The sequence below is a fragment of the Tachypleus tridentatus genome, chromosome 2, assembly GCF_004210375.1.
Source record: "Tachypleus tridentatus isolate NWPU-2018 chromosome 2, ASM421037v1, whole genome shotgun sequence".
Classification (NCBI taxonomy): Eukaryota; Metazoa; Arthropoda; class Merostomata; order Xiphosura; family Limulidae; genus Tachypleus; species Tachypleus tridentatus.
Window position 1 is genome coordinate 60,109,106 of NC_134826.1, and position 72,089 is coordinate 60,181,194.

Genomic DNA, 72,089 nt, shown 5'->3' on the forward strand with positions numbered 1-72,089 from the left:
ATTAATGGAGATCACTTCAAATTGTAATCATCGTATCTCAGAGATCGATGTTTTTTCATACCTATGTTAATATGTTATCATAAATGATAAATTTGTAAAATGTGCTGGAGACATTAAGCCCTTGGATATTCTAGTGTACTGAGGATGTTGAGGTGTTATACAATAACTTGGATTTGTTTGTAAATTGAACAAATATATAGCTGAAGACCCTTAATTAAGTAACTGCGTGGTAATGCATTTTGGCTATCATAATTTGGATCACACGTTTAATATAGATGAGTATCTTTCTTAATAGCGTGACTAAAGAACAGGATTTTAGGATAGTAGTAGATAAGCAAGCACTCTTAATAGGCATGAGCAGTGCAGCCACACCGGGTCCCGTGATTAAACAAGAATTTTTTTTAAATTGTTTTTTCGCATTTGCCTCATGGTCTTTTTGTATTCCATGCTCTTGGTTGCTATTACTGCTATTGTATAAATGATTAAGTTTAATACCCTACCAGATAAACTCAAAACAGTCAAAATGTTTGTTCTTTGACAAAGAACGAATGCATGAGCAATTAGAGGCATTCAGCAGAAGTCTGACACGCAGCGTTGATCATATTCACCTCTCAAAAAATACGGAAATGTGTTAATATATCCATCGTTATGAACAGTCACAGGACCACTCAACCTAGCTAAGTCCTCTCCTTTAAAGCCCAGCTGTCTTAAATTTGCAAAGGGTCTGACCCAGAACCCAGTAATTTTATATTTACACATGGTCCCGCACTTACCTAAGCCCCTCCCTTTAGGTATGTTACTAAGCTTTTGAACCAGTTGTCCGTTAGTAATATTAAAGCTAGTAGAATATTATGATGGATTTACAGATATACTGATTATAAGTCAAATGAGGTAATTATATAAAAGTCACTACTCATACCTCACTTACAATGCTGTGTATAGAAATTAGCTGCTGGGTAGTGGTGGACACCGATGCTGTACATTACCTTAAGAAAAGAATAGTCGTAGATTTCCTGAAAAATGAAAGGTAGGTTTGAATTTTTAATTATCTTGAGGGTGAACAGCCTCCAAGGACCAAGTTGTCTCTTCATGTCCGTATTTTATGTAATACTTTTTATGGTGTTGTTTTTGGATATATTATACATCAAAACTATTCATATACCGCCATACTATACATCCAAACGATTCATATCTCACTATACTATACATCAAAATGATTCATTTCTTGCCATATTACACATCAAACGATTCATATCTCGCCATACTATTATACATCAAAACATTTAAATTATTTGTGGAATACGAATGCAAAGTATATATGTATTTAAAGGTTTTCAAGAAGTACATTTTATGTTTCAACATATAGTGTAAAGAAAGTGGCAGATAAAAAATGTTATAAAAAATATGGACTCTTGTGAATCCCAATACCAAATAATAAAGATACATGCTTGAAACCATCAGAGGAGTTAGCCCGGGACATTCTAATTTTGACCTCGAGGCTAGAAAATGCAGTTAAAGATTCTAGCCAGATAGACGTGGTGTGTTGATAAACCTCCAACAGTTAGATAAAAAACACAACAAAATGAACCAATTTCACATAAAAATATTCAAGAGGGTGATGAAAGACAAGAGTGAAATACTCTTAGTGAAGAGGCCAGAGTTACATGGTTTGTCACTATACCTATACGCCCTGATTTCGCCAAAGGTGTTGGATAAGAGATAGAAATAAGGTATGCAAAGACAAATAATAAAGTGAATTTTGATCACATTCTGATGACATAGTCTACTTATTATTGAAAGATCCCCTTTGTACCAGAAGAGTTAAAAGCACTACTTTTGAAAGTAGATCTGCTAAGCTTCTTGGACAATCGGAAAAACACCACAAATTATGTATATAATTCTGTGTTTTCGACTCTAAACATCAACTTTTTCGCACTTATCAAGTTGCTACAACGACCTGATCTAACTCTAGAAGAAGATACAAATAATCCAGACTCTACAAGAACTTTGCCACCCAAGCGTTTCTACAAATATGCTATTTCTGATCTAGTCTAACATTGTTTCACTTAAAGACTCTACAAGAACTTTGTTACATAGACGTTTCTGTAAGTATGCTATTTCTGATCTAGTCTAACATTGTTTCACTTAAAGTTCAATAATGTATTATGTATAAAGAAAATGGGAGAACATTAACTGTACTAAAAAACAGTAGATTGGATGACATTTATAGTAAAACTACTGAAATATGTCTTTGAAGAATCGTTAATGAAATTGTACAGATTATGACTGAGAGAATTTCTCGTGTTATCTTAGTTGATAACTTAACTAATGGTGTGTTTATGTTATTGAACATAACAGATGATCTTATTAATGAACCTGCAGGCTTTCAAAGTGAAGAATTTTATGACTTAGAGTTAGTAATGTTTCAAGATAACCTTGAGACTTTCGATATAAATGAACTATTCAGCAGTACATAAATAAAGACGTTATTTGATATATATTCAGTTCTCTCTGCGTGAGTTCTTTATTGTACAGATAAACTTCTTCGAGTTGGTGACTTGTATGCTTCACTCCCGATAACATGACCCGAAATAAATCATTTTGTTACGAGTGTAAAATCTAAGGCAACGATTAATACATCAAAAGATTCATACCTAGCCATACTATACATCAAAAGATTCATACCTAACCATACTATACATCAAAAGATTCATACCTAGCCATAATATACATCAAAACGATTCATACCTAGCCATACTATACATCAAAACGATTCATACCTAGTCATACTATACATCAAAACGATTCATACCTAGCCATACTATACATCAAAACGATTCATACCTAGCCATACTATACATCAAAACGATTCATTTCTCTCCATCTTTGTTGTTAAAAGAAAGTAGCTCACTTCACGTTTTAGGTGAGAGAACTTTAGACTGTCTACCTATCAAATGTTCTTATAACTTTACCGTGAATCGCTCTCTCTAATTCTTAAGAATATTTTGCTTGAAGTATAACAATCTTTGCAGCTTAACTGCAAGCCTCTAAATAACACGCCACATGCTTAAAGCAGGAACGCCCTTTACAGCTTAATTGTAAGCACATAAATAAGAGGACACATTGCATAAAGTATGAACGACATTTACAAATTAGCAGTAAGCCCACGAATAATAGGACACGTTGTTCAAAGTGTGAACAACCTTTTTTTCAGTTTGATTGTGTATCCTTGAATAATCTACACCCGCCTTTAAACAGTGTGTACTAACCAGTACCGCTTTCAGTATTTATGATATAAGCGTTGAATACATAAATATCAGTAACAGTCTACAATTAGTCAAAAATGCATTTTCTCATTAGTTCACTGATATACTAAACTAACACATTTAAAGACAATCTATTCGCCATTAAAAGTCAAAAGAGACAAAATAAAGTTAAAATAGCTTTTGGGGCTAGAAATATGAATTTATTCATAGCGGTTGAAACAAGAAGTGATTAAAACTTGTACAGAATCAATCAACAAAGAAAGATACTTGTCATTAGCTTAACCAATCAACCTAACTGACTTCCAACATTAATAACTAGAAAATTCGTTAAGTGTTAGTGCTTGCGTCGACCCAGAACGAATAACTCATGTCATGAACCAAAATTTATTTACTTATTTTATTACATTAGCTCTAGCTTTAAACAGAATGCAGTAACATTTATTATAGTGTTAATGAATTGGTGTCATGAGTTATCCGATTTTTGTCAAACCAATTTAAGACATAAAAAAGAAAGTTTCCTTTATTTGAAGAAGCAGAAACAGCTAAAAAATAATCGTTTCTCATCAAGTGTAACTTGCTATTTACTATCCACATTTGACAATGCACAACTACATTAAAAATCCAATATCTATTGTAAAGAAATACACTCATTAATTGGTTCACTATGAGAGTAAAGTCAGCATGCAGTCCAATTGCTGAACCAGTCATAATTTGACTGGTTCATTGTGAGCTGGAAGTCAGCACGCTATCTATTAGATCAACCAACTACGATCATGTCGTTTGGCTTATTGTGAGTCTTAAATCACCATGTTAAGTCAGTAGCTGAACCATTCATAACCACTGTGAGCTGCAAGTAGCATTCTCCTCAATAGCTGAGTTAGTCATGACCACATTGTCTGGTTTACTGAGAGACGAAAGTCATCACTGTCCAGTAGCTGAGCCAATCATGACTGTAATGTCAGTTTAATTGTGAGCTAGAAGTCAGCATGTTGTCTAGTGTCTAAGCCAATCATAAACATATTGTTAGTGTTACCGTGAGCTAGAAATCAGCATGCTGTCCAGTATCTAAGCCAATCATAAACACATTGTTAGTGTTACCGTGAGCTAGAAATCAGCATGCTGTCCAGTATCTAAGCCAATCATGAACATATTGTTAGTCTTACTGTGAAATTCTGTTTTTTGTTATTCGTGACAACAAAATCGCACAGAGATATTGACTGATGGTTAGGGCACTGGATGTGCAATCTGCAAGTCGTTGAATCGAATCCCGTCATCGATCACACCCACCCTATCAGCGTTATAATGTGATAGTCAATCACACGTTTCGTTGATAAAGAATAGCCCAAGAGGTGATGGTTAATGTTGTTGATTAAACTGCTTTCCTTTCACTCTATCACTTGTAAAATTTGAACATCTAGATTTGCGCGAGATTCAACAAACAAACAAATTGTTCCATGGAAGAAAGAGTATGATTCGTTTTCAAGCTTACCTTAGAAACATGAAGGCAAAAGTAACCCCTGGATAATACTTGAGAATTAATCACTTAGATTTAGTACTTGGATATTAATTTGAAAAAAAACAGCATATTCCCATTCAAGTTATAAGAATTTTAAAAATAGCAACAAAAATTATAATTACGGTAAAACCTGTCTAAGGCGGAAACATGTACAAGCCGGAAATATCAAAATTTTGCAGTATTATCTTAATATTTCTCTTATTAAAAGGCTTCCCGCTAGTAAAGGCCCTCAATATGGTGGAACCTGCGTAACGCGGATGAAAAACTGTATTTCACCTACCACATCTATCTACAAGTGGGAATAGAACTTGAGTAGGCGGAAAAAATGTTTTTGATTGAATATTAATTTCTTATTTGATTAATAATTTGCTTAAATATTAATAAATTCTCGGACATTTTGTTACAGCAAGTATTGATTGAATATATTCTGTTCTTTTTTCTGTCGTCATTTTTGCAGTTAAATTAGATTCGTGATTAAAGACTTATATTTGTCTTTTAAGTGAAAAATTCTACTCTTTAAATAATTCGCACGTAAAAATAAATTCCTATCTTCCCTGATTTTAAAATGTAGGGAAATATACCATGAGTAATAGGTAAAAGTGAAAATCCGCGCTGTTTCATATATTTAAGGAAGAATCAACTTCCTGTGGAAAGGAAAGCGAATAATAAAGTGTGGATGACAAGTGCTATTTTCGAAAATTTTTTTTAACAAATTAAACAAAAGAATGAAAGAAGAAAACAGGAATATTCTACTTTTCCTAAACAATGCAACTTGTCATCCAAAAGTTCAACTTTCAAATATTCGTTTAGTCTTTCTACCTTCATGTACAACATCAGTACTACAGCCACTAGATAATGGAATTATACAGTGTATAAAATTGATATACAGAAAAATTGATGCTTCAACATATTATTGCAAACATAGACGTCTGTAAGAGAGCATCTGAAATGACCATGAAAACTGACGTGTTAGATGCAATTACATTTTTAAGTCATTCAATCAAATGCGTAATAAAGTGCTTTTGAAACTGTGGATTCATTCTTGATAACGGCGGAGATTGTGTAGAAGTTGTTTGTTATGACGATTCTTGTGTAATCCAAACTCTGGTTGAGAGGATTGATGCAGATGATTTTGTGAACGCGGAAAATTATGTGAAAGTTGACAAGAATGTTTTAACAGAAACTGATGAAATTTATTTAAAATCTATAATAGAATCACAAGATGGTAACAGTAAAAAGATAGAGAGAAAATAAAAATTCCTACTTCATTGTAAATGTTAAGTTATATTAACGCTATCAAATTGTATGTAAAAATGAAGGGGAAAATGAACTTCATGAAAAGGCCGTAGAATTGGCGTTTTCTTTTAACCGTATAAGAAAGCCCATTAAAAAAACGAAACAGTTGAAAGTGGACACACTCTTCAAATAAATTTGATTAACATTTTGTGTACTTATGTAAATTTTGAATGTCTATTTTTGTTCTTATTCTAATAGATATAGCATAAACAGTATAATAACTTTATTCACAAATGTTTTACTTCCCTTGAGTCAAGCAAGTGTAACGTTCCGCTCAAAAATTTTATATAATTAAGGAAATGCATGTGCAATATGTCTCAGCCAGAAAACCTGCTTAAGCTAGAAAATTTTACTCGGTCCCGTGCGATTCCGCTTTAGACAGGTTTTACTGTATTTAGATTTTCAATTTGAGGCAAACAATTCACCTGCACAATAATCAGTGTGAGTAACAAACATGATTTATAGGTTACTTGAGACGTCACGTAGCACCATCTACTTCTTTTGTAGCACAGCAGAAGCAAAGCTTAAAATTATTGCCCAAATCAAATATACACATAAGGTGCAGATCAAAACCTCTACAGTCTTGATTAAAAGCGATATTTTCATTTACAAAAATGATTGTAATGCTTTAAGGTTTAATAGCATAAGAGTAATGTACAAAATTAAAATATGTTGCAAAGATGGTAAAATATGACAGTTTAAATATCCTTTATATTTGAATTACCGAAGAAAATACAGAGCTTACAGATAATACCACTGTAAGTTACATTCGTGATACTAGTTCTTACTATGTTTCCTTGTACACAGTTAAATGATGGTTTCGTTTCCTTGTAAGCGTACCGGAAAATGTCCATTACAAAAAAGGCAAATGGTCGCCAAGTTCCCGGCAATGGGCGACAAATTTCCTCTGTTTTCTATATATATATATATGTATGTTTGTATAGTCTGAAAAGCCGCCTTTAATTTCTATGTAGTTATGAAATTACTTGTATACCAAAAAAAAGTTTAAAAATAGAAACTCTTGAGATAAGTTCCACGAATCTCTCTTTTCATTTATCAGTAGCTTAACCACGACACATCTTCCGGTCAATCAACAGGAAGCAGAACGGAACAGTGAGAAGAGGAGAAAAAAAACAAAACTGTAACTAACAGCAAACAGCTGATACCGAATATATGACATTACAAAGGACAGAAACAGGGGTAGGAAAACAAATGCAATAGTGTGCAAAGTTATGAGTAGACAGGGTGGAATAATCTAGAAAGTGCGATAGAATTAGAAGAGAGAGAAAGTTGATAAAAGACATGGAGGAGTGTGAATAAAAAACTAGAGAAACAAGAGAAGAGACTGCTGAACTCCAAAACCACACACCAAATAAACATTTTAGTTTTTCAAATTTTGTTGTTCTTTCATTAAGTGTTCATATTGTGTTGTCTCCCAGTTGTTTGGAGGTAAGTCTTAAGGCTTATAAAACTAAAAATCGGGTTTCAGTACCAGTGGTGGGTAAAATACAGATAGCTTATTGTGTAGATTCGTAGTTAGCACTAAACATATTCTCTTTGATATTTACTTATATATATCTTGGTCGAAATAATGTGTGTGTTTGTTCTGTGGCAATGCCACATTGGGCTATCTACTGTGTACAGCGCGTGGAGTCGAGCCCCAGATTGAAAGTCAACAGATTTACCGCTGTCCCATCGGTGGATTCAAAATAACTGAACATGCGTTGCACAAGAAAAATAAGTTTTAAATAAACTCAATATCTCAAACAAATTTCTAAAGAGATCCGTTAAAACTCTATTATGGCCTGTGTTTCTTGAACTTCTGAGCTGGATTCATTCCTTAGCCTGCACATTTTATTGTAAAAATACCGTCCCTATGTAATAAATTATTCCAAATCTTAAAACAGGGTTTACCAGCAATAAAAAACAAACTATATTGGGAAATAGCAAGGACGCTGTCTAGAGATAACAAAGTGATGTAGTAATTATGACAGGTGACAGCTGTTACGAAAGATTACAGATGTGAATAAATAATATGGTATATATGATGGGTCACAGATCCTACAGAATGATAAGATAACTACGATGGGTCACAGATCCTAGAGAATGATATAGTAATTACTAAAGATGGCAGATACTACAGAATGATATACTAATTACTATAGATGGCAGATCCTAGAGAATGATAACTACGATGGATGTTTGCCTGATTACGAATTTCGCGCAAAGATACACGAGGGCAATTTAAGCTAGCCGTCCTTAATTTAGCACCGTAAGATTAGAGGGAAGGCAGCTAGTCATCACCATCCATCGTCATCTCTTGGGCTACTCTTTTACCAAGAATAGTGGGATTGACCGTCACATTATAACGCCCCCACGGCTGAAAAGGTGTCATGTTTGATGTGATGGGGATTCGAACCCACCACCCTCAAATTACGAGCCAAGTGTCCTAACCACCTGGTCATACCGGGCCTACGATGGATGACATATATTACAATTTAAAGATTATTTGTTTGAAGTTAAGCACAAAGCTATACAAAGGGCTATCTGTACTCTGCCCACCACGAGTATCGAAACATTCTAGCCCTTTCGGCTGTGGGGGCGTTATAATGAAACGATCAATCCCACTATTCGTTGGTAAAAGAGTAGCCCAAGAGTTGACGGTGAGTGGTGATGACTAGCTGCCTTCCCTCTACTCTTACATTGCTAAATTAGGGACGGCTAGCGCAGATAGATCTCGTGTAGCTTTTCGCGAAATTAATGAACAAACAAAACCTGTTCTATAGAGTGCATTAACTGGGATACGTGTTCTATCAGTTTGTTCTTTGAAAAATATTATAACCTGTTTTAACATAGGTTGATAATTAGTTAGAAATATGCTAGTTAAGGAAAGTCGAGAGCGATTCTTTCGGTAACAGTAAGTTACTAGGAAATAGCTATAGTGTCTATAGCCCTAATTCAAACAAGAACTATAACTTATAGGAATAACCTTTTACTTTATCAACTTAAAGAAGTACAAAAAATACATTTTAATCACTTTTCGGTAACGTATTAAAGTATAAAAAACACTGATTGCGTATAATTAGGAATTCAAAGATCAAAACGACAGAAATACAACGTTACTTTAAAAATAAGACTAAATTAAAGCCAGTGTTTATGAATAAAGTTATCTCGCCCATTTGTTTTCTTGAATATATATATTTTTTCTCACAGTCATGTAATTACTGCCTTCACTTCGTCAGTACTTTACATAGTAGTTAAACCCTCGTTGCTGTGTTTATTATAGGGAACTATCCATCCTGCGACACTTTTACACAGGAAAATACCACATAGTGATAACGAATATCACTATCGCTTATCAATCCATTTTTCTTCGACAAACTGTTAAATCTGAGTAATATTTTAAAGAAAGGTAAGAATCATATTGAATAGAAATGCTTGGTAACGTTATTTTATAATTGATTGAATGAATTAAATACATATTTTACGTCAGTCTTGAGTTCGATGATATTAAATATTTGTATGAGGACCGCTAAAGAAAAAAAGTTCTTTGTAGATGGTGCTGACCGTATACATACACGCACAGATATAATATGTTCATAAAGTAACTCCGTCTCGGTTAACCAAGTTTAACAAGTGTATCAAATATTTTTTAAGCATTTATCATCAAACTACATACTATGAAGAATAAAGTACAATCCCTTGTAGCTTGGACAAAATAATGAATTACAAACTATTAGAAGAGATTTCATGGACTAAACATGGCCTAGTGGTTAGCATGTCGGAATGCGTGTCGAAAGGTGCAAGTTGAAATATACTACTATTAATGCTCCATATTTTTAGCGGCTGGGGCAATGTAACCTGAATACTCAGTTCTCTACTGAATTAACAATATTCTCACAGGCCGCACATGCTGTTGTCCGGATGCTTCCCCTCTGGTCAGTAACTCTAAATTAGGGATAGTTATGCGTTAGCCTCATGGTTCTCTGACGTGGTCATTTAAATGATGTGTCTAAATGTTTATTTTATAATTTTCGCTGAAAGCGACACAAAGGCTTTCTAACGTGAGGTTACAAACGACTTTCTAACGTGGGGTTACAAACGACTTTCTAACGTGAGGTTACAAACGACTTTCTAACGTGGGGTTACAAACGACTTTCTAACGTGAGGTTACAAACGACTTAAAAAAATAGTTATAGATACACACACAGAGGTAGTGCTATTTGTCTCTGGTTGGGAATCACTGTAATATTACAGGATGTCTAGTGGTGAAAAAGGACAGTAAATTACGTTTCGCACGAGGCAACACAGATTGCAGCTTCCTGTCTCCATAACATAGTTCAACGTGCTACAAGATAACAAACTGTAAGAAAGAATGGAGAGTAGGTTTAGCCACGTTCATTAATATTTCCCGCGTTATGCACCCAACGGTTCTCATGGTTAGATAGAAAAATGTAATTTGTTACATGCACCTAGTCTCAAAATTAACAAGATGTAGTTTCTTCCTAAAGCAAACGACTTTAATAAATATAATCTAATAATTATTTAAAAACTAAAGAGAAACAAGGCATTATAGTAACGAGAATATAAACGTCATAAAAAGTAAAAGTGTTACACTTGTGAGCAATAGTTTTAGAGACAGAACTATCGTAAACAACGCTTTTATAGATAGAATTATCGTAAACAGTACTTTCACAGACAGAACTATCGTAAATAATACTTTCACAGACAGAACTATCGTAAATAATACTTTCACAGAAAGAACTATCGTAAACAACGCTTTTATAGATAGAACTATCGTAAACAGTACTTTCACAGACAGAACTATCGTAAATAATACTTTCACAGACAGAACTATCGTAAATAATACTTTCACAGACAGAACTATCGTAAATAATACTTTCACAGAAAGAACTATCGTAAACAGTACTTTCACAGACAGAACTATCGTAAACAGTACTTTCACAGACAGAACTATCGTAAACAGTACTTTTACAAACGATTTTCTCACAGATCCAGTGAAAACGATGTTGTAGTAAACAACAACAATCATATCCACATCTGATGACGAAGTTAAGCTTATAAACTTTAACACCAGGGAGTCTAAGTATTTACAAACTCTCCACAAGAACGTACACGTTTTAAATTTTTAAACGACCTTAGAATGCTTCCCCAAAAAAAATGGTTTAACAATATATATGTTATTATATACAATGTACATAATTGCTGTTCGAACACCAATAAACTGAATGTTATTCGTTATAGAATATAGTTCTCTGTGAGTATACCAATAATACTCTAGGAAACACAGATCCATGTTCACATAAAATGACTACTAGAAGGCACTATACGTTGCCATCCATGCAATCGATTCCCTGCAGCCGTAAGATGAAACGATAGTTGAACGATACTGTCCAATATCGAACAAGGTTTCAGGCAGGATAACACTGACAACTGATGATGGCTACATTGTGGTAAGTCTGGCGACAACTATCGCTAGCCAAAGATTCGTGTTTTACCGTGTTTCCATTGAAATAGTCACCAAAAATTATTACTCTGAGGCAAATAGGATTTGTTTTATTGATGCTCGAACACACCATGAAAACTTAATAATAATCCTAGCAGAGCAACAATATATTCAGTGGTACAAATTCGTTAATCTGTGAAACACTGCACTGTTTTAAAAACTTTTCACTTAAATCTTCTGATTATTTAAAGAAAGAGAGAAGGGGAGGGAGCATCTTCTACTAAGCAACAGAAAAAAAAATCGAAGAACATTATCATCCAATGTACTTCACGGTAGTGTTTGTCACAACATAGAAAACAACAACAACGCGAACGAGGAAGGGGAGAATCTCGCAGTAATATGAATTATGTTGTAGAGTGTTGACTTCTTAAAACACACTGCATTATCCCAAGGTATCTCTTGTGGAGACCAACAACCCACAAACCCCTCATATTTGAACAGAGATATGACAGGCTATAATGTGGGATGAAAAACCTCCAAAACCTAGGGTAAATTTTATATCCCACACTATAGCCTGTATCCCGGGGATCATTTCAATTGGTACAACGTTTTATATTTTAGTTTTGTTTCGGCTTGTTTAATTTATAGCAAACAACCATTGTTTCTCTTATAGCAAAGCCTCAATGGTCTACCTGCTGTGTCCATCAAGGGAAACAAACTAACATTAATTTGCTGTTTTCTAACACAGTTCTTCCTTTTAACTTGGTTTTATTTTACTCCACACACATATATACATAATTTTATTTATAGCCAGAGCCAAAACGCAAAAATAAGGCTTAAGAAAAGTCTATAGCTCACCTCTTTATTATAAAATTGTCTCATTACGATTTTTGATATTTAAAGTACTTTTTTGACCAAAAATTATTTCTTAATAGTGTTTATTTTGTTTGTTTGTAATTAAGTTCAAAGTTGCATAATGGGTTACCTGCACTCTTCTCACCACGGGTATCGTAGTCCGGTTTCTAGCGTTGTAAGTCCGAAGATATGTCGCTGTGCCACTAGGGGTATAATAATTACACGACAGGGTTGACGAGTGGCATTTTTTGGCGTTTAGAAAAACAAACTGCTGGTGGAAAGTAATTGCGTTTTGAGTATATACAGAATGTTCGAAGAAAGAATAGTAAATAATCAAGAAAGAATGTTCAGGCTGATAAATGAGTACATTTGAGCCTAAAATAAAATAGTGACCATATGCTTTCAAACACGTTTTTTAGGTTTAACGTTGCTTTGTAAAATATATGAAAATATTGACCATTGCTGAAAAAAAAAGGCTTAGCACGATGGTGAAGAGAGTTAACACAACATCTATTGAAGGAATTATCTACCAAAAATTTTGCCATCTTTTCTATCTTTTACATCTTTTTCAAATCATAGTTCTACTATAATACTGTGTTTGAAATATGTTACATATCTCAGATAGCATAAAACTCTAATTTTTGTGAATCACGAATTCTCTCTTGACTTTGTCTTCCTCACCTGGGAGGACGTTTACTTAGCCAAATAGTACGAAAATGTTCAGAATCTCAGAGATTAAAGTGGTCATACGTGGGTGAAAACAACTAACAATGCACCTAAGTGGTGCTATAGTTATTTTTATTTTTCGTAAAACAAAGCTACACATTGGTTATGTGCATTTTGTACAATGTGAGAATGGGATCCCAAATTTTAATATTGTAACCCCGTACATTTACCGTTGGCCCCCCAAGGGATAGATGTGTCATTAAAGAAAACAAACCATTCAACTGTTCTTGAAACGAACAATGTAATAATAAATCGACAAAGTATTATTGTTCCCGTCTCTTAGGCCCGGCATGGCGAGGTAGTTAAGACACTCGATTTAACTAAAAGAGTAGCCCAAGAGCTGGCGGTGGGTGGTGATGACTATCTGCTTTCCTTCTACTCTACCAACGAATAGTAGGATTGACCATTACATTATAACGCCCCCACGGCTGAAAGGGCGAACATGTTTGGTGCGATGGGTATTCGAACTCGCGACACTAAGATTACGAGTCGAACACCTTAACCCACCTGGCCTTGCCGGGCCGTAAGAAAAACAGACAGGGTCAAAGAACCGTGAACAAGATTACTATGCGATTAATTTTCACTTTAGACTTGGTCTGTTTTTGAGAGACTGTAGAATGTCGTTGCTACCAATACAAAAAATGTCTGACTAATTTATATTATTTTACATTTCAGCTTTTAAAGCTTCGATTTGCTGCTTCTAAGGTCCCCAAATATTGTCATCAGTTAAAAGAATACGTGACAGGTTTATTTTATGTCTGAGTGGTTAAATAGCCAAATATTTTGTTTTCCTTTTACATTGTTACTGTGACATTTTATCTACTTGAATGTACATTGCTTTGTTAAAAAACCCTTATCTCAAGAAAAATTGTTCGTTTGATTAACATATCTCTTAGTGCTGTTATAAAGATAATAAACATAAGTTTCTAGTCACACCTTTAAATATGTTGTTTTAAATTCAGAAAAAAACAAACTTAAGAAACAAGAATCGCAACGTTCTCATTTAATCATGTACTACCTACAACGCTCCCCGATGTAGCTTTAATGAACTTTCATGCCTTAAATACGTTTCGACACGATCTCGAAAGCTGTTACTCACGTAGAAAGGAGAGACTGTCACTACGTTACGACTTAATGCTTTCTGGTCTACACGTTCTTAATGAAAATTGTTAAATGGAAACGTCGATGTTGAACAACAGTGCATTATGTTACAGTAAAGTATCAACAAGAAAAGAAAGATAGATGAAAGTATAATCAAGTGAAATTCTGATAAAATGCTGAAGTTTAAGAAGGATGTTACACTACTTACACATCTTCAACCTTAGCCACCCTGATATGTTGCATAAGTCGTCCAGCTAAACTATAGGTATGATGAACCCGTAAGGCTTAAACGCTACAAAACGAGTAGGAAAATCCACTAAACCAGGTTATGGTTAGCAAACTTGAGTTTCGCGGGCCGTGTAGGATTCTCGAGTGGTTATAATAGGGTCAGTTCTGGATGGATAATACTTGTTCTATTTATTTATTTACTTATACAAATGTCACATCTCAGGGCAGCGTCTTCATCAGTTAGTTGATTGTGGAGAAGTTAATAAGGTATAATTAAATTGAAAAAATAATATAACATGGAAAATTCTATTGCTTTACAGTACTTGTGAGAATTGTTTATAACTCTTTTTTTTTCATTTCTATATTGTTAAACAGAAAGCTACACAAAGGCCCGGCATGGCTCCAAATCCCGATCGCTCCAAACATGCTCGTCCTTTCAGCCGTGGGGGCGTTATAATGTCACGATCAATCCCACTATTCACTATTCGTTGGTAAAAGAGTAGCCCAAGAGTTGGCGGTGTGTGGTGATGAATAGCTCCCTCTAGTCTTACACTGCTAAATTAGGGACAGCTAGCGTATTACCAATACCTAAGAATGAATCGTTGACCTGAAAAGCTAAGACTCCTATTATTAAACACTAAGAAGGTGTGACATATATATACATGTATATTAAAAATTACAGGTAGCACAACAATTTTTATTTTGTTGCACTGTTTCAATACATTTTAGCGCCATCTACAGGGAACTAAAAGTAACTATTTTAAATCTCGTGAATTATTTTTATTACATCCGCTTTCAAATACAGTAAATGATGACAGTTAATGACTGATATTACTTTAACGAGCATAGACTTAAATTAATAGGAAAAGAAATTAAACGAGGTTGAAAGTTTTTACCTACAACTCGTAAATATGAAAATGAAATTTATTAATAATTTTATAATAATGATTTTGTTTGTTTGTTTTGGAATTTCGCACAAAGCTACTCGAGGGCTATCTGTGCTAGCCGTCCCTAATTTAGCAGTGTAAGACTAGAGGGAAGGCAGCTAGTCATCACCACCCACCGCCAACTCTTGGGCTACTCTTTTACCAACGAAAAGTGGGATTGACCGTCACATTATAACGCCCCCACGGCTGGGAGGGCGAGTATGTTTGGCGCGACTCGGGCACGAACCCGCGACCCTCAGATTACGAAGCGCACGCCTTAACGCGCTAGGCCATTATAATAATGAAATAACTCCAACAGATGCACTGAAAACGAGATAAGAACGGCGATAACTATCTTGAATGCAAAGGGTTATGTATTTGTTCATTTACTTAAAATGTGTACATGTGCATATATATCAAAGTTTTGGTGTAACATGTCTATGTATTCTGTTATCATTCTATAAACGAAAAAGATTTATATAGATATATAAATGAATTGCTTCTAAATGGAGCTGGTTAATGTTTTTATAAACAGAGATGTAGAAAACAGTTTTTATATACACGTTTTTGCTCTTTTCGCCTGAACAGAAAGATACGGAAATAAAAACTTGCCAAATGAAGAAAAGGGTAAAAAAATGAATCTTTTTTTTTTCCTGAAATTTTCTAACACCCGTTTCAAGTGGAGATTACATCACATACTTATACTATTTATGGGAATTGAAAATATACTTAATAGTATTAAATATGTATCACTGTGCAGAAAACTAAACCGATTGCACATTGTACATTTCGTATTATGTTAGTGTAGCCAGTATAATGTTTTTCTAATTCCCAGTAGGTGGTGATACTTCAAATAGTAATTGAGAAGCTTGCTGACAGAACTGTGTTCCACAATGTCTAAGGAAAAAACAGCGGTGACAGGACTATAAATAAAATTGTTAAATAATAATAATAAAATAATTATATACTTTTAACATGTAACATAGATTTGCTAAAACGTATCTTTGGATTCAAGGAAAAATGTAACTGACTCTCGACTGACCAATAATTTATAGCGACCAGTATTATTAGGTAAGATAGTATTTGATAGTTGGTTTTGTCAAGTTTTCCAAATAATTCACTACTGAAAAACCACCATCCTGAATTCCTAAAGGAAATATCGATTATTCAAAGTATTGGTCATGATATATTATGCGCATATACACTAGTAATACGTCACTACATTCTGGGTATAACAATAAAAAAATTTCTAAAAGTAACTCTTTTGTCCACTACCTTGCCTACCTACCTTATCACGTCAGAGGCTTGAAAAATCGCTACAAGACTGCTTCTGCTTCCTTGAATGTTATGAGGGTATGTGATTTTGATATTCTGATTAGTATATATATATATATATATATATATACGTATTTTTTTATAAATGTTAAACATATTAAGTAAGCACTTAAATATCTTTTAATCGTAATTCAACCCAACAGATGGGGCTATGTATCAATGCATAGTTACAATATAGGTTCTGAAAGTAAAGTAGAGTGGTATCTCGGTTCTCGAACGACTCCTTCTCGAACAATTCGGTTTTCGAACATATTGTTTGAGAAAAAAATGTCTCAGTTGTCGAACATAAACTCGGTTCCCGAACCAAGCTGTCGTGGCCCGAACCCCCGAAATAACCCGACTGATGACCCGAACGACTCTTCAACCATTTTCGGCCCATGCCAAAACATTTTACGCCATCAGCTTTCCTCAGCATAGGTAAAGTGCAGTTAAATTTTCATTTATTGTTTTTTACTGTGTTTATAGTTTTTGTGGTGACTTTATGCATGTAAGTATTATTATACAGGTATAGATAAGCAATATTTTTACTTAAAATGCTTCATAATGAGTAATTATTGGAGGTCTATAACGAATTAATTTAATTTACACTATTTCTTATGGCAAAAATTGATTCGGTTTTTGAACAGCCTTCTGGAACGGATTAAGTTCGAGAACCAAGGTACCGCTTTTGTTTGTTTACTTTTTTATGTTATACACGTATGAAGTATATACAGTGGTACAGAGGTAACTTGTGGATTTTAAACTGAAGTAGCGATTCTGCTACAAAATGTATTAGAAGAAGAATTAAAACACAAACCCTTCTTTTGTAGCTTTTTACATTTATCTGTAGCACAAAATAGGGATTACATTTTACAAATTTGTGATTGTGGTTTTAGTTAATGTAAAAGTTTTAGCTATCAGGAATATGGTTGTTCTGAAAGTTCATAGATACTGCGTTTATTCCGCGGACATTTAAAAATTGAACAAATAAATAGGAAAAAAGTTTTTAATGGAAAGTAGAAATTATTGGTTCTTTGTAGAATTGCTATAGAAGCATAAAAAATTATGAGTTAAAAACACCTATCACGTAAAGTGTTATTAACTGAATAGATTTTAAAATTATTTCATTTATACATACAGATTACAATGCCATCCACAGTAGGAACTGAAAAGTTTTAAAATCTGTCCAACTAGTATCACTTTACTTGTTTGTGAATATTTTATTGCAGCATTTCTTTGGATATTTCTTATAGCAATTCCATAAATATCTAATGATCCCCAAGTGTAATACAATTTTCAACTGTCCAATAATAAAATAATAAAACCAAATTTTCAGACTTTCCTACACCTAAGAGTAAAGCAGTCTTAAATTTTTCACTACTCTTAAGAGTAAAACATAATTTTCAGACTTTTCTACTCCTAAGTATTATAGTACTTTTCACATTTCATTGCTCCTAAGTAAAGCACAGGTTTAGACTGCTTGCTTACAAAATGAAGTACAGTTAATAATAATTATTCATAAATTAACAGAATGAAATACAATTATCAGCTTGCTCACTAACTAGAACATTACGGAGATTATAGCTGGATCTGCTATCAGAAAACTGATTTATAAGTTTTCAAACTCTTTACTACCAACACAAATGAAGTTTTTTCAATCACTGCTTAGAGCAGTGGACATTTCGTAGAATCTCTTAAAAATGAGTTGTAAATAGTTCATAAGGTGTTCCTCAATTTGCTCTACAAGGTTGCAGGCTAGTTTTTACAATATCTTGTAGGTATGTATTGATCACTGGAACTCATATGCTTTTCAGACTCATTGTTGCAAAATTATGTTGCAAGTTAAATTTAAAGTGTACAATTTTTCAAACAATTTGAAATTCGTAATTAGTATGAGTGGTCCTGTAGTAGAACGCGCATTTCGGGAGCTGGCGAGATAGGTTCAAATCCGTGCTATGTTAAAAATTCATTACCCAAAGTTAAGAGTGACAATGAATCCCTTAACTTGGTAAGGTGAGTTGTTGTTGTTGTTGTTTGTTGTTTTTGGAATTTCGCACAAAGCTACTCGAGGGCTATCTGTGCTAGCCGTCCCTAATTTAGAAGTGTAAGACTAGAGGGAAGGCAGGTCACCACCCACCGCCAACTCTTGGGCTACTCTTTTACCAACGAAGGTAAGGTGAGTCTGAATATCTATTTTCTCTTATGAACAGTATCTCAAAAGTAGGAACGGTGGCAGCTAGCCTTGCCATAAATAGTACAGATGTGTTGTACATTATAAAAAGAAAACATCCCTAGAGGCACAGTGGTAAGTCCGAAGACTTATAACGTTGAAAATGTATTTTCGAATCCTTCGGTTGCCAAAGCATAAAACACCTGTTGCGTAACTTTGTGCTTAACAAACACCATAAAGAAATCACAACATGTAGATGCAGTTTCAAAAGGAATAGAGAAGGTTTTTTGAATTTGTGAAAAGCTGCTCGAAGGCTGTCTATGTTAACTGTTGCCAATCTGGAAGTAATAGGCTAAACAACACTAACCACCGTCAACTGTTGGGCTATTCTAATCGAATAGTGGAACTTAACCCTTTTTGTGTTTGGAAATTCGCGCAAAACTACACGAGAGCCCAGTGGCGGACTTAATGTTGTGTGGGCCCACGGACTAATAATTTTTGTGGGCCTTACTTCCCATGTAATTTTACAAAAAATAAAGTTATCAATGGGCCCCATTAAGATCATGGGCCCTGAGGCTGAGCGTCCTTTAGCTCCTATCTACAAACGTCACTGCAAAAGCTCTAGTCTTCCCTAATTGAAAAACAGCTAGTCTTACACTGCTATATTAGGGGCGACTAGTGCAGATAGCCCTAGTGTAGTTTTGCGCGGAATTCAAAACATACATATTAAACTTCGTTATAATGCCGTTCGAATTACTAGAAAGTTAAATTATTCATTTTACGAAAATAGACTTCTGCGTGTTCTTTATTAACTTTAAACGTGCACCTTTAAAAATATAAAATTATAGTAAAACAGAGACAACAGAGAAAAATAAAGAAAAAGGGAAAACAAAAGGTTTAAATACGCCATTGTGTCAGTCAATCTTTTTTATTCTTACAGACTGTAGCAGACCCTGGTGGTTATGACACCCAGCTCTCGACATGCAGGTCGTGAGTTCGAATCCTGTCATCCGCCCTTTCACCAGTGGAGGAGTTATAAATTTATAGGTCAATTCCACTGTTCGTTGGTAAACAAAGTATCCCTAGAGATGACGGTGGATAGTATTGACTAGCTGACTACCTCTCTAGTCTATCACATCTAAATTAGGAACTGCTAGCGTAAATAGCCTTCGATTAGCTTTGTGCGAAATTCCAAAGAAACAAAACAAACAAACTCTAGCTGGAAATTTTTAAAATGTAATTATTTAACAATTTTCTAAGTTACCTCATACTGCTCTTAATTTAGCAATGAAATACTATAGGGGAGGCAGCTAGTCATCATCACCCACCGCTAACTCTTGGACTACTCGTTTTACCAACCAATAGTGGGATTAATCGTCATATTATAACGCCCCCACGGCTAAAGTGTGAGCATGCTGGTGTGACGGAGATTCGAACCCGCGACCCTTATATTACATTGTTTAACTAGATGTGGATGTGTCGCAGTTTCTTGAATGGTGCCTGCTTTTGTTTAAAATATGTATTTATATGCCAGTAAATCAAATGCAATGAAAAGTGTTGTATCGTTTATTAACATCTTTGGTTAATATGCATTGATTGGAAAACGTAGCTGTATGTTTACACTTCACCAATATTTGGTTTTACTACTATTTACTTGGTAGATAATACTGCAAAATATTGTTTTTTACACGACCATAACTTTCTGTTGCACGTGTGAGTGTTGAATTTATTAATTGTTCATAATATAGATGACGTGTAGCTTACTTTTAGTATATTAAAAGAAATCATTTCAATATACAATATTTCCTGAGTTGGCTTGACATTTATAATAAATATTACTTTTTAGTGACCAAAAACAGTCTAAAACATAAGAAATCGATCGCGTTTTTTTACTGTGATTAAAAATATATCTTGTATAGTGTTTCCCCTGGTTACAAATACACGATGTCAAGCTATGAAAGTATTAAGTGGATGAAAACACATGTCTTTAAGCTGAAAATGTCTTTATATCGTTGTAAACCTATGACGTTAAATTAAGAAAAGTCTGTACAAGGGCAAAGATATTATGTTAAGTCAAGAATGTCTTTCACTAGTTGAGAGGATATGATATCACATAACAATTATTTCCATTTTAAACGTTTTATGTAATTTCACTTAATTTCAAGATTGGAATTACAATAAGATGTGTTTTGTTCTAGTTTTGTTTTTGCAATGCAAAATAGAGTTATTTTTCAGTACTTTGAAAAATTGTGAAAAGTTTTTAGCATGTCAAATGAATGGGAAATTAAAAATTGAACGAACTTTTCCATCAATTGTGACCAACGAACTTCAATTCGAAAGCTCTGTAGATCTGTGTTTCTGTATATAAACATCTCGCACGCAAAACAGTTAAAAAAAGGAATCTACTCTAACGACAAATACAATCTCATGAAGATAAGCAAGGAAACTCTCCCCTCTCCCAAAATCATCTTATCTTAATCTGTTTTAGCTAATTCGAAACCTAAAAGGAAAGAACAGTGCAATAAAATTTTCACAAGGTTCTTTTAAGTATTTTATTTTATGAGTAGTTTATATAGATGATTTGGAATATAAAATGTGAGAAAAAGACAGGTGTTTATACTGCGTCATATATTAAACAGAAGTTTTTATGAAGAGCTGTAAATATGGTCCTATTTTACTGCTGTCGTCAGAGCCACCTGTGTTAGAGAAATAGTGATATCCAGCTCTTACAGCGGTCAGAGACCCGTATCGATTTTATAAAGCTCCTAACAAGAAAAACAGCTTGTACAATATATATACACAAACACTGTATTTTACTTTCATTTACTACTGCGACTGTATTTTTAACTAGACGCATTTAAATAAATTCATTTTATTGATATGGAAATGCAAGAACATATCCCTCTTTAAGGAACCAAGCACCTATAGATATAGTTCAATAGTTTACTTCCTGGGCCTTAGCTTTGTGGACTAGTGGCTTATTGGATAGCCTATTGCTGAATAAGCGATCTAGGGTTTGAAACGTGAACATATTCCGCAGTTAATTCCATTCTTCGTTTTAAAGATCTGCGTAAAAGGCCTTTTAATGGCGAGTGCTACTGTCTAGCTGCATCATTTCTTATCGGTATAGTTCAAAATTATGATTCGTTTGTTTCGAATTTCGCGCAAAACGACACAAGGATTACCTGCGCTAGCCGTCCCTAATTTAGCAATGTAAGACTAGAGGGAAGGCAGCTAGTAATCACCATCCACCGCCAACTCTTGGACTAGTCGTTTACCAATGAATAGTGGGATTGATTATCACATAATAACGCCCCCACAGCTGAAATGGCGAGCATGTTTGGTGTGACGGGGATCCTCGGATCACGAGTGGAGTACCTTGACCACCTGGCCTGAAAATTAGGAACGGCTGCAGTTAATTTAATATAAAGAACGATATAAATGTGTTGGAACAAAATGTTAATTTTGCCAGTTATGAAAGTATCGGTTTCATCATAAACATATTTCACCATGTGTGCACTATAGCATCACTTTTTTCCTTCCCCCTTTTTTAATGAAGTGCATATTCAAAACTCATAAAAATTAAGCAAGCCTGGAATAAAAAAAACAATACGCAACGGCACTGCATGATAAAAGAGACAAACTATCAAGAACTGCTTTATTTTTAATGCCCAGATGTCCGCTGAAATAACGGCTACTGGTACAATATGCGCAGATAGTTGTTTTGTTAAAGTATATTTTTCAAATATCTCACGAATTGCAAAGAGCATAAGAAATTGTTTGTAAACCAAAAGTAGGTGTTCACGTGGCTCTTTCTTGGGGTAAAATTCACAAAATGATAATATATCTTGTTCAAAAACAAGTCCTTTTTATGGTTTCTTGTCACATTCTTTGACAGAAAAAAAGCGTTTAAAAATACTGCAGTCAGAGCTAGGAAATATGGATATAGTCGAACTTATAAGAAATTTCCACAGTCTGTAGTCAGAAGAAGTGAATATAGTCGTTGTTATAAGTAATTTCCTCAATCTAGAGTGAGGAAATGTGGATATAGTCGTAGTCATAAGTAATCTCTTATTCTACATTTAGGAAATTTGGATATATTTGTGATTGTCAGTAATTTTCTCAATTGAGGTTCAGATGTGGCTATAATCGTTACTATGAGAAATTGCTGCAGTATGTAAGAATATGTGTATGTGATATCAAATTTTAAAAGAAATATTACTGTACTTGAAATATTTATACATAAATACCAAGTAATCACTCGAAAAAAGCGTTGGTTTTCACACCCTCTCTTTTCTATTTGTTTGGTTTCAAGTATATTGACTTTTATGCCATTACTCTAAATAAATATTCTTACTCGGGACAGTCGTTAAGATTTAAGTGCCTCTTTAAACTTATATTCAGTATTTCTGTCTATACAACATAAAATCCTATTTGCCCTACTACTAGCAGCAGCACACTACTTGGAAGGCTTAAACGATTGATCAACCATTAGACCAAGATCCCTTTCTTTCATAACGCACTTAAGGTTATTCCAATCCAAATTATACTTATTACCTGAGAGCCAATCTAAATATCTCCTATATGCACCAGAGAGTTCAAAATCTAGAATATGCTTTTCAAAAAGCATTAGTATGAAGAGTCATGGTCATTTAGTTTTGATGAAATAAACTTTTGGTTGATATTTTTCTGGTCACTTATTTCCACCATTCATAAACATTAAGAATTCAACTCTCTTGAACTGAAAATAAATACAATATCAAAGCGCTTAAATGGTATCCTTTTCCTTAGCCACAAATGATTTTGATGGTCCATTCAAGAGGTCGAAACGCTGGAACACTAACAGAGCCATTATTAGGTGGTGAAATTATGTAAACCTTTTCAGAAACGGAGATATGCATTATGGAGGTGAATATTACACTGGTGAAGTGCACAAATAATTCTACAAGTGTGAAGTCTCAGTCTTAGCAGTGGAAAGTTATGAAAGTAAAACCTACATATGAGATCTTCTGGTCTGATGTGGGAGTAACTCTTTATTTACGGACAATCAAACTAGTGAGAATAACTTGTTTCAATAAAATAGTTGGTTTTTTTAGAGCAAAGCCATATTGGGCTATCTGCTGTCTGTAGACTTACCGCTGTCCCATCGGGAGGCCAACAAAATTGTAGTGTAATTACCACAATTTATTTTTCATGGCTTGATCATGTTTTTAAAGCATGCATAGCTACAGTTAATGATTTTTTCTTTTAGTTCAATTCATTATGTTATAAGTATACGGTATTTGTAGTTAAAATGGCTCAAGATTCAATCTTATAGCATTATATTTCAAAATGTTTTTAGAGGACATGCTCTCAGACTCTTCCTCCCTAAAAATGACATGTTTTGAATGTCTGTAGTGTTTTTTCACACATCATGTATCACATTAATTGCGAAAATGGCCTGTCGACTATTTAAAAAAAGCTTGTTACGCAATGTTTTTCAAGAAAAATCGAATTTTCAACAAAAGAAAAAGAACAAATTACTTCTGTTGAAAAACCACAAAGATAAAATTTCTAATACTACAATGTTTTATGGTGATTAATCACGCGTTCTATGGCCTGCTAAATGTTAGTTACTACCCACACAGCAGGTCCAATTCCAATTTATTAGTCTTGACTGCTCTAAATGTGGACTTTACATCCCATTATTGGAATGAACTAGATTCAGAATTTGTACCCCTCTGTTAGAAGGGGCTAGAAATAACGTGTTTTGCTCGAAGGCGTTTCCCCACCCTTAAATGGTGAATGTTTATACAGGCCTGGAAGACAAATTCTAAAAGTTAAAGCAAATTTCCCGCTCTGTTTCAGAATTGAAATTACTGCAAACAGTGGCTCAAGATACAATACTTAGCATTCAGTTAAATAATTAGATTTTGCTTACACAACAAGTTCGTCTTTCTTACTGTAAATTGCTGGCCAGGGGCTGGGATAGTTAAAGAGATTTGCGGAAATATTATTTACATCGTCAAACTATATTTTTAAGCAGGACAATTGCCTAGAGTATATCCTGCTTATACACGTTGTTGTTTTCTACTATTACATAAATTCCTGGCAATACTACTACCTCTTCGTTGGTTCTGGCTGGGTAACGTCCAAAATATTATTAGACGGCTAAAGGAGTAAAAAGTTGTTTAAGTGGGTAAAATTAAGATAGAAGAATGAGTGATAGCAGAAAAGCTATCACTAGTAAAGAAGGTATGAAGAAAATATAAACGAAGAAAAGGGAGGAAGATAGAAGTGAGATGAAGGTAGAGGATAAAGAGGAAGAAGAGCAAAAAGTAGAGGACACAGTAATAGAAAAAAGTGAGGAATTTTTAGAACATAAGGAGATCAGTTATTTGTCTGATGTTAGTGAACTGTTGGAAGGTGCTCTTAAAAATTAAGATGAGTTTGTGGAAAGTATGTTCACAGAAAAACTTGAAAAAGATACTTTTAAGATATTAAAAAGTAAAATAACAGACATAGTTAAAATAATTATATTGCAGCAAAACGTGATTTCTCATTTACTTGGGGAAACTTCCAAGCTTAAGAAAAATATAAACATTAGAAGGGAGGAAAGTAAAATGTCAACTTTTGCAGAAATTACTAAAATGAAAGTAGAACCCCAGAGGGATGGGAGAGTGACTAGAAGAAAAAGTAAAGAAAGAAGTAAAAGTCGGATAAGAAATATACTTACCATTATACCTAAAAAGAACTTAATATCAATTGAAACCAAAAGAAAAGTGCAAAGTTTGGTTAAACCAAAAGAATTGAAAATAGGTATAAATGCAGTACGATCAATAGCTAAAGGTGGCATTTTGGTTGAAGTAGAAAAAAAAAATGAAATTAATATACTCAAAGATGCAAAGAAATTAGAGTAAAGTTTTGAAATAAATGTGCCCAAAAAGAGATATCCACAAGTAATTATTTATAATATAGATGATGATATTAGTGACGAAGAATTCACCGTTAGCATTAAGGATCAAAATTCAGAATTATTTGAAGTAAATGACATAATTACTATTAATAAGAAATTTAAAACATTTAGAGGATTCAATTGTATTGTTACAGTTGAACGAAATACATTTAACAATTGATTCAAGTTAATAAAATTAAACTTAATAGGGGAAAGTACGGATTTAAAAAATACATAAGACCCATAATTTGTTATAATTGTGAAAAATTTGGACATCTTGCCAAATATTGTAAAAATGTTGCTATTTGTTTAAAATGTGGACAAAAGGGCCATCAATCCAAATATTGTGAGAAACTAGCATATTGTGTAAATTGTTATAATCATAATAAAAAATTTAATACAAAATTTGATGTGAATCATTCTTGTATGGATTTTGTTTGTAGGATTTACCACAAGGAATTTGATCGTAAAATTTCACGTATTGATTTTGTGTTTGAAATTCTTTACTTTTGTTACTCACATTAATTTGACAGTGACGCGAGCAGCCAATCTGCAACTTAATCATGATATCCTACAAAGAAGTATGAGCAATATCTCCATAAATGAACCCTATTATTTTGAGCAAAGTATAACTCATTTTTCTCAAAGTATGAGAATTGTTTCTTGTTCTGATATCCCGAAGGCAGGGATTATTATTAATAATGAAAATATTAATTATTATGTTTTATTTTGTGCAAACAATTTGGTTTGTATTAGAATTACTTATGGAAATCTTAACATGATTGTGATTAGTATTTACTGCTCCCCGTCGGGAGTCATTGATGATGACCTTATTATGTTACAAAACCTTATTAGAAAATATAACAATGAAATTATTTTAATACTAGCTGATTTCAATGCTAAGTCGGAAGCTTGGGGCCAGAGGCCACTTGATGAGAGGGGGTTCTCGGTTACAAATTTTATGGATTTAAGTGAATTTATATTACTTAATAATTCGCATTCTATACCAACTTTCTCCTCACTTAGAGGGGAAAGCTGGATTGATTTGGCTATGATAAAGTATAATAATGAATTTGATATTTATTTTCAAGTTACCGATTACATTACTAATAGTGATCATAATATGTTAGAATTGCACTTTTCAAACTTTTATATAAAAATAAACAATAATGAATTTATAAATATAAATAAACTTAATTTGTTGGATCTGAAAATTGAAATAAGAGAATATATAAATGAGATTAAAGATGAGGTAATTAATAAGGATAATATTGATAATTATTTATTAAAAATTTCTCAAAAAGTTAGAGATTTGTTTAAACAATTCAAGGAATAAAAATAACATAAAGAATTTTGGATACAAACATACTAACTGGTGAAATAATAAATTAAAGATCTTCAGAAGTAAAGTGAGAGCTTTAAGAAAAATATTTCAAAAGACTAAAAATATTAACTTAAGACAATATTATAAATTGGAATATAGGAAACATCAAGCAAAATATAAAAAGCTAATTATTTTCACAAAAAAGAAGCTTTAAGAAATTTTATTATCAGTATTACTGGTTATAATACCTTTCGTATTCCATATAAAACCATTATGGATAAAAAGAAAAAATATATACAGGTTAATGAAATAAAGGATAAAGATGTGAACAAAAAATATAAAGGGAGCTATTAATGAGATCCTTAATTTTCATTTTCCATGGGTGAATTATGATCAATTAGCCTCTGGAATGGATCTTTGCGATAAGATACAGGAAAATAATGATAGTGATTTGAATACAGACGATTATAATATTACAGAATATGAAATTAATAAAGTTATCCGGGAGATGGGGGACATTAAAGCTCCTGGAGATGATAATTTAATGTTGCCTATTATTAAAAAATATATTTAGCTAATAAAAATTGGTTTATTAAAGTTTCAAATTTTTGTTATAATAATGGTATTTTTCTGCTAATTTGAAAAAAAGCCAAGGTGATCTTCATCCCCAAAAAAGATAAAGGCCTAATGCTTCCTAGTAGCTATAGACCAATTTGCCTCTTGCCCATTTGGGGTAAAATATTTGATAAAATTTTGAAATACAGATTGACCAACTTTATTGAGAAATTTAAATTAATTGATGATGCACAATATGAATTTAGGAGAAAGAAATCTTCTCTTCATGTATTACAAAAATTTAAAGATTATGTTTATGAAAGTATAAACAATAAGTGCATTACATTATTAATCTCTTTGAATTTTAAAAACGCTTTTAATTCAGTGGACATTATGATTTTAATAAAACATTTAGAAAACCTAAAAATACCTTTTAAGTTGAGAAAGGTGATTATTGATTTAATTCAAAATAGACAAGTTTTAATGGAAAGTATAAGTAAGAAATATAATAAGGGGATTCCACAAGGATCTAGTTTAGGTCCTATTTTGTTGAACCTTTATATTGATGGAATCCTAAAATTAAGGAGTACAAATAATACGTACATACAAGCGTTTGCTGATGATACAATCATTTTAATGCGAGCAAAAGCTTCATATTTATTTCCGCCATTGTCTGAGGACATATTAAATAAGATTAATAATTGGATTTTAAACAATAATTTAAAACTTAATATAGACAAATCAAATTTTATTTTAATTTATAAAGGTAAGAATATTACACATATACCGACAATTACTATCAATAATAAAAGAATTAAATTCACTAAAGAACTGAAATACTTAAGTATTATAATTGACATGAAACTAAATTGTTTAGCACATCTTAATTATGTTAAAAGTAAAATAGCTAATATTATTCAAAAATTGCCCGGCATGGCCGAGCGCGTTAGGCGTGCGACTCGTAATCCGAGGGTCGCGGGTTCGCATCCCAGTCGCGCTAAACATGCTCGCCCTTTCAGCCGTGGGGGCGTTATAATATGACGGTCAATCCCACTATTCGTTGGTACAAGAGTAGCCCAAGAGTTGGCGGTGGGTAGTGATGACTAGCTGCCTTCCCTCTAGTCTTACACTGATAATTAGGAACGACTCAGGTTTCTCCTCCTGGATGGGGGTTGTGCAGTAGGCTAACAATGTGCTCACTTAAAAAACCAGCCTGTTAATGAATCCGCAAGCGATTGCGGCCCTATGTTCCTTCATGGAATCGAGTGGCATAATAATAATTCAAAAATTAAAGCAGATTTCAAGAGCCACTTGGGCCCTGAAACCAAACATTTTGAAAGATATTTATAAATTAAGTATAGAAAAAATGATAACATATGGATATAAGATCTGGTTTGAACATACAAAAAGGATTAAAATAAAATTTTGCAAATTCAAAGAATTGCAATGTTACCGATTGCAAAGACATATAAAACTGTAGCTAGTTTAACATTAAATACTTTAACCGGGATTCCCCCTTTGGATTTAACACAATAAGTTGATGTTAAGTTATATGAACTGTTTTATCTTAAACGGAATATTAAAATAGAAGAAGAGTTAATTGTATCAGAAAATATTGAAATTCTAACGGAGCTAAATTCAGCTCCTTGGATCAATCATAGTTTTAATTGGTACTATTATGAAGATCTAAAACAATTCAGCAATAAGTTCTATACAGATGGTTCAAAAATTAACAGTAAAGTTGGGTGTGCTTATATATATATTTATAATGATGAAATTAAAAATGAAAGTATGTTTTGGTATTTATGGCTGAACTTTTTGCAATTTTTAAGAGTATTGATTTTATGGTAAACAACAATATCTATGAAGCGGCGATTTATTCTGATTCAAGGTCATCATTAATGGCACTTAATTCATATAAAGATAATAATCATTTAGTTAATAGAATTAAAGAACATATAATTTACAATAGTCTTAATATCACTTTTGTTTGGGTTAAAGCCCATATTGGGATCATTTATAATGAAATAGCGGATCTTAAGGCTAAGGAAGCCACAGATAAAACGGATATTGATGTTGAATTTGGTTATAATAAGGAACAAATTAAAACAAAATTAAATAATGAATTATTTTCAATTGGCAGTAGAGGTGGGATGACGCCTCTGATGGAAGATTTACTTATAAATATTTTAATAAAGTAAATTTTAATAGATGCAAAGGAGATTTTTATATTAATCAAATTTTAACGAATCATGGGGGTTTTCCAGATTATCAAGCAAAATTTCACAGAAAATCTAGTTTATGTCTCTGTGGAGAGATGGGAACACAAGAACATATAATTTTATATTGTTAAAATTATGATTATATAAGAAGTAAATACCTTCTAAAAAATTATCTTAATTGGGAATTTAAAATTTACCGTTAGATGTGGGAGCAGTAAATGATATTAGATGTATTATTTCTGCTATTTTGGAAAAGCTATGTTGAAATATGTTTAATTATATTTGTGTTTGTTTGTTACTAAGTATGTAACTTTGTTATAGTACATTGTAATAATTTTGTATATTGTAAAAAAAAAGAAGTGGGATTTGGCGACAAATCTTATAGACCAGTGGTTCTTAACCTTGTTTGAGGTACAGAACCCCGAAAGTTTCGTACTTGCATTCCCTGAACCCTTCGTAATTGGAAAAATAAAATATGATGTTTTTCAAATTCAAAACATAAGTAGATATTTTATTAGTGCACAAAATGAACCATGAATCAGTTGCACACAATATCACCGTGTTCAAAGAACAAAACCAACAAAACATGAATTTCACACAAAAACAAAACATAACTCAATGAATATTTACTGCAAATCAATGTGACTTTTGATGTTGCCTTTCAGAGACAAGTTCAGAAATGCGCGGCTTTACCTTGGCAAGTGTCACTCTCACATCATTTTAACAACAAAGTCTGTTCCTTTTCTTCGATTTTATGTCTACCATCTTCGAAAAGGATTGCTCGCAAAGATACGTTGTAACAAACGGTATGAGTATCTCAATGGCTTTCTTAGCAATAAGAGGGTACGCTACAACTTGGTGACACCAAAACGTTGAGAGCGTTGTTGTTCTGAAAAGTTGCTGTTGAACCTGACTCTGCTGAAGTTCAATTATTTTGTCGAGGTATTCATCATTGACATCTGCTGTCGCAATACTAAACGTGAACGGCTGTTTCACCCATTCTGGATATGACTTTCTGGTGGAAAAGTATCTGTCGAGAGACTTTGCGAGTTCATCTAAGTGCATCGCAATTGCTTGTTTCAGTTCCCCGGGTACAGAAATGTCTCCAATTTCAGACACATCTTCGATCTTACTTACACAGTCGTCCAGCAGGGGAAAGTTTGTGAAGTTATTGTTCTTTGTTCGTCGTTTCCATAACGGTAGCTTTTTTAGAAAAAACCTTCAGGTTTTCTTCCGCTTCGATGATATTTACTCCACCGCCCTGCATCTGTTGATTGAAATCATTGAAGATATCGGCCATGTACGCCAAAATGAGAATAAACTCGGACTTTTCGAAGCAATCTGCATGACAATGTTGGTGATCTCGCAAAAACAGGGTTAATTTCACACCCATGGCAAAAACACGATTCAGCACCTTTCCCCGAGATAACCACCGAACGTTAGAATGGTACAGAAGTACTTCGAATTCAGAACCCATTTCATTACACAGCTCTTTGAAGATGTGGTTCTTCAGGGCACAATTTCACACAAAGTTCACACATTCCACTACAATTTTTAATACTTCTGCCAGTTCTGAAGGCAAGGTTTTTGTTGCCAACGCATGCCTGTGCAGAACACAGTGCGTTATAATGATGTGTGGTGCATCGGTTTTCACCAGCGCACCAAAACCAGAGTTTCGTCCCAGCATGACTGAAGCTCCGTCCAAACAAACTGCAGAAACCATATTCCACGAATGATCGTTGTCTCTGAAGAAGTCATCCACAAGTTTCTTCACGTCGGCTGCCTTAGTTGTTGTTGTAAGATTGTTGTTTATTTGTTGTTGAATTTCGCACAAAGCTACTCGAGGGCTATCTGTGTTAGCCGTCCCTAATTTAGCAGTGTAAGACTAGAAGGAAGGCAACTAGTCATCACCACCCACCGCCGACTCCTGGGCTACTTGTTGTAAGAATCTTACAAAATAAAAAATCTTCTTTTATCTCGTCGTTCTTCACATAGTACATGAATACAACAAGCTGGCTTTGATTGGAAACGTTGGTGGTCTCGTCGAGTTGAAGGCTGAATTTTGCTCGGCTTGAAATCAGATCTGCAACTACTTGAGCCAAGATGTCATCGCTCATGTTATCTATGCTGCTGCTGATGGTGTCATTTAAAAGAGGAATTAGAGATAACTTATTTTCAGCAGCTTTTCCCAACATGATATTCGCCATCTTCAACGCAACTGGTTTTACGTGTGCTTCACCAATGGTGTGTGGTTTGCCCTGCTTTGCGATCAAGTAGGTAACTCTGTACGATACTGTGAGGATCGGTTTGTCGATGGGTACAAAGCCGAGAACATGCAAAGCAGCCTTTTCATCGAACGTGCCTCTCTTTATCTTGAATTCAGCAAGTGTTGTGTTCTTGTATTTCCAATCTCCATGCAGCTTTAAGGAGTGTTCTCTTTCTCTTAGTTCTGCCGGTGATAGACTAGATTCTAGTCTATATTAGACTATTAGAAAATATTAGTCACTAACATTCTAGTCACTAGAATTTCTCAACTTGGCATTGCAAATCATGCATTGAGGACGCTGACTCCCATCATGTTCCGTTATACACGTGAATCCATATGTACGTATTCGTCCGATCACTTTCTGTTTTTGCTCGACGTAGTTAGTATAAAGGGATTGAAAGATTAGGAAAAAAATCACAAATGACGCACGATTATTACAGTCACAAGTCGACTACTAAGCGCACAAAGTTCCCTGCAGCACAGATATTAAGGCGAAGTGATGTGACGTGATCAGCCGCAGCCAATGATGGCCAAGTGGAGCATGACGTCACGAATCATACGAGTGGGGTGAACGGAACGGACACACACACAGCGTGTGCGTATCTTGACCTCTGCCGAACCCCTGAGATTGACTCACCAAACCCCTGGGGTTCGATTGAACCCAGGTAAAGAACCACTGTTCTAGACAGATGAAGTCTTATTGTTGGAAAAGTTAGGTTTTCTCACTTTGATTTGCCCTACTGGCCGGGTTTGTGAGATTTGGTATTTTAGTGGTTATTGAGCAGTATTGCTTCGCAGCGGCTTAATCATTCTTCAAATATACAGTAAGGGGTGGGTCGATAGTAGTTTTGGTTACTGTAAATTGCTTAATTTCTAATTGAAAAGGGGATAAAAAATGGAGTTGTTAACAGTTCAGATTAGATCACAATTTCTTTAAATGCTTTAATAAGATTAGCTTACATTAGCTTACTTAGTTTAGAAGTATTTTCAATATGAACAGAAAATCGTTATTCATTCTATAAAATTAATGCACTAGCTTCCACATTCATCGCCATGACATGTACATCTGACATTAAAATTCCTGTTTGTTGAATTTCGCACAGAGCTACAAGTGAATTAGTTGTGCTAAGCATCTCCAATTTAGAAGTGAAAGGCTAGAGAGAAGCTAGCTAGTCAACACCATCCACCACCAACTTTTGAGCTACTACTTACCAACGAAAAGTAGAATTGACTGCCACATAATAACACCCCAACGGCTGAAAAGGCGAGCATCCGTGATAGGATTCAAACCTACGACCCACTGATTGCGAGTCCAGTGTCATAATCAACAGGTTATGCTTGTGGGTAAGTAGAATACGTACAAAAATAATGTTTTAAAGCAAATAAATGCTTAAATTAAGTTTCTTAAACTATGTGTGTGTGTGTTTTCTTATAGCAAAGCCACATCAGGCTATCTTCTGAATCCTTTTACATTTTAAATTAAGAATCAACTAATATAGCACAGGTTCAAAGGATATCAATGTGTCTTGGTTTTCATATAAGTTTCTTCGGTTAAGTCACTTAGATTACATTTGAAAGAAAATAACTGAAACTTTACTTTGTAAATTTCAGATTTACTAACCGAAGCAAGCAATTGAATATCTAAAGCGAACGACCATTAGAAAAGAATATAGATATGTGTTTACATACATGCGATAGCAAGTTCAAGATTTTAATCATTTCTTAACAAGAAGAATGCAATATTTACGGAAGTCTAGTGTTCTGTTTCAGTTTGAGTTCAAGGTTCATTAGTGTGAAATTCACATTGGAAAAATATAATTTCTACGTCAGACACATTAATGCTTTGAATTTAAGATTTGTATTTAAGCACAAAGCTACACAATGGGCTATCCGTGCTCAGCTCACCACGGGTATCAAAACCCGATAGCTAGGGTTGTAAGTCCGCAGACATTCCGCTGTGCTGCTAGTGGGAATTTGAAATGAAGAACTAGTGTCATTAACATTATTAAGATGATACTTGGAACGAAGGACTGGTGCCAGGAACTTACTTTTTTTGGGGGTAGTAAAGTAAAATAAGTATATTTGATAGATTGTGTTGTTGTTAGGCTTAGGATTCCTCTACAGTAGTAGTGTCTGACTTCTTACCAATACATTTATAGATAAAGGAGCAGCGCGCTCCCTACCTGTTTTCAAAATAATATATGTATATATAATCGAATTAGTTAAACGTATGTACAACAAATTTTTTAAATTATAGAAAACATAGGGATATTATAAATACAATACGGTTCCATTCTTCTTGTCGAAAGTCCACTTAGGCAAATTCAATTACTCTAAAACTTCATTTGACGAGCCGAACTACCTTTCCCTATTTTTATTATACTGTACTAGTATTCTGGGTAAAAATCACTTACAATTTTGGCGCGAGTTACCGCAATTGTATACTGGCCTTCCAGTAATCATTTGGTCTTGTTTCTTCAAAATATCCTCTGTTCCTTTTGTCAAATTTGCATTCAGGCTGATTCTGTAACTCTAGAACCAGGCTTCGATGGAATAAATTGTTATTCTTATTTCCTTTTCTACTGTTAGTCTTACTCTAATATATTATACGTTAGGCCTATTATCGTAACGCAGGTAACTTTACGCCGAATTTCTCCTTGTCCGAAACTTTACTCTCTCCTGCAATTGTCTTCGTTTGTCTGTTTCCCGCTCATCTCTCACTATTTGTATGTTTATTATTAAATCATCTGCTCTCTATATTCTCCAGATCAATGAGTTACAAACGCAACTTCCAATAATCGTCTGCTTTAAACTGTCTTATAATAGAAAAACAATAATAAAATATTCATTCACAAAATAAACTAATTAATAATATCTATACTAAACAGTCTTTCACATAATGTTAGATGCATTATTAAAATGATGCTTGGAACGAAGAACTAGTGTTTACCTATTTTAAATAACTTAATCTAAGGACTACTTTTCACTCATTTTTTTTATTAAATTCTGTTACTTGTTCTTAGTTAAAAGGCTACTTAATATTAACCTTTCTGTTAATATTAAGATTTTCTTTGCGTGTGTCCAGAATTGGAATCCACGGATTTATGGCTAGAGATTCGTTGCTGCAAGAAACGGAGCTTTTCTTCTGAACAAATCAAGGATATAATTTTTTATTCCATTAACAATACTGAAATAATATAATAGACTATTTGTTATAGTAAATCAATCTAATTCACAAGAAACCTATAAAAAATGATCGAAGGATAAGGAATCTTCATTTAGGTAAAATATCTTGTGATTTCTTCCATGTTAGCCTCAGTTTTAATAATATGATGCTAAATAGTAAAAAAAATAAATGAAACACGTTGTTTATTGTTTTGCTCACTGTTTGTTAGAAATACATTACGTTATTGATATTATTTCCTGCAGCATGTTTCCGTTATTATTATCTTTAGATTTGTTTCATTTGTTCTGAATTTTACACACAGCTACACCAGGGCTATCTGTGCTAGTCGTTCCTAGTTTAGTGGTAATAGATTAGAAGGAAGGCAGCTACTTAATACCATCCACCGCCAACTCTTGGGCTATTTTTGTCTCTGTTTTAGGCTTTTAAAGAAGCTTGTGCTAAGTCTATGAATACGTGTGTGTGCGTTTTTTTTCTTATAGTAAAGCCACATCTGAGTATCTGCTGTGTCCACTGAGGGAAAATCGAACCTTTGATTTTAGTGTTGTAAATTTGAAGACTTACCGCTGTCATAGCTATACGAGGGCTATTTAGGTTAGCCGTCCCTAAAATAGCGGTGTAAGGCTAACCGCTAACTCTTGAGTTAAACTTTTATTAACGACAGTCACATTATGACGCCCTCACGGCTGAAAGGATGAGCATGTTTGGTGTGACATGGATTCGAACCCGCGACCTTCGAATCGAAGGCCTTAACCACCTGACTACGCCGGGCCTGTGTGTAATCCGCTTTTTTTCAAGTTCAAAAACATAAGGCAATTTTTGATTTTTGTATTACTTTTTCTTTACTGTTTTAAAAAATAAACTTTCACCTTTAACAATATCACAATTATCATGTTTCCGCCATTAACAATATCCCATTCTTCACCTTCTTGAACAATACTTCAATTCTTCATTTTCATTGCCTTGAACAATACATCAATTTTCACTTTTACAACAATAACAACCTTGACTGTTACATGTGGTCTCCAAAATTTTAATGTTGAATGAAATCATATAACAACTTACTATAATAATCATTTGTTATGTACAACATAACAACAGCATGACCAATATAGTAAACAGTCAGACGTCTCACTCGTTTTCATGGCCAGGTGATTAGGACACCCGACTTGTAATCTGAGCATCGCGGGTTCGAATCGAATCCCTGTCGCATATTCACCCTCTCAGTCGTGGGAACGTTAGAAGTTAAGGTCAAATCCATTATTCGTTAATAAAATAGTAACCGAAGAGTTGGCAGTGAGTGGTGATGACTAGCTGTTTTCCCTCTAGTCTTAAACTACTAAATTAGGGACGGCTAGCGCAAGTGACCCTCGTGTAGCTTTGCGCGAAATAAAAAAACCAAACCGGATTACACAATTCCAATTGAGAAATTGCCGAGTAACGCACGTAGTAAATCATTATTTTCCAATATTTAACATTATATTACCACTTCTACATGAATAAAGAAATTTCGCAACAAAAACATTTCTACATTATTCATTTCTTTCTTGAAATCGTGTCGTATTTATCTATACATCTCAACAGAGTCGCAAACGCACAGTTGTTCTCACGATTCGACAGAATTTACCATAATTATCAGAAATGCGCAGACTGCAATGTCCTTGGAATGTAGGAATGGGAACATTTTGAAGAAAAACTAACCAGGCGTTTCAGTTATGGTTCCTAAGTTCTCACAATTTTGAAAAGTTCCGGCTAAGAATTTTTTTTTTCTCTATTCTGGTAAATGTACCAGTTACAAACAAGTTTTTATTTTATTACAAGTTGGAAAATTTATGCAGTAATTCTCAATTGCACCTATTTATCTATGGCAATCTTACTTTTTTAAAATCTTACTACAATATTTTGACAAAAAAAATCTTCAAATTTTACTTTTAGACTTTAGCTCCCCCCCACCAAAACCTAAATTTATATATAAAAAAAAGACCGCCAAAACTGAGGATGGAAGGCTTGACTAAACCGTTTTATATGAAAATCGATATTAAAACGTAATGATTCTTTCAAAACAATAAATAAATTGAGATATTGGAAATTTCTAAATAGTTACCACAAAATAAAGGTTTATGGAGTCCTCAGGATCTCTGGATTTACATTAAAAGTGGCATGAATATGAGTTAATTGAAACCAAAATGTGCAAAATGTCTGTTTAGCGCCAATTTTCACTAGTATATAACTAGATGAGCTATATCGATTATTTTTAGCTATTATGAAAGGACGTTAAAGAAAAAAACAACAGCAAATAATGATATGATTTTAAAAACCACAAAGAATAGAATCAAGTCTATTGCAATATTAATATAACATTTATCAGGAAATCATTATTGCAAGCCTATGCACATACCAGTTTACATAGATATTTACAAATATACCATATAGACATTACGCATTGCTATACTTTTGAAATTAATGTTTAAATAAATTTTTCTTATATGAGAGCCTCCTGTTAACACAGCTCCAAATCTAAAGACTTATAATGCTAGATTCTGGATTTCGATACCCTTGGTAAGTAGAATACAGAGAGCCCACTGTGTAGCTATGTACTGAACTCCAAACAAATACTGAAACCTAAGAAAATACACAGCCGTGCATTTAGTCAGTTTAGTCACAATATGAAAATACTTACAATTTTAGTTGCCATGTAGATGGCAGCAAGGTTGGAACATGGCATGACCGATGGTGTGGCTTCTTTTGAAGTGTAAAAGGCTAATAATATGTTCTCTTTGTCCGATACACAGTGTGAAAAATGTTGAAATTTACTTTAATCTATAGATGGTAGATAACATACAAAGGTAGTAACTAAACTGGTATGAACCACGAAATGATGCCATATAAAGATTTTTTTTTTATAATTTCGCGCAAAGCTACACGAGGGCTATCTGCGTTTTACCAACGAATAGTGAGATTGACCCACCCATTATAATGTCTCCACGGCTGAAAGGGCGAGCATGTTTGTTACAAAAGGGAATCGAACCCGCGACCCTAAGATTACGAGTTGAGCGCCTTAACCACCTGGCCATGCCGGTTCCCATACGAGGATAGTATAAACCAAAAAATCATATCATACGAAGTTAGTAAGTATTTGCTTTGTTTTTGGAAGTAGTATATTTTGATTTCTCTCTAATCATACCTACAGTACTTACACCATTCTACTTACAAGCATTGCAATTAATAACCTTAAGTACGACATTGTTGCTTGGAAGCATAAATTTATGCTTATGATATATAAAGGCAATCGATTACATAGTTTTTTTAGGTATCAAATAGAATCAAATTGCTAAATTATTTTATAAAATTTATCTTATAGTTGGCAAGGTTCCCAAACTAAAGATGCTACATTTTAAAATCTTTGTTTTTCATCTGAATTTTAAGTTTCATAAGTCCTAGGTTTAAGACGTGATGCTATTGAACACGTTCTTCACTTTCAGCCATGAACACGTTAGAAATGTGGCAATCAGTATCATTATTCGGTTCAAAGAGCCGAGCAAATATTTTTGTGACAGCAGATGCTCAAAATTAGGGAATTTTATACTTGAATTCTGGGAGGGGGGGCAGACCTCTGACTCCGATGTTTTGCGCATGTAAAGTGCCTTTCTTGTTGAAAATTTCTATTCCAGTTAGCCTGGCATGGCCAGGTGATTAAGACGTCTGACTCCTAATCTGAGGGTCGCAGGTCCAAATTCCGGTCGCAACAAACATGCTCACCCTTTCAGCCGTGAGGGCGTAATAATGTTACGGTCAGTCCCACTATTCATTTATAAAAGAGAAGCCCAAGAGTTCACGGTGTGTGGTGATGCCTAGTTGCCTTTCTTATAGTCTTACACTGCTAAATTAGGGACAGCTAGCGCAGATAGCCCTCGTGTAGCTTTGTGCGAAATTCAAACCAAACCAAACAAATCTATTCCAGTTATTGAAATGTATATACAAACGCTTAATGAATAAAATCCCTCGTTGGCTTCAATTCCGGCGATGTGCATTTCACAGATAGCTTATTACGTGAGTAAAGACGTGAAGACAGCTGTCTTCTCTTTATTAATGTATACAAGTAAGAAGCCTTTTCTTAACATTCTAAACATCGAATACAAAGATTACAACTATATCGGATAAAACAAAGGCAAAAACGTCCACTAGTGTCCTTCATAAACTGCTTCAGAGAAACGCACTAAACACACTTTATATGCATCCTGAACAAAACTGAAACATCATACATACAATTTGTTTCTGTCTTTTAAGGCGTTCGACTCGTAATCCGAGGGTCGCGGGTTCGAATCCCAGTCGCACCAAACATGCTTGCCTTTTCAGCCGTCAGTGTGTTATAATATCACGGTCAATCCACTATTCGTTGGTAAAAGAGTAACCCAGGAGTTGGCGGTGGGTAGTGATGACTAGCTGCCTTCCCTCTAATCTTACATTGGTAAATTAGGGATGGCTAGCGCAGATAACCCTCGTGTAGCTTTGCGAGAAATTAGAAAAAACAAACTTTCAATCAATATCCTCATATATGTTAAAATGGTATCGTTATTATAGGGGGTTGGTCATTTCCTTTCAAGAATCAACAGGAACTCCAATTAACGATGACAAACGTGAATTTGTGTGATGAATTTTGCTATAATTTTAATAGTTCAAACCTATTTGGTTCGTAAAGACATTAAAAAACAACAACTTTGAAACCCATTGCTTTTACGATTTTTCTGACTCCTTTTTACCCCATTGTTAATTTCTAACACGTTCAGGTAACATAAATTAAAATGAAGTTTCTGTAGTTCGTATTAATTTTAAAACCCTTTACCAAGATCCTTCTTAAGAATGTAGTAGATTTATTTTCATTTAAATTGAGTAGGTAAAGAGCTTCTAGATTTTATTCCCTTTTTAATAAGGTTGATGTTCGAGTACATCGAAATTTCCTATTTTCCGCGAAACGCAGGTTTCTGAAATGCTATACTCTGAATAATTTCGAACACGAACATAGGAGGAAAACAAGTGAACAAATGAAACAGACTATATATTCATAAATGTAAGTCTTAGCTTAAATGGGCGACCTTTGATTCGTTATATAAATATAAAGAGGCCTGGTGGCTAGGTGGCAGTGGGTGGTGATGACTAGCTGCCTTCCCTCTAGTCTTGCACTGTTAAATCAGGGACGGCTAGTGCAGATAGCCCTCGAGTAGCTTTGCGCGAAATTCAAAAACAAACAAACCCTTCCCTACTTTATTTCAGGCCAAAATTTTACTGCGATATTCTACAATCCTTCATTCAAAGATAATTCCATGTGAAACTATCATGTCAAACTAAATTTTACAAGTATTTATGTATGATCTTACTCAATGAGGCCATGGTAAAAATAGGAACAAGCAAGAATAAATCAATGGAACAAAATTCATAGTACATTGTTTCTCTCTTTCTACAGTATAGGTTTAATATAAGTTTATCATCTTCATACCTTCATCACCTACACGCAGAACACCTGCACAAAAATTTAAACGAATATATTCAGTAGTGGTAACGGATTGGTAAAATATGAGAATATTAATTTTATTTGAACAACACCAACGGAAATGTCTAATTGTGAGTTTTCCGGATGTGTCGAACAAAAAATGACAGTCCGATACCATTAATAACTGGGTAAATCTCGGTGCTCTTTTACACCCTTCATATTTTCTGAGAAGAAAATAAGCCCATGTAAAGATATAGATAAATCCCTTGAAAGATATGTGGTAAACTAATAAGACAACAGTTGTATTTAATGACACTTTTACGTTCTCGTCTTACCAAACCTGCTCGCTTTTTCAGTCGTGGAGTCGTTATAATTTGAAGATCAACCCCTCCATTCGCTTGTAAGAGAGTAGCCCAAGAGTTGACGGTGGGTGATTTTACTAACTGCCCTCTATAACGTCCTTCACTGGTAAATTAGAGGTGCAGATAATCCTCATGTAGGTTTGTGCGAAATTCAAAATAAATCAAATAAACCAAGCAGTGTCACCAAATAAATAATAATTAAAAGACTTTGCTTCATGAGAGAAACTTACACATTTTACATATTTCATCTAGGTTGCGAGCGAACAGACTTCGTCAAGCTTACATTTAACATTACAAGTATAATGAACTGCACTTGTTAAGCGTAAAGCTACACAGTAAACCAGCTGCCTCTGTTGTTTCCACCGCAAGGATCGTTGGAAGTTTTCAAACGTAACGCTGAACCACCAGGGCAAGTTGATGAGATGTAAATACAGGTTTAATATTTGTTTGTTTCTATTACTTTAGTACGCCTAAATTTTGTTTTTCCGGTGGTATACGTTTGTATAAGAACAGAATAATTATCATCTTTTGTTTGTTGTTGAGCGCAAAATTACACAGTTAACACAGTGCTAGTTAACCACGGTTATCATAACCCAGTATAAGAATGTGTCTAAACTATCGAAATGTCAAGTTTACGTTGGTTTGCAAAACTTTTTTGTGTTTCTTACTTTGTTTCTATATGATTAATATCAACTTTATATTTCTTCCTTATTATTTATTACTTTATCCGAGTCTAAACCAAATAACGCATTAACCTAATGCCAACAGAATGCCTTATGTTTAGTTGGTTTTTTTTTAACATTCAGCTTAATTTGTTGTAATTTTAAAGTTAATTATGTTGTTGTTAAGCGGAAAGCTACACAATAATAAGTTCTCTGTGATTTAGCTACGGCAAGTATCAAAACCTGATTTTTAACGTTATAAGCCACCAGAGCCACTGGGTTTGTTTAGAATTAAGCAAAGAGCTACACAATAGACTATTTGTGTGCTCTGCTCACCACGGGTATCGAAACCCGGTTTTTAGTGTGTAAGTCCAGACATACCATTATGCCACTGGAGGGCGAGCCAGAGGGTAGTACAAACTTCAAATATTAACAAGCAGTTCTGTACAAATTTGATATTTGTAGGGCATTATAATTTTATGCAAAAATTATGTTATTGCACTATTTGATAATTATTCGACAATGAGCGTGTTAGATTTTTTTCTGACTTTTGTCAAATAGATAAATAATAAATCGGAGACGAATGATTATGCCATATCTGTCGATTATAAAGCAGTCTTTGAAAGAGCCATCGCAGTTTTTTTTTCCTTGTAATGATTTTTGCTGCTTTATCGCCTAGTTGGACCGTTTTTAACTCTTTCATTACTATCATTAATAAATGTCCCACTTTAGGACACTGTCAGAACAAGAAAGAAAACAATTTATATTTCCTTGAAAATAAGGCATTCTGTTTTGAACTTCCCAAAGTTTACCAGCTTGAAATTTCAAGTAAGTAAGTTGTTTGTTTGTTTTGAATATCATGCAATGCTACACGAATGATATCTGCGCTCACCGTCCCTAATTTAGCCGAATAATGGAATTGAATGTCACATATAATGTCCCCATGGCTAAAAGAACGAACATATTTGATATGATAGGGGTTCGAAACCGCAATCCCTCAGATTGCGAATCGTGGGGCTTAAGCACGTAACCATGCTGAGTCCTTAGGTACGTAATGAAATATTAGAACAAGTGTGTTTTTGTTTGGTTTTTAATGTTCATTTAAGAACAAGCTGGTGCCAGGAAAATTATTTATGTTTTAAAAACGTCCCTCCCCCCAAAAAAAAAGAGTTCAAAAGATTTTGAACATCCACAACTTGGTAGGGCCACATTTATATGATACAATCAAGATTTAGCACGTTACCTAAATTTTCGCTCGTGGTATAAGTTGTGGATGTTAATGTCCAAAACCCGAACTCATAAATATGACTGAACACCTTCAGCTATTTTAGTGTTATGGTCGTGACAGACAATCCCGCTCTTGGGTTAAGAGTAGCCACATAGGCAAGGGATAATGCTGAATAGTTACCCTTCCTGTGGTCAGTAGTCCAAGGTTAGCAATGGATACGTTTGAGCCCACCTCTAGCACAAGGCGATGCATATGGATAAAATAAGAATTATTGTAATAGTAGCCGAATCTAAAAACCAAGAATTTCTCGGAGTAAGAGTTTGTTTAGAATTAAGCATAAAGCCACAGAATGGCTATCTGTGCTCTGCGAGTATCGAAACCTGGTTTCTAGCATTGTGAGTATACCAACACCGTGCCATTTGGGGGCCGGAGTAACAGCCCAGAGAATCTCTGGACACTGAGTCGCAGTGTATTACAGCTCTAAATCTATCTTGCAGACCACTAAAAAAATCTTACACTAAGAAAGTAGAAAAACTGTTATTATTTATATGAGATTTGAACAAATACATGATACGAGAAGGCACTTTGTTAAAACTCTAATCCTTAAGGTTTAAAATCACTCGTTTCCTTAGACTCCTAAATCGTAGCCTCGAAGGCAACGCTCTAAGTTACGTGTGAAGGGTAAAATTCTCTCTCTCTCTTTTCTGGGATTTTTACAGTTAGACGATGTATTTTATTACTCTATATCACTGGTGGCGAACCTATGGCACACGTGCCATATATATCTATATATATAATGATGATCATTATTGCCAAATGCAGTAACGAATGACTTTTTCCAATCCGGGATCACTGAGAAACGTTCACAGGAAACGTCTCACGCCCTCTTGGCACCAGCTTTGCGGTTGCGAATGACACATTTTGAATTCCTAGCAAACCTAGCGTACACATTAGTATTTGAGTAAAAACAAAAGTAAACTGTTAGTATTGTCTTCGCCCTACTAATTTTTTTTTCTTCTGTTGTTTGTGAGTGAATAATGGATATTTAGAAATAAATTGGTAAATATGCATTTATGTCTTCGCAGTAAATATATGAATTATATTGTTAAAAGTATGTTATTTGGCGTGTCATGTGTATATTTATTATCAGTTAGTTAATTATAGATTTATTTTTATATCAGTGACATAAATGTTCACATGCTGTTATGTTACAGTAAGTTAAATTATCGCATTCAAGTAAATTGGCGAGATATTTTTAAATTACATTTAGTCTTTTCGGCTTGTCAGAATGTCAGCTCAACCAGCAAAGAAACAAAGACGTTCAAATGGAATGAGTAGCAGCAGAGATTTTCAAGAATCATGAATGGAAAGATTTGGTATGATCCAAAAGTGTGATAAAGCACTGTGCACCTTATGTTTTTAAACAGTGGTGTGCAGGACTTCCTCTGTAAAGCGGCATTAAGAAACTGTTCATAAACGACTTTGTGATAATGATGACCAAGAACAAAAATAACATTTTTCGAGGAGTCAGCAACAACAACAGGGAGTCAAACGTTTTGACGAAATTCGTTTCTGGTAATTCCAACTTAGTGGTTGCTAGTGTTGAGATTTCAAAGATTATTGCTCAAAATGGAAAACCATTTAGTGATGGGGAATATATTAAAGAATCATACATAGAATGTACTCCTTTCCTTTTTGACGATTTTTTAGAAAACGAAAAAATTATTCAGCGCATTAAGGAATTGCCAGCGAGTAGAAACACAGTAAAAGATAGAATATTAAAGATGGAAACAAATACAGTAGAACAGCTAATAAAAGATATTGGTTCATGTAAATTACTTTCTATTTGTCTTAATGAGAGCACTGATGTTACACTATCAGCTAGGATAACTATTATTTCTTGATTTTGCAAGGGTGGTGAAATCTGCGAAGCACTTGTTAACATTACCTGAACATACTACAGGGGCAGTAGTAAACGAATTATCCATTCGACAGGTTGACCTTTCAAAAATAGTTTCCGTGACAACTGATCGTGCATCCAGCATGATTGGTAAAGAAGCAGGTTTTGTAAATATGCTTATTTTCCTTTCCTTGTTTTTTTATCTTTTGTGCTACATAATATGAGCCAAAACTTATCATTTCACAGAATGCTTTCTGTTAATAATTAAACGATGAATAAACGTAAATAAGCAAGAGGACTTATTTTTCCTTAAAAAACGTCCATTATTATTGTTAATAATTTTATTTCATGTGAATTACTATACTTATTAATACCATCTAACTCCAAAAGCTGTTTCATTTAAAATAATTCAGAATAATCATAAATGATAATCTGTTGCTAAAAATTTCTGTGGGCACGCAAGAGAATGTTTTAGAAGATTATCCGCAGTTTGGGCACAACACTCTCAATAAGGTTCACCATCTCTGCTCTATATCATTATTGTAGAATAGGTGTTTGTTGTATGCTTGTAAGCCATACGATTAGATGTCTTATTATAGGCTAAAAAATGGTTCCGAAATCCCAACGTATGCTTGAAAATTACTTATAAACAAACCGATAGAAATTACTTACTAAATGAAGAGCTTCTAGGCTGAGAATACGGAATACAACTTGAAATTAATTAATTAATATTTTCTTTTAAAGTTACACGCAGAGCTATCTACCTATAGCTATTCCTAATTTTGAAATGCTTATTTGATTTGACTATGATTCTCAAAGTGCGCCTACAGGGTTTTTGCGATAATAGGACGCAAACAAGGAATACACAAATTCACTGTCAGGGTAATCTAGCTACTGAGCCATGCCCATCCTGCTGGCTAGTTACTTCGCTGAAGGACAGAATAGCAAATGAGTAAAACTTAGCTCTCATTCGCTGAATTCGTTTTGTTATTGAACGTTCCAGTAAAGTGCTTAATTTTTAGTTTGTTTCTGTTAAAAATAATCTATCTATGATGATACCAAATAGAAAACGGCATAAGTATAAACAGAGCTTCAACTGTGGGAGACACGCAGCATTTGGCACTAATATTAGTCCTCGTGTTTATCTGATTTGAAATTGAACTATTAAACAAGACCGTTATAATTAGATGTGAACAAAAGTAAAAACAAGAAGAAAAAAAATAGCAGAAAGAAAGGGAAGGTTACGTGATCGTTTACAAAATACCATACCTCCAAAGGGAAGCGTGATTCTGTGTATCTATAATTTTCAGCAAACCCTGCAATCACAGAATCTAATCGTAACTTTAATCATGAGAGCCCTTATACTGAGTTTTCTTTGTCACCCATATATTTAATACCATATGGAACTCAGAGTGTCACCTGGTTTTCACGTGATTCCAGTCCTCTCCTCATCACACCAAGAACAAACAACTGGTTAGTAAAACTTCGTGATTTGATCAGCTGTATTAGGGATAGAAATGGGGTTTCTAATTATGCAAACCTCTACAATTATCACAATATTTCACTAACGTTTACTGAAAAGCTTTTGTTTACCGACAGACTTGCAATACTCTATTTTCTGTTGTGAATTTCCTAACCATATTTACTTTGCAATTGCAAACGAATTTCATTTCTAAGGGTAAAAGCAAAATAGATAAAAAATTCTATAGGTATAACCATTGGCTCAGACAAGGGCCGGGTATGGTTGAGTAGTTAGCGTACTCAGTAAGAGGTTTTTCTGGTTTGTTTTAAATTTCGCGCAAAGCTACACAAGGGCTATCTGCGTTAGCCGTCCATAATTTAGTAGTGATAAAGTAGAGGGAAGGAAGCTTGTCTAAACCAACCACCGTTAACTCTAGGGGTGCTCTTTTACCAGCTAATAGTTGGGTTGTCTGAAACATCATAACATCCCCCTGGCTGAAAGTGTGAACATGTTTGATAAAGGGGATCCAAACTTGCGTTCCGCAAATTGCGTATTAAGCGTCCAAATCACAAGATCAAGAGTTCATGGTTTATGTCAGATCGCCCAAAAACCATACTCAGTATTTTAAAGGATAACATACAAATCTCACTTCCTGATCAGACGAAAGTTAGCAGGGGGTGGGTGGATAGTCTGCGTCCTTTTCAGTTGGTCATTTCAAAATTAAGGATGAACATGTACATGAAAAAAATAAATCTTTTAACAATAAGAAAAAATAATATGTTTGGTTACGAAAGGTATATAACTTTGAGTATAAATTAAGCTATATCAATAAACTATTATCTGTTTGTTTTGAATTTCATGCAAAAGCTACACGAGGGCGATCTGCGCTAGTCGTCCCTATCTTAACAGTGAAAGACAAGAGGGAAGGTAGCTAGTCATCACCACTCCCCGCCAACTCTTGAAGTACTCTTTTACCAACAAATAGTAGGATTAACCATTTCTACGGTGGAAAGGGTGAGCATGTTTATTGTGACGGGGATTCGAACCCGTGACCCTCAGATTACAAGACATTATTCTAACCGTGACCCTCAGATTACAAGACATTGTTCTAAGTTACATGAGATAAAAACAACAACAACGGGAAAAAATAAATAATCAAGTACCAAGTTTATTTAATACAATTTCATGAAATTTAATGCATATTAAAACATATGTGAATGTTAAACATTGATATAACTGGTTAATAACAAAAAATAATGTTATGAACTAATTTACACGGTTAAAAATAATCCAAACCGAGTATATATTGTATTATGAGCTCTCCACTGGCGCAACGGTATATTTGCGGAATTATAACACTATAAACCGGGTTTCGATACCCGTGGTTGGCAGAGAACAAATGGGTCATCGCGGAGTTTTGTGCTTACATTCAAATAAACGAATATGTTATTAATATATTTTATGAACATTTCGTGATCAGTTTTAATATTATTAAATTTTAAATAGGACATCTTCTGTGTATATAAGTCTTAAGTTTCATGGGATGTTATTTGAATGTATATTATGTTGTATTAATAGAAGTATTACTATTAAAAAATAACAGCCAAAATGTATCTTCGTGGGAAAATTGTAAAAACAATCAAATGAACGAAAGTGATTATTTATTATCAATATTGTGTTTTATGTATGTTGTTACGATATTGATAAATATATCTTTCACGTGAAATAATAATTACTTGTTGCATTTATACAAATTAAAACAATCTTACGTGAATTTCAATCAAAAAATATTGTCTGAAAAGTGTTTGTTTGTTTTGAATTTGGCGCAAAGCAACATTAGGATTATCTGCGCTAGCCGTCCCTAGTTTAGCAGTATAAAACTAGATGGAAGGCAGCTAGTCATCACCATTCACCGCCAATCCTGGGCTACTCTTTTACCAACGAATAGGGATGTTGGCCGTCACATTATAACGCCCACAGGGCTGAAAGGGCGAGCATGTTTGTTGTGATGTTTAGTGTAAGAACAACCTCGTATTGATATAAAATACTGAAGCAACTACAGTACTAACTAGTGGACCTTATTAAGATTTTTTTTATTTATTTGTAATGCCCCTAGTGGCAGAGCGGTATGTCTGTGGACTTACTGCTAGAAACCGGGTTTTGATACCCGTGGTAGGCAGAGTAAAAATAGCTTATTGTGTGGCTTTGTGCTTAATTATAAATAAGCAAACAAACAATTATTTATAATACATGATTCCTGTAACCATCAAACTTATGGTCCCTTAAGCAATTTAGTGTGTAAACAGTTTCTAAAAAATGTTTTTCTTAAAGGCTACTAAGCTCATATTTGAAGGGTTATACACGGTCAGAACGGTGCTAGTATAGTTACAATGTCTCTTTATTTGATCTGGCCTAGTGATTAGGCACTTGCCCCCAAATTTAAGAGTCCTAGGTTCAAATCCCATTCGCGAAGAAGCTCGCCCTTTTAGTTGTTAACGCGGCAATCAGTCTCCCTACTTGTTGGTAAAAGAAATTACCTCAGAGTTGGGGGTTGGTGGTGTTCACTAGCTGCTATTCCTCTTGAATGTCAGTTTGAAAATCTATATTTACATTGCTAAAGTATGGACGGCTAGCGCAGATAGCCCTCGTGTAGCTTTGCGCGAAATTCAAAACAAATATTATTTACTGTGTAACAATATGTTGGTCCCGCCGGTAGTGAATGATATAAAAACATGAATGTAATATTGAGGTTTAAAAACATCTGCGTAAAATCGGTCTGAAAGAAAATCACTTTAGAAGTTATCCATGAGCATATGAAAGAAGTAACCAAAGTTGTTGTTGTTAAACACAAAGCTACATATAGGATTACCTGTGCTCTGTCCGCCATGGGTATAGAAATCCGGTATGAATCCTCAGACATGGCACTGTGCCACTAGGAGACATCACCAAAGTGTCTTTACTTCTTCGCTGTTAGTTAGATAAGTTTGAGTTTTAACATTCTTTTAAAACCGACCTTACAAATTATTTAATTTGTATCACCATTGTAAGATGTTATAAGTTTCAGTATCTTATACTTACATACATTTCATTCCTATTTAAAATTAATCATCTCGTCAGACACCCAAATTTACTTTTCTATCAATAGTTTCCTCATAATTTACATTTGTGCTAAGTTATCTTACAAATTTGTCTATCACGTCTAGTGTACAGATGGCGCCACGCTGATTTTCACAATTAATTATGCTTTTTTTTTTTTTTTGCTTACCTTATTATTCCAAGAATAACAATTTTGACTAACAAAGAGAAATTTTGCGTCGAATACTGAGAAAGCTGTATCAATTAGGGGACTGCTCACTGTGTTTGCTTAATGAAATTAAACAACTAAAACTATTCTGAATAAAAAATGCGTTCTACAATATTAATAATAGATATATTTTGCAACGTTCCGACCTAAGGCTGTAGGAAGTCCAGTCTACGAGTACGATATTTGAACGATAAGCCTATTTGTATTTATATTCAAATATTTCGTGTCCAATACAATTTTATTGGTGTTCTTTATTCACAACTAACTTCGTGTGTGTGTGTGTGTGTAGGTTGAAAATAACGCACAAGCTACTTGATTTACATTCGTTGAGTGGTAATAAAAAACAAACAAGTGAGCTAAAGACAACCACCAGTTTACCTGTTGAAAACCGAACGAAGACTGGCTTTATAGTTACACAGAGTTCTAGCTGTATAACTATGGTTCTATTGTTAGTAAAATCGAATTCAACCAACGCACATCTGATTCTGGAAGGAGTAGAAGTGGGAGTGTAAAAGACTTCAGAACAATCTTTTGTATGTTGCAAAAGAGAATTTCTCTGATAATTGTGCAAAAGTCTCTATTCACTATTAAAAGGGGCACTTTACTACGGAGCCAAAAGTTGAAGGTATGGGCACCTAATGTCCCAAGTTCCACCATATGTGATATGAATGGGCGTTACTTCGAATGCACAGAATTTCAATATTAAGCAATATTCACTTTTTTCTACAGGTAGACCAGAAGTTGTTGACGTAACGCCTAATTGCACATACTTAAAAAAAAACAAAAATATTTCTATAAGTTGTTCTTAATAAGAGGCCAATCAAAAGACGTCATGTACAAACATGAAATGATGACCAGGTGACAGCACCTCTTATTGTATCATGTTATGAGCGCCCCCTTTCATAGACATTTTACATAATACTTGACCTCACGCGCTCATACCAGAAGATTCTGTTGTTACGTCTCTCGTTACCAAAGGCAAGCGTAAATTCACCGAGAAACAATAGTGACTATGATTGTGAACATTACTTTACGCCTTGTTTTAATATCGCGTTATGATAAAACCTATTGGGAATATTTTTTTCATGTCTTTCTTCGTGCCAACCACGTGTCGTAACGCTGCACACTAGTTGTCAGCACGAGAATAGTCACATTCATAAAAAAAGGGCAATAAAAGCGACGTTCAAGACATTAGTGTAATACGTAGGTCATGAAAACAATGCGAACTTGAATTGTGTGTTGATACAAGTATTTTTGTACCTCGATAAATTTACAATAATGTGATTATAGCTTTTTCGTGCAGAAGTCTAAGCCTACCGCACGTGAAATTAGTTGGGATTTACCTTGCTACAGGTGAATGTTATCTACACCTTAAAGTATGTGTTGGAGTACTTGGGCCCTAATTTTAACAAATGATTGAAGAGAATATGTTAACTTTCATCAGAATCTTTGGTTTGTTTGGTTTGTTTTGAATTTCTCGCAAAGCTTCTTAAAGGCTATCTGCGCTAGTCGTTCCTAATTTAGTAGTGTAAAACTAGAGGAAAGGCAGTTAGTCATCACCACCCACCGCCAACTCTTGGGCTACTGTTTTAACCAACGAATAGTGCGATTTACAGTCACTTATAACGCCCCCACAGCTGAAAGGACGAGTATGTTTGTTGTGACGGGGATTCGAACTCGCGACCCTCGGATTACGAGTCGAGTACCTTAACTACCTGGCCATGCATGGCCTTATCAGAATCTGTTGGATTAGTTGGGCTGCTCATCTGTTAGTTTCATTCATTGACTCACAGTGAACAAAAGAAAATACATGCAATAAGATTAATAAACATGACAACAACAATATTCAAGATGTTTATATCTCACATTAATAATTGAAAAAGGGGCACTACCAATTTATTAGTACGAGTGGTATTGTCCCAACTTGCTGTTAATTTACAGTTCTTGGTTAATATCCAAAAGAGACAGTTTGAGCGCATGTATATGAAGAGATAAAATGATAAATGAACAATGCATATTGCTTGTTTTGAATTTCGCGCAAAGCTACTCGAGGGCTATCTGCGCTAGCCGCCCCTAATTTAGTAGTTTAAGACTAGAGGGAAAGCAGCTAGTCATCACCACTCACCGCCAACTCTTGGGCTACTCTTTTACCAACGAATAGTGGGATTGACCGTCACATTATATGCCCCCACTGCTGAAAGAGCGAGCATGTTTGGTGCGACGGGGATTCGAACCCGCGACCCTCAGATTAGGAGTCGAACGCCTTAACGCTTAACGCCTTACTGCACTAATAACAAGTAATTTTCAATTCTCTCGTGAATCTAGCATGGCCATGCGGTTAGGGCACTCGACTTGTAATCTGAGCGTTATAGGTTCAAATTCCTGTCACATTAAACATGCTCGCCCTTTCAGCCGTAAGGGCGTTATAATGTTACGGTCATTCGCACTATTCGCTGATGAAAGAGTAGCCCAGAAGCTGGCGAGAGGGGATGATGAATAGTTGCCTTCCCAGTAGTCTTAAGGTGCTAAATCAAAAACAGCTAACGCAGATAGCCCTCCTTTACCTTTGCGCTAAATTCAGAACAAATGAAACAAATCTAAAGATAATAATAACAAAAACATACTGCAGGAAATAATATCAATAACGTAATGTATTTCTAACAAACAGTGAACAAAACAATAAACAACGTGTTTTATTTACTTTTTTTTACTATTTAGCATCATATTATTAAAACTGAGGCGTACATGGAAGAAATCACAAGATATGTTACTTAAATGAAGATTCACTATTCTTCAATAATTTTTATAGGTTTCTTGTGAATTAGATTGATTTACTATAACAAATAGTTTATTATACTATTTCAGTATTGTTAATGGAAAAATTTATATCCTTGATTTGTTCAGAAGAAAAGCACCGCTTCTTGGAGCAACGAATCTCTAGCCATAAATCCCTGGATTCGTATTTAAGGCATGTCCAGCTCAATTTCTGGACACGCGCAAAGAAAATATTAATCTTAACAGAAAGATTAATATTAAATAACCTTTTAACTAAGGACAAGTGACAGAATTTAATTGCTTGTTTGTTTTGAATTTCACGCAAAGCTACACGTGGGCTATCTGCGCTAGTCATCCTCAATTTAGCAGTGTAATAATAGAGGGAAGGCAGCTAGTCATCATCACCCACCGCCAACTCTTGGACTACTCTTTTACCAACGAATAGTCGAATTGACCATAACATTATAATTCCTACGGCTGAAAGGGTGAGCATATAACGGGGACTCAAACCCGCGAGTTGTGTGTCCTAACCACCTGGTAATGCCATAATTTAATAAAAAATCAGTAAAAGTAGTCATGTTATTTAAAAAATCTAACACTAGTTCTTCATTCCAAGCATCATTTTACTAATGTATCTGACATTACGTGAAAGACTGCTTACTGTAGATATTATTATTTTGTGAATGAATATTTTATTATTGTTTTTCTATTATAAGACAGTTTAAAACAGACGATTATTGGAAGTTGCGTTTGTAATTCATTAATCTGGAGAATACAGAGAGCAGATGATTTAATAATAAGCATACAAATAGTGAGAAATGGGTGGGAAACAAACAGACGAAGACAACAGCAGGTAAGTGTAAAGTCACGGCGAAGGGAAGGTTCAGCTTAAAGTTACCTGCGTTACGATAATAGGCCTAACGTATAATATATTAGAGTAAGACTAACAGTAGAAAAGGAAATAAGAATAACAATTTATTTCATCGAAGCCTGGTTCTAAAGTTACAGAATCAGCCTGAATGCAATTTGACAAAAGGAACAGAGGATATTTTGAAGAAAAAAGACCAAACGATTACTGGAAGGGCAGTATACAATTGCGGTAACTCGTGCCAAAGTTGTAAGTGATTTATACCCAAAATACTAGAATGATAGAAATAAATAAAATGAAATAGAAACCCTTATAACCCGAGCGTTTTCGAAAGATGGACCGTTCTTCTTCAGGGGTAATCAGTATTCGAGCAATAATGCTCTGTTCTTCATGATGTAGTAGACAAACAATAATACTCTGTTTTTCATGGTAGTACTCGAACAATGATACTCTGTTGTTCATTATATAGTACTGGAACAATAATACTTTGTTGTTCATGATACAATACTCGAAAAATAATACTCTGTTGTTCGTGACATAATCCTCGTACAATAATACTGTGTTGTTCATGCATTAGACATTGTGAAACATTATATACTTCTGAGACTCAACGATAAGTTTAAGGGTTTATAATGCTAGAATTCTGGATTCAATTTCTGCGGTGGAAACAGCTTTACTTTATATGTAAAGTATGATATTTTACAAATAACTATCTTTTTTATTTTGAGATATTATTGGCTTTCGTTAAAAGGGAGATTAAGATACGGTCTCCATCATATATTTTTTAAAATTCTAATAACCCAGAACTACCATTTCAAAACATTATCACAACACAGGTCATGAGACCATCATGACAGAGGGTCGAGTGTATTATGGTAAACTGAATTTGAAGATGTAAATCAGCAAGTCACGTGAAAACCACAGCCAATATAAAGTCGCAATGGAATGACATGTATCAGATAGAACTACATTTAATGTTTTTGGTGCTTCTTAAGTTAGGCGATTCCACAGAATATTGATCATTCTTGAAACGATCCTGTCCGACCCAAGGTTATCGTACACTCAGATCATAAAAAGGAGTTCTGATCAGGGATTTAGAATTTTCAAGACGAGGATATCTTGTGTACTCCGCATAACAACGTTGGAAAAAAAACAAAACATGAATCATCTTGGGGACCCAGAACCATCCACAAGTCATATCCCAGCTGTAATAAGCAAAGTGCGGTATTTTTTAACAGATAAGGATCCATAAACACAAAATCAGTAACTAAAGCAGTCCTCGTGTCTCAGAGAATAGTGCGCAACATAAAAGATCTCTGTCTGGAAGGGCAACACAAAGGGCAACATATCTCAAGTAACTGCAGAGTGAAAGTGTTCGAAACGAAGACATACGAATCTAGTTAAGTGTAGATTTCTTTGTAATCGTACTGGAAAACCATTGTTCTCGTACACCAGATAGACATGACAGCCATTTTACAGAGTCGCTTTCCACCTAAACTGCGCTGCAGGGCTATTGTCAAGATGCACGTTTGTCAGATAAACATGATCAAACGTGACAAAAGGTACTGACTGGCACGTTGTAACAACACAATGAGGCGGCAGAGTCGTTTTAATATAAAGGTATTCAACTTCTGTAAAAACGAAAAAGGCGTATTCCGAAAACAAAATTCGTGTACGGGCCAACCGTATCAGATAACAACTACGGAAAGTACACTGGAAGTGCTGAGAGTGAGGGCAACTAGACCCACCTCTTTAACATAATTCCCACTAATCACGACGTAATTCTATAATCTCCATCATGCCGGATCGTTAAAGTCAGCGCGACATTACAGACCCGATCACAAAAGTGTTATCTACAGAGACTGTGTTTGAAAGAACCAAAAAACAGAAAAGTCATAAACATTAAACGAGGGCTTTACGTGAAAACGGAAACAAAATCACCATCTAAAGTTCTTCAGTTCCATTTATTACATCTTAGTCGCCCAAAACTCATGACACTCCCAGTAGCCATTTTGTAACTCTGTAGAATCGTGTGGTATGAAGTGTACGTATAATGATCAGTTGAAGCGTTTATCCATTGGACGCAGCAGTTTACCCTCCTTCACCGGCGGAGAAAGTAAATTCGACTTTTTTTTTTTTTACGTTTCTGAGTATATAATATAACACCTATTCCTCAAAGCATGAGGTATACAATTAAGAAAGAAACCCATAAATTCTTTACGTCGGTGTTTCGTTCTTAATTGCTAAAGAAGGAGTTTACGAGACGCTTGTTAACTGTTGTAAGACTGAAATGTAAGTCTCACAGGTGGGCTGTTAAAATTCAGCATTATTAGTCAGTGTCTGTGTAAGATGACCTTTGACATTCGAAGCACCATGAAGCTTTCGTTGTATGACGTCAGTAAGGTTGGGAAACCAAAAGCGTGACATTTTGCCATTTTTGTTCCTTGCAACAGTTAAACGTTTTAAAACATCAAGTTTAGCATGTAAACCACTGTTGATATTGAGATGTCATAGAAAAACAAAAAAACAACAGTACTGTAGTCTGTCTACAGTATACGTAATCTATTATGTAGTACTGAATCAGTAGAAAAAGCATATCCATGCGAACTGTGAGAACAAATAAAAAATACATTAAAAACTTACTTACTATACTTTGTAACGAATACCTTTGTTTTGCTAATCACCATGTTATATTTTCGTTAAAACATTTTATCAAAAGAGCAAGACAGGAATGTGTTATAGAATGTAAAGAATAAAAATACTGATTCGAGATTACGGTGGTTATAATAAAGGTCATGAAGTTAATTATATTTGTTTTTAGCATTTAAAAAAAACAACTTAAAAGGCCTGATTGTTAAAATACTTCGTCAAAAATCTCTCGCATTCCACCAAATTTGTGGCAATTTTAAAACTATTGACAAATATTTATTTTGATGATATGAGAATACTTAAAAACGTGTATACGAAATATTCTAATGTTTTAAAAATTTACTGATAATTTAAGGATATGAAACAAATGAGAAGCTAAAGATAATTGTGGGTATGAAATAGTTTTCCCTTTCGTCTAACGCCACATACTTCCCAGAGGCACATCTGTATGTCTGTGTACTTACAACACTAAAACCGAATTTCGATACCTGTTGTGGGCAGAGCAGAGATAGTTTATTTTATGCTTAACTTGAAACAAAGAAACCCAACATATTAAAAGAACGACAAATCCAGGGAACATTTGATTATTTATTTTGTTTAAGAATGGTTAGTGTCCTCCCCCTTTAAATTTGTAACTTGGCACAAGGAGGCGCTGACATGTCGAATATAAAAATAACATTGAACACGAAGTGTGGAAAGTGTCTCGTTACAATATTTGTAAATATTGGCAGTACAGTCTAGTCTTCCAAAACTGATGACACTCAGTAGCCATACATGCACTTAGATACATATCCTGATGGTTCACTTGTAGCAGTTTTTAACACAGTCCCAGAAAGCTTTCTATAGCTTTATAGCATGTGAAATAGTTAGATCGGATGCTAATTAGACAGTTAGTGTTTAATGTTATACTAACTAAGTTATCATTCATTATAACTTAGTTAGTATACACCCGTTAAGAGGCACAGTCTTCTAATATCTTGGTCTCGAGGTGATAAAAGTTCCTTCATTATTCAATTTTCTTATTGGAAAACTTAACTTATGTTAAGTCAAACGACAACGGCATAGTTGTGACATGTCTCAGTGACATGCATGAGCTTTGTATATAGGAACCGAAATTCCAAAAGGGCTAAAAGTGCTCTAATTGTTTGGTAAGAATGCATTGACTGATTGCAGCTACGTTCTGGGCCTGTTGTAAGATCGTATAGCGACCTAACGGCACATTAAAAAATTAAAATATGGCATCATTTTGTTTATTTTGTTCCGATAATATCACCTTACGCCTTGATCAGTTTTAAGTCATAAAAATTTATCGTACCTTATAGTAACATAAAGTCTGCAGTATAAACTGGAGTATTGTATTCGTTGTTAAAAAAGATATAAAAAACATGACCTATTTCTCCAGAAAACATAACTGGTTTTATTTAAGCCAACATTTCGCCGTTACAACTTCATTAGGGTAAACAAAACACTTGCTACCTGATTTCAGGCTTGATTAAAAGATTTCAAAATTTGAAATATTTTTTGTTTTCACTACATTTTTTAAATAAAGGTCTAATGTTCAATTTAAAAATATTCTTGTTCTAAATACTGGATGTGTAGTAGTAGTAAAAAAACTTTCTTTTCTCCCATAAAATCACTTTTTGAAAGAAACACACACAAAATCATTAGATGTTTTATAATTCCACTAGATAATTAGATTCTATATCTTGGTCAGATGACAATGATTACATACACGTTTTCTTGTGTTTTAAAACAACATTTCACTTTAAAATTGATCATGATATTAAGTTTCATCATTAGATATTTGCTTTGGATATTTTCTTCCCGAAACGAAAGTATGAATGCACAAATAAAAAAAAAAACATTAAATGTTAATTAAAGTAATTGAAATTGTTGCAATTGGAGACTTACAAATATAACAGAAATTAAATATATTCATCTGCTCAATGGGAGTTTTATTATTATGCTAGAAGATGTAAGAAATATATTTAACTTTTTTCTAGTTCCCTGGTGGAACAGCGGTAAGCTTCCGGAATTACAACACTAAAATCTGGCCTTTGATTCCCTGCGGTGGACACAGAAGATAGCGCAATGTGACTTTGGTCTAAAACAAGCAAATCCTTCTTCTAACACGAAGACTGTATAGGCGGTATTTTACCAATAAAACTCTTTGGTTATGTATGTTTCAACTTAATATTCATTTTAATATGAAAATGGTAAAGCATAGTTCTGATGGTCGAATTCTAATTTTTAGCCGTGGCATAGAGGCTCATAGAATGACTGCGATTTTTCAAGTACAAACTTTTAGCTCGTAGTTAAAGATCTTATTACACTTTTGTACTCAGGAGGTCAAATCATTTCCATTGATGTATTTGATCACTCCCAAGGTCTCATAAATTTATTACTCTAATCCTACCTAAAAGAATTTCAGTTTAAGAGTAGGTCGGTAGAGATCTTGATGAGTGGTACAACATCGAATCGGATATAGGTGCGCTCAACACTTGCTATTGCTGGCGCACAAAAATATAGCTAATAAAAACGAAAAAAAAGTCTCACAGATTCATTTATTTTAATTCTACCTAAAATAATTTCAAGTGCCGCGGCTATTGAGAGTTTCCTCTTGTTTTATAAGTACATCGTTTGTGTTGCTAAAATGTACTTCTCACATTGGATCTTCACCACCTTACCTTTCATCGTGTCATGTTGGATCATCACCATCTTCACCTCTCATCGTGTCATGTTGGATCATCACCATCTTCACCTCTCATCGTGTCATGTTGGATCATCACCATCTGCACCTCTCATCGTGTCATGTTGGATCTTCACCTTTCATCGTGTCATGTTGAATCTTCACCATCTTCACCTCTCATCGTGGCATGTTAAATCTTCACCATCTTCATCTCTCATCGTGGCATGTTAAATCTTCGCCATCTTCACCTCTCATCGTGTCATGTTGAATCTTCACCATCTTCACCTCTCATCGTGTCATGTTGAATCTTCACCATCTTCACCTCTCATCGTGTCATGTTGGATCTTCACCTCACATCGTGTCATGTTGGATCTTCATCATCTTCATCTTTCATCGTCTTTTATTGAATCTTCACTATCTTTTCACACTGCTAGCACACCGAAACGCTATATTTAATAGAACAGAACAATGTAAATAATTTAAAGAAAATTGTAATCGGGGTGTTATAACTGTCATAGCATTGCTTCAGAGACTTTTCTGGATCACTTCGAATACCTAATAATTTATAGAATAATATGTGCGTTGATTGAACCTAATTTTTTCTCAAGTATGTTAATTTCTCAATGCAACATTCTATACATTACAGCCGCAGTTAGTATGAAAATCTCAGTGCAACGTTCCATGTATTACAGTCACAGTTATGTTAACATATCAGTGCACGTTCCACTTACTACAGCCGCAATTATGTTAATATATCAGTGCAACCTTCCATGTATTATAGCCCCGTGTTCACATCTCAGTGCAATGTTTCACGTTTTATAGCCCCAGCTAAGTTAACACGTTCGCACAATGTTTCACATATTCAAGCAAGCAACACTTATCTGAAAACATGATCCAGATGTTATTCTAGAAATAAATTTAATTTTTTTCGAAATACGAATACTCTGAAATTTAATCTACCGTATTTAAAAAAACAAACAAACTTGTTCGTTGACTGCACGTAAGTTCTGTGTATATTATTGTCGTTCTAGGCGAGTGACGTACTAGTATGCGAACAGCGTAACTCTAGGATGGACGTGTTGGTGGTATTAATAGCTTCAGTGTTAGGACGTGTTGGTGGTATTAATAGCTTCAGTGTTAGACCGTGCTTGTCTAATTGTTCACGTTTTTTTCTTTTTATTTCAGAGGATTAATGTGATACTGTGATAATATGCACAAATCTTTGAAACTTATCGTGTATTTATATAGTGGGAAACCGTTACTGGAGAGGAATTTACGTATGGCAAAGAAACATATTTTTCATTTCTACAAGCTGTTGATTGAAACCTTCAGTTAGTTAACGCTCTAATCAAACAACAACAATCAGATAAGGTAGTTGAAGTTCCCATCCAGGGTTCAATGGCATATTTCTTCTCTAATATTTCACATTGAACTTATTTCCTTTCAGGGCTGTCCAGGAAAGTTACCATGTAAAAACGAGTTCTTTTGTTTCACGCAACTCTAAATCTACCACGCTTAGCATACTGAGGTACTTCAGTGTTACTTAATCTACTAGAGATTGCATTCACTTTGTTATCGAACAACATAGTCAGATGTTCAACATCAAATTAAAGTGAAAACATATTAGGTTCCTAATACGTTTAGTATAACAAATCCCAAATGTGTATTCGACAAGAATTAACAGCAACAGCTCAAACTTATCGAAAACTATGTGCTAGGACACTAAGTGTCTTTTATGCCATCATTGAATACTATTAATTAAAAGGTTTAAATTCGAATTTTGTTAACATCAGATTTGAAATACAAAATTTATGTATCGTATAATAATCTTTACCTGGAATTATTTCAAATAAGATCAATAAATAAGCTAAATATTAGCATTATAAACTACGAATGTTAAATACAACTGTGATGTCGAGAAACCCACTTGTTGAGAAATGTATATGCAAAAACGGCTTGTTTGGGTTGAGAAAATATTTTTTACATAGAAGAGCGAAGAAGGTCGAAACGTTGTTCGCTCTTCTATGTAAAAAAATATTTTCTCAACCCAAACGAGCCGTTTTTGCATATAAATACAACTGTGTTCGGAACTTTATCAATACACATTGCCTTCAACGAAGCTCGGCATGGTTAGATGGTTAGAGCGCTCAACTAGTAATCTGAAGGTCGCGGGTTCAAATCTTCGTTACACCAAATATGCATGCACTTTCAGTCGTGGGTGTGTTATAATGTCACAGTCAATCCATTATTCATTGTTAAAAGAGTAGCCCAAGAGTTGGCGGTGGGTGGCGATGACTAGCTGCTTTCCCACTAGTAAGCACTGCTAAATTAGGGACGGCTAGCGCAGATAGCCCTCGAGTAGCTTAATATTTCTACAAAGTATATTTGTTTGTTTTGAATTTCGCGCAAAGCTACACGTGGGCTATCTGCGCTAGAGGTCCCTAATTTAGCTGTGTAAGACTAGAGGGAAGGCAACTAATCATCACCATCCACCGCCAATTCTTGAGCTACTCTTTTACCATCGAATAGTGGGATTAACCGTCACATTATAATACCCCCATGGCTGAAATGGCGAGCTTGCTGGGTGTGACAGGTATTCGAACCCGCGACCCTCATATTAAGGGTGCCCTGATCACTTGGCCATGTTGGGCCTTCTACAAAGTAACTGAGGCAATGTTTTGCCAATACTCCAATGTCATTACACTTAAATCTTTATTTAGAGAAACCCTCTCGTCTGTCAGCGGCAATTTTTCGGACTTACAAATGCTAAAATCTCGTGTTCAATTCTTCGCAGTAGCCTGTTGTATGGCTTATGTTTATACGAAAATAACTTTTTTCTGTGATTCTGTTTAAAATCGAAAAAACTTTGCTGTTCCTGTTTTTAGTCTTTTTCTAAGCAATTATTTGATACAAGTCGGTATTCATGTGTCTATTTGTTTATAACTAGCAAAACGCTGAACTGATTGCCACTAAAGCTGGAAAACTTCGTTTCTTTATAACTGTTAAACGGAATGAGTAATGTCCAGTTTCACCAAAATATAATTATAAACATTAAAAGCAATGTTTAAACGTAAGTTGATCTATTAGCCAAGATCTTTATTTTGAGTAATGGATGAGTGCTTAGTATTATTGAAACATGCTTGTATTCTGAGGAGAAACGGAAATTATAACACGTAATACCACGACATCGTTCTTCCTTAGAAAATGAAAATAAATTATGTGACCCCATTTATTCACTGGTGAGATTACATTCCATTGGTTTGTCATTGTCCTAATGTGTCACCTGTTTCAATTCTTTTTATCTTTTTTTTTGTTCTTTGTGTCTTATTCTTCGGTGCTTTCTTTTTTTTTTTTTGTATCGGATATTATTCAGCTGAGTTCAGTATCCTTTTTGTAGAGCGCGATTGCCTTTTGGTTCCTTTAAACTGTAAATAAAGCATCACAGTTTTATGAAAATGTTGTTCATTTCAAGCAGAAGTACTAAAAAATAAATCAAAACTGATTACAGTTTACTGATTATTAAATTGGGCTTTATTGCAAAACGACAATTATTCCATTAAATGACCATTGCTTTTATTCTTCAAACGTCTCATCATTCACCTCTCAGTTAGACACATTAAAACCTTCTGCCCATCAAGGTTGTAACTCACATGTAACGTTTTACTTAAAAATACCATGGAGTATTGAAGTGCTGTGACTAGGACCTATTGCATGTCAAGCGAGGTCAATCTTCATCTTCAACTTTACAGTTTTCTTTTCTTCTCTTTCCTACCTCTGACTATTCATCGATGTATGTCTTTGTCATAATCTTGGACCACAGAGAACTGTTTTTTTATTAATTTTTTTTTATTTCGCAAGCTACACCAGGGCTATCTCCGTTAGCCGTCCTTAATTTAGTAGTGTAAGACTAGAGGGAAGGCAGCTAGTTATTACCACCCACGGCCAACTCTTTGAGTACTCTTTAATCAATGAATAATGGGATTGACCATCACAAAAATAACGCCCCACGGCTGAAATGGCGAGCATGTTTGGTGTGATGAGGATTTGAACCCGAGACTTAGATTACGAGTATAATGCTCTAACCACCTAGCCATGTCGAACAGATGGGTCTAAAAGCAACAGAAAGTCAGAAAATTGGTTGAATTATCTGAATCTGAGACCTCGTGAAAGTTTCTAAGTTATATGAAAAACGAACACATTCGACACAGTTGAAAGACATTGAAAATTATATTTATTACGAACATAACAACAAAAGAAAAAATGTTTATGTACTTGTGTAGATAAGTGGATGATCACCTCTACTGGATCAGTAACTAGATATTCAAGTTCCTCACTTGTGTTGAATCTCTGAAGAACCAGTTGCGAAAAAAGTCAAGTAGGAAACAAGGTTTCTTGTCTACATGAAACCATCAGATTTTTTTGCCTTTTGGTGATGTTATGACTTGATCAATCGCTCTCTCTTAATAGTTGCACTCTTAGACATTCCAATGTTGACTCTTCAACTAACGAAAAGATGCATCTATATTTTTATAGGCAGAGGAAAAAATTTGACACGAAAAATAAAGAGTTAGAAAAGAAGGGTCACGTTCAAACAAAAAAATTCCAAAGTCTCAACACGAGCGTTTGCCTGTCAAAACCTACAAAGAATTAAACTACGCGAGCATTTCAAAATTTTGTATATTTCAAAAAAATTGAAAGATACATAATATATAGAATACACAATATACTCGTATGAGAACAGAGTATCCTAACCAATAAATTTATCGAAAAATTCCTTAAGTGCAAATGACTCGAATTCCCTCATGAAACCGATAGCTCTAATAGCCTTATGAGGTTCTGGTAGTTATTCTATGGAAGATACCTGAAAATAGGAAACCAGCACTACCAGTACCACTGGTGGCGGTGAAGCATCCAGTTGAAATGATACCTAACCAGCATCACCAATACCACTAGTGGTGTTGCAGCTGAAGTGATATCTATAAGGAGAGTTGGTTGTCGTTCATTGGCGCAAAACAACTAGGCTATCTACGTCAAATAACCGATAAAAATAAAAGTAAATTTATTAAAATACGTAAAAAGGTATCATATTAAAACAAAACAAAGCCCAATTTCGAATTAAAAACTTAAATACAGTTAGAAAGGCCAGTGGTCCTTAAAAATTTAAAAACACAACTGAAGTGGACGATGTCACCATTGCCAATGACACTGCCCAACGTCAAGGGCGAGCTCTTGGTGAAAATATGTCTAAAATGGTGCCGTCGCTTACGATCGTAACGACGGCATGACAGTAAAATGTGGGCTATCATGACTTGAGTGTCACACAGCTCCTTCATTGATGCATCAGTTACATGTAAAAGAAAACAATGAGTTAAAAACTGTGACCAATGCGCAGCCTAGTCAGGACAGCTTCCTATTTCCGATCCTTACGAAGGTAAGACGGCCAGAGCAACAGATGGTTTGATCTGGAAAAGCTTGTTATCGCGTTGCTTCCTCCAAGTCGACTACCAACTGGCACGAAACCGAGTCTTAAATACAGGGCCCGTAGTTCATATATGGAACAGGCACAGCTGTGATAGCACCACAGCAGACAGACTTAACTGCGGTGTCAATGAGATCGTTTCTGCGAAGACCAACATGACCTGGTATCCAAATGAACTATACATAAATAGATTATAAAGAGAAACGAGCCAGTCGTTTTTAAATATCAACGAGAACAGGGTGCGAATTAACATGAAGTGATTCCAGGGCCAGTAAAGAACCAAGCAAATTGTTATAAATAGAACAGTTCGTGTACTGCATAGCTTCTATGTGATCCAGGGCAAAAAGAAATGGCTTACAGTTCGGCAGTGAACACAGAAACTGAAGAGAGGATTCTGTGTGCAACGACTGAATCACAATAAACCATGGCAGAGTCCACAAAGTCACTTGAATTTGAACCATCTGTATAAATGGAAATGGAAGGATAGTTTAAAAGATGTTCGGTAAATAGAAGACGGTACTTTCGATTGAGAATAGCTGTTTTCTTCAGATGACTCAAAGAAAGGCCACATTTGGGAATGGTAGTAAACCATGGTGAGATGGGCTGACCAGTGAAGATAGCAACGTCATCCATGAACAGACCCAATTCAGCCAACTGCACCTGGATATAAAGGCCAAAAGAGACAATGGCATACCATCTATTCTGAAAAATTATGGCCCATTGAGGAATCAAAATACAGTCCAAGTGCGAAACTGTGGTAAGGATCGAAGTTTCACAGCATACAGTAAAGACAGTTGCAACTGGCAGAGGTATAGAGGAGGTTCATGAGACTCAGTGTACAAATTCTGGACTGGAGAAGTGCAAAAATCCTCTGGCAGAGCCGAAGCCCCTAATGAAGAACAGGGTCCAACATCTTAAAAAGTGGAGGTCCTGGCAAAGCCATAGACCAGAAACCCATAGTCCAGTTTTGATCAAATGAGCACACGATAGATTTTTAGCATAGATCATCGATTAGCTCTCCAAGATGTGGAAGGGAGGACATGGAGAATGTTCAGTGCTCTTGTACACTTGGCACGTAGCTGCTTGATGTGTGAAATAAAAGTCAGCTTACGATTATAGCTAGGCCCCAAGACCTTTGCCTCAGGGACAATGAGAAGTATAACTTCTCCGAGATGGAGCTTGATATCGGGGTTAAAACTCTGTTGGCGGCAGAAGTGCATGCAAACAGTTTTAGAGAGAGAATAGGTAAAACCGTTCGCTGTGGTACACTTTGGCAAGCGACAGAGGGCAGTCTGTAGCTGCTGTTCAAGAATTCTCATACTCGACGACTGACACGAGATGTGGAAGTCGTCAACAAAGAAACTGTTTGCAACTGTAAGAGGAGTTTTCCATTGATGGCATTAATATTTATAGTGAAAAGTGTTACACATAAGACATAGTCCTGAATGACTCCAAGTTTCTGTGGGAAAGAAAGGGAAAGTGGTTGACCTACACGGACTTGAAATGGTCACGCAATCCGTATGAGTGGAGATCAAGGAATATGCCATAACTCCACATAGTATTATAAGTTTTCTGAAGGTAAAAAATACAGCAACAATATGTTGTCGCTTGAGAAAGGCTTTCGGGATTGATGTTTCAAGTCAAATAAGGTGGTCCACGATGGATCATTGTCGTCAGAACCAACACTGGGTGGGCAAGAGAAGGTTGTTTGATCCAAGGAACCAAACAAAACGAGCATTAACCATCCTCCCTAAGATCTTAGAGAGACAGCTCGTCAAAGCAGTTGGATGGTAGTTTGAATGAATCTTGGGATCTTTTCCAGGCTTGGGAAAAGGGAGGACAATAGCAAGGAGCCAAGCATTAGGGAAGATATTCTCCTAACAGATCCGGTTAAATACAACCAGAAGAATAGCAAGAGATGCAGGAGAGTGATGGCGCAGCATCTCGTAGTGAATATCATCACGTCCGACTGATGTACTGCCAGACCAATGAAGAGCAAGCTTGAGTTCCTCCATTGTAAAGGGGCGATTGTAATCAATCACAGAGACGATCAGCATGAAAGAAAGGAAGTGATTGCTCTGCCCGAGTATTGACGGGTAAGAAGGTGGGGGATGAGGCAGAAACACTAGATGCATAAGCAATACCTTCGCCGAGAGCATCGGCGATGATCTGGGTGTCAGCAACTTCCTGGCCATCGGAGCAAGATCAAAAGGGGTGGAAGTATACTATCTACTAACCTTCCGTATCTTGTCTCATATGACTTTGGAACTGATGATGGAAAAGATGCTACTTGTGAACTGAATCCAAGATTTTGTTTTACTTGAAAGTCTTGCCTTCCAAGCATGTGCACGGGCTTGCTCGAAATTGGTGTGGTTTGAAAGTATGGGATGTCTGTGAAAGCTATTCCAGGCCTATTTTTGAGCCTTCCGTGCCATGTGGCAGGCAGAATTCCACCACGGACGAGGGTATCGTGGAAAACGTGTTGAGGTTTTACGAATACATTGAGCAGCTGCTTGGACAATACAATGAATTACTGCCGCCACACAGTCTTCTGTCGATGGCTTACAGACGACGGCAGGATCAAGTTCCGAGAGAGCAGTGAAAGACGGCCAGTTGACCTGGTTCAGCTTCCACGTGTGACACGCGATTCGGGTGATATCGACCACGGCCAGTCTCATTCAAAATGATGGAAAATAATCACTGTCCCGTGGGTCACTATCAACCCTCATGAGAGATGAGAGAAAAATGAAGGGAAGCAGAGATAAATGGCAATAAAAGACTGACTGGGTGTATGAAAATATGTATAAATACCAATATTGAACTGATAAAGGTAATGGATCCGAGAGCATACGCTCTACAGAAAGACCCTTCTAATCAATATTAGTACCATCCTAGAGAGGATTATGCCCATTAAAATTCCCCAAATTAAAAAGGTAAATGGTAACTGTTTAATGATGGTATCAAGATCTGATTGATCATAGGTCTCTTCAAAAAACGGGTAGAGAGAACAAATAGTGATGGTATGATCCAAGAAAACATGGATGGGTACTGCCTCCAAGGGTATATAGAGTAGCAAAAACAAGGCGGGTACATGCAGATCGACCAGCAGTGCCACCCTTCCATCAATCTGTAACATTTGTACAAAGAAAACTGCCGAAAGGTGACTGCATCACCAGGTTTCAGAAACGTTTCCTATAAGAAAAAATACACATGATGGTAAGAATTAATGAGACTTTTATTTCATTCAAATTAGAACGCAAACCTCGGCAGGTACTGTATTAAAGCGGCCATTTTTACTTATGTAACTCGTCAACTCTCTCAACAACGATTGGCAAAAAAAGTCTTCACATGGTTTGAAACGGATTCTGTCAGAAACACGGAGAGATTTGTCCCACTGTAACAGTGGAACGGAGTGCAGCAGCATACGTCCGATATAGAATGGTAGATAGTAACTTTCGAGCTTCAGGGTAAGAAATGTTGAAGACCGTTTTCAAATATTGTACCTCTTTTTCCTCCACCCACCTAGAGCAAGATCGAAAGTAAGACGGGTGAGAGCCACTACACTTAAAATAATGAGGGTCCATTTTACACTCGTAGGCATCATGGTTCATGCCACCACAATGAGCACACGTCAAGAAACAACGACATGATATTTTTGAATGACCAAACCACTTACATTGGAAACATCTGAGAACACACCTTGAAATTTACCTAATCTGTCTTGATTATGGTAGGTGAACGTGGTGAAGTAAACGTCAAAATTAAGACATTGGTCGGCATCATAATTCCATCTTTGCGAGTGGAAACTCCTTCGGTGGGGAAACCACCGAGGATCTCTGACTCGGGGATGCTCTTCAAATTCCTCTCAACAATAACACCTCATAATGGATTCAAAGTAGCATTAGGTGTAATCTCTAAAAGTATATCCTCAATCGCCTTTGAATGCAAGAGGAGTTGACTGTGTTGAGATGTGGATGTTTCCACCAAGATGTCCCCAGGATGTAGCTTTTTGATTGACTTAGAAGAATCAGCAAACCCCTCTAGTCCATTCTGAATAAAAATGAGAAACATTTGCACTAAAGATTTGTTTGATAAAGAATGTAATATCAGAAAATGAGGTACAGGTGTTGAAAAAGTTGAAAATTGCTGTTCATAATCTTCAAGACATGGTTGTTTACATATTCTCTCTTTTTTATTATTTTATTTTTATTTTGAGTTTGGGATCCATAATAAAAAAAATTATTTTGGTGCTCACTGACCCCATCCCCCATCGAAGCCCTAGAAGGGGACGCAATACAATGCCAAACAAGGATATTACAGGAATGCCAGGTTTTCGTGAGCACTATACCCACACACCTTTATCATACACAATGATTACAACACCCACTAGGTAGTTCAAAATTGACACTCGGTTCACTCTGGCCCAAGCGAACCAGCCGACTGACCCTGGGTGGCCACCCCAAGGCCGCCCGTCTACAGGTATTCAAGGCCAAAGAGGTGTGTTAAATTTGGACCCCTCAGTCACCAGGATCCTCTCCCCCCTTCACAAGTCGCCATGCACGGTAAACACATGGATTAATGTTTAGATCCCAGAGGTGGTAAACTGAAAGAACAGAACATTATCTGGGAGGTCCCCTCACTACGTACAGGAATCCACCCAAGGAGCTATAAGGAGAGATAATAGCTTCACAAGGTGGGAAGTTGTTATCCAACAGTCATGGATTTACCAGCGAATAACAATAATAAAGTGTGGATAAGTTCTAAAAATCTGTGGGACCAAAAAATATGGTCAGAAATGCAGATACATCTACAATTCAAAACCGGAATTATGTTGGGAACAATGGTAAGCAAGATAGAATTCTATCTTATTTATAGTAAATGTACTTACACCAAAAAAGAAGAACGTTCTCATGTCCTACACATTCTAGATGATACAGGACTGGTTTCTAGTTATTCAACTATTCACCAACAGCCAGAGATAGGTCAAAAACAATGTATTACAGGTTATGTCCTGATCCAAACCAATCGGTAGATCTGAAACAGCCACTAAGTCAGAAAGGACGCATCTGGCTTAATTAATGGAGTTATTAATTTGACTACTACATGGTAACACAAGTCTAGTGCCTGTGAAACTATCCCCTAAGTCAAAATTTGGGACTATTTTGAGAAGGACAAATAAGGTACTAGGTATTAATTAGTTGGGATAGATAAGCTACCAGTACATGCGTATGTGTGTACGCATGAGATCAATTTTTTGGTTGATACTTAAATTGTAAGAATGTTCCTCTATTTTGTAATGTATTAGCTACTGTCAACTAAAACCTTCATTAACAACAATGGAATTGAACTTTATTTCCCATATAGAGAAAGGTTTAAAGTTGTGAAAAAATACCAACATGGAGCTCCCAATGGCTGCTTCTATAAGTAAGAACACTGATTACTGGCCTTAAAGTTGGAAACGGTATACTTAAGATAGATAGGCTGCAATGTCTGAATTACCAGGGACAGATAAGCTACTAGGTCTGGATTGCTTGCGGCAGATTAGCTACTAGGTCTGAATTACTTACGATAGATAAGCTACTACGTCTTAATTACTTACGATAGATAAGCTACTACGTCTTAATTACTTACGATAGATAAGATACTGAGCCTGAATGCTAACTTAACTTACATAAAAGGTCTACTACGACTTGTTAAGAAAAACAACCAATGGAAGTTATTAGAGACAGGGAACAAACAAGTGCAAGGGTGCACCTACTATTTAATGATATATTTGTGCATTGCCTTCTCTGTTACTGATATCATGAACCCTACAACCCTGACTCAGTTTCTTGTAATATCACCAGTTGTGTAATGCTGCTTGATCTATGTAGATGGTGATCCTGCCTCTGGAAAATGTCTGAAAGAATCGCTGAAACTCAAACACAAAAAGAGGAGAATTAATAATGCATATGGGGCTGATTTTCTTAACCGCAGAAGGTAGAGATTATATCGTGGTAAAATATCAGCAGTAATAGCTCAGATTAGACCCGGCATGGCCAGGTGGTTAGGGCACTCGACTGAGTGTTGCTGGTTCTAATTCTCATCACACCAAACATGCTCGTCCGTGGACGCATTATAAGGTTCAGTTAATCCCGCTATTCAATGAGAAAAGAGTAGTCCAAGAGTTGGCTGTGGGTGATGATGACTAGTTGCCTTCACTCTAGTCTTCCAGTGCTAAATTTTCGAGGGCTAGCACCGATAACTCCTGTGTAACTTTGCCTCTTCTGATTTTTTCTCACATAATGTTATGACCTAGACTATGTTTGTTTTGAATCTTGCGCAAACAGCAAGAATATCTGAAACAAACCGTACACTATCAAGGATATGCGAACCGTACTTTACAAAAGATATATCTATTCACGTGTAGTTCATGCACTTCGGAAATAATTCACTGGTTTAGGGAATTGTGATGCCGGAAGTAAAAATACATTTTTGTTACGTTTTATTTACTGGGAAAATACAGCATTCATTGGACTCTTGTTTTTTCTTTGCAACTGAAGAAAAAAATTGTTTAATTACTGAACTTAATATTTAGTACGTTTATTGGTATCGACTTTTATGATGATTTCTAAGACGACTTTCAGAACGGTAACGTCAGTGCAACTGAGCATTTTACACTTGTTTCGTTGTATTTGGGTCTGAATTTGCTTCCAAGGTAGAAAATGGCTTCAGGGTATTTGTCCTAAAGCTAATGGTCACATAAAACCGTAACGAGGTGATTGGTAGGTTGATAACTGAGCTAGAATGGTTTGCTGGTTAAAGTGTAAAACTGGTATCATTACCTTTGTGTAATCTTAACGTAACATAACAAGACGACTGTGTAACTTACGAATTTCTTAGAAATAAATCTAAAAATTACATAGTTTATAAGGTTGATTTACACTGACTTTCTAAGTAAAACATGAAGATTGAGATTTTCCACCAAACTTGTCATACTTAGCATGTAAAGATCAACCCTTGATAATTTTAGTGTTTGTAGAATAAGGTAAGTTTTGTTACATCACATTCGATATAATATTAAAACGTTCACCACGTTGTTGTCAACTTGTTAACAAATAACAAATCTCTTTATTTACATGGTTTAGTTAGAAGGCGATTGACTCGCAATCTGCAAATGGCTGGTTCGAATTCCTATTACTTGCCCTTTCAGCCGTGAGACGTTATAGCGTGACGATCAATCGAACTTTTCGTTAAAAAATAATAACTCTCTAGAGCTGAAAGTATTTGGCGTTCACCAGCCGCCTTCTCTCTAATCTATCACTGACAAATTAGGGACGGTTAGCGAAGATAGCTCTCGAGTAGCTTTGCGCGAAATTCAGATTAATCCACATTTTCGCTTTAAACTGGGGAATCATCTGATAACACGTTGTTTAATAGTTAATATCTATCAGAACCAACAGGACAAAATATACTGATACTTTAACATAACGCTTCTTATAAAAGGAAAAGATATGTATATAACCAGGTGACCTATTCGCGTTTGAACAAAAGAAAATCCTCAAACACCACGGCTGTAATTAGATCTCAAAATCGGTGGAGAGATGGTACTATGACCAAAAAATTTAAATAAACAACAACAAATCAGAGACATTTTATGAGCTACTATACAGCGGCTAAAAATATAATTGTTTAATCTTTCTGTCTTTCTATCAAAAATTGGCCGAACGTGGCCCAATAGCCTATCGGAATGAATATCCAAGGTTTTAGATGCAAGCCTTTCACTGCTAAATTAATGACGTCTGACGAAGCTTTGTACGAAATTACAAACTTATTTATTATAGTCACAGTGTTGTCGTTTGTTAGTAAGCACAAAGCTATGAGCTATCTGTAC

The 72,089-nt window shown here is 35.1% G+C and overlaps 1 long non-coding RNA gene across 2 annotated transcripts; it reads left to right on the forward strand.

Moving 5' to 3' along the window:
• Positions 1-17,125: 17,125 nt before the first annotated feature.
• On the forward strand, positions 17,126-58,600 carry LOC143235710 (uncharacterized). Of its 2 annotated transcripts, none has more exons than XR_013019359.1 (3): positions 17,126-17,203; positions 33,270-33,510; positions 58,052-58,600. It is a non-coding gene; the product is annotated as an uncharacterized LOC143235710 (long non-coding RNA). The 2 variants fall into 2 exon arrangements; XR_013019360.1 differs by lacking the exon at positions 17,126-17,203 and adding an exon at positions 41,453-41,624 and having other exon boundaries at positions 32,663-33,510.
• The last annotated feature ends 13,489 nt before the right edge of the window (positions 58,601-72,089 follow it).